This window comes from Zeus faber (assembly GCF_960531495.2).
Source record: "Zeus faber genome assembly, chromosome: 5".
Lineage (NCBI taxonomy): Eukaryota > Metazoa > Chordata > Actinopteri > Zeiformes > Zeidae > Zeus > Zeus faber.
Window position 1 is genome coordinate 24448912 of NC_137192.1, and position 71464 is coordinate 24520375.

At 41.8% G+C, this 71464-nt stretch overlaps 10 protein-coding genes across 10 annotated transcripts in view; 7 read left to right on the forward strand and 3 right to left on the reverse strand.

The window, feature by feature from the left end:
* Window positions 1–3381: 3381 nt before the first annotated feature.
* LOC307230222 (transcription factor HES-5-like) lies at window positions 3382–4034 on the forward strand (the record flags this gene model as incomplete). The annotated part of the gene is made up of 2 exons (XM_080000457.1): window positions 3382–3495; window positions 3603–4034. Exons 1-2 carry the CDS (start codon window positions 3433–3435, stop codon window positions 4032–4034), a joined length of 495 nt encoding a protein of 164 aa, XP_079856583.1. The 5' UTR covers window positions 3382–3432.
* An 11345-nt stretch (window positions 4035–15379) lies between these two features.
* Window positions 15380–16844, forward strand: LOC307230628 (transcription factor HES-2-like; the record flags this gene model as incomplete). The annotated part of the gene is made up of 3 exons (XM_080001064.1): window positions 15380–15492; window positions 16132–16324; window positions 16431–16844. The coding sequence occupies 3 exons, from the start codon at window positions 15380–15382 to the stop codon at window positions 16842–16844; spliced, it is 720 nt and encodes a 239-aa protein (XP_079857190.1).
* A 4896-nt stretch (window positions 16845–21740) lies between these two features.
* On the forward strand, window positions 21741–22393 carry LOC307230221 (transcription factor HES-5-like; the record flags this gene model as incomplete). Its single annotated transcript, XM_080000456.1, has 2 exons — window positions 21741–21854; window positions 21962–22393. Exons 1-2 carry the CDS (start codon window positions 21792–21794, stop codon window positions 22391–22393), a joined length of 495 nt encoding a protein of 164 aa, XP_079856582.1. The 5' UTR covers window positions 21741–21791.
* Window positions 22394–26036: 3643 nt separating this feature from the next.
* On the forward strand, window positions 26037–26610 carry LOC307230629 (uncharacterized protein; the record flags this gene model as incomplete). The annotated part of the gene is made up of 2 exons (XM_080001065.1): window positions 26037–26150; window positions 26260–26610. The coding sequence occupies exons 1-2, from the start codon at window positions 26088–26090 to the stop codon at window positions 26608–26610; spliced, it is 414 nt and encodes a 137-aa protein (XP_079857191.1). The 5' UTR covers window positions 26037–26087.
* A 3236-nt stretch (window positions 26611–29846) lies between these two features.
* On the reverse strand, window positions 29847–30630 carry LOC307230631 (transcription factor HES-5-like; the record flags this gene model as incomplete). Its single annotated transcript, XM_080001067.1, has 2 exons — window positions 29847–30263; window positions 30568–30630. 2 exons carry the CDS (start codon window positions 30628–30630, stop codon window positions 29847–29849), a joined length of 480 nt encoding a protein of 159 aa, XP_079857193.1.
* Window positions 30631–33231: 2601 nt separating this feature from the next.
* On the forward strand, window positions 33232–33828 carry LOC307230632 (transcription factor HES-5-like; the record flags this gene model as incomplete). Its single annotated transcript, XM_080001068.1, has 2 exons — window positions 33232–33294; window positions 33412–33828. 2 exons carry the CDS (start codon window positions 33232–33234, stop codon window positions 33826–33828), a joined length of 480 nt encoding a protein of 159 aa, XP_079857194.1.
* A 3544-nt stretch (window positions 33829–37372) lies between these two features.
* On the reverse strand, window positions 37373–37969 carry her15.1 (hairy and enhancer of split-related 15, tandem duplicate 1; the record flags this gene model as incomplete). The annotated part of the gene is made up of 2 exons (XM_080001069.1): window positions 37373–37789; window positions 37907–37969. The coding sequence occupies 2 exons, from the start codon at window positions 37967–37969 to the stop codon at window positions 37373–37375; spliced, it is 480 nt and encodes a 159-aa protein (XP_079857195.1).
* Window positions 37970–45355: 7386 nt separating this feature from the next.
* LOC307230634 (transcription factor HES-5-like) lies at window positions 45356–46585 on the forward strand (the record flags this gene model as incomplete). Its single annotated transcript, XM_080001070.1, has 2 exons — window positions 45356–45412; window positions 46217–46585. 2 exons carry the CDS (start codon window positions 45356–45358, stop codon window positions 46583–46585), a joined length of 426 nt encoding a protein of 141 aa, XP_079857196.1.
* A 2349-nt stretch (window positions 46586–48934) lies between these two features.
* aldh4a1 (aldehyde dehydrogenase 4 family, member A1) lies at window positions 48935–62295 on the reverse strand. Its single transcript, XM_079999987.1, has 15 exons — window positions 62136–62295; window positions 60076–60169; window positions 59816–59908; window positions 59494–59541; window positions 58784–58939; window positions 58302–58451; window positions 58110–58184; window positions 57372–57559; window positions 56530–56603; window positions 55815–56011; window positions 54806–54853; window positions 54207–54359; window positions 52960–53081; window positions 52137–52255; window positions 48935–50427 (listed from the first exon to the last, which is right to left on the reverse strand). Exons 1-15 carry the CDS (start codon window positions 62174–62176, stop codon window positions 50315–50317), a joined length of 1671 nt encoding a protein of 556 aa, XP_079856113.1. The 5' UTR covers window positions 62177–62295; the 3' UTR covers window positions 48935–50314.
* A 4090-nt stretch (window positions 62296–66385) lies between these two features.
* rnf123 (ring finger protein 123) overlaps window positions 66386–71464 on the forward strand; it is a 160507-nt gene continuing 155428 nt past the window's right edge. The window contains exons 1-3 of the mRNA XM_080000678.1: window positions 66386–66497; window positions 68046–68162; window positions 68836–68920. Of these exons, the coding sequence (XP_079856804.1) occupies window positions 68081–68162; window positions 68836–68920 (167 nt within the window). The 5' untranslated portion in view covers window positions 66386–66497; window positions 68046–68080. The remainder of the gene's footprint in view (window positions 66498–68045; window positions 68163–68835; window positions 68921–71464) is intronic.

The window sequence follows — 71464 nt, forward strand, 5'->3', positions numbered from 1 at the left end:
CCTCCGATACAAGGCTGAGTGAGGCTGCTCTGATTCAGAACAACTCTCCTCTCCACACCGGCATCACCAAAGAGAAGAGTCCAGCCAACAGCGCCCCCTGGAGGCCCTGGTACTAAACTACAGCCTGATGCGACAAGATGGGGCCATGTAGTATCAAGTAGAAGTTAAATAACGAGATAGTTGAGTTTGATTTTCAAACTTTTGTTGAGATGATGCTTCTTCAGGAATCCAAAGCATGTTCTGCTATTTCTTGTAGCATGTTGCTTATAATGTCTATGGTTTCAGGCTGTGTGGATCTCAGAGAACCTTTTTATCAATTCATAGATTGACATTCAACCAAGGTTACATCATGTGAGAACATTATGAAAATTTGCAACGTTTTTTTTTTATGTTAAATAAAGCAAGATTTTATTGAATGATCATATTGATCAAGCTTTTTGTAAACCTTACTGATGTCACACTGTGTAGTGACATGTGGTTATGATGACAATGTTCATCTTTATTCTCCATGAGCCTTATTGTCCCTAGTGGATATTAACCCTCTTTATTCTTGCCTATTTGAACTCCTGATATGAAGACTAATATTTACTAATCATGTTGTTTATTTGAATGTATTTTTAAAAATATTTCCCATGTCTTCTATAAAGACAGCTGTTTACTGTTTCACCTTTACTCTGTTTGAGTACAATGTTTTTTGGAAATGTTTTCCAATTTGTGGTTGTGATGTGTCATCACGTATATTTGCCTTCAGTTGAAGGTTACATATTATTCTGGAACATTCAGTCTGTTTGAATAAACAAACATGCAAACTTTCTACCATTTACTCATTTATTTATCCATTAACCAAAATGTTCTCATAGACTAATAAGAAATTACGATAAACTTGTGTATTACATTTGGTAACATTTTTGTCTAATCTATATGACCTATACTTCTTCTGGGAAGAACTATACATCAATTCTGTACCAACTGAAAATAAACAGGAATTTATTTGATCAAACCACTGGATTGTGACCAAACCACTGTAGATTTTGTTACATGGTTTTGTTGAGTCATCTCAAGATTCGAGAGGTTCATTTGTCCCATACATATACACACGTTCATACATATATGCATGTGAAATGTCATTGCAACGCACGGAGGCGCTTATGTAGTTGCATTCCAGATTGAACATCTTGTGTCGTAGTAAAAAGTTTTTTTGACGTCAGCTGATTTGTCTTCCTGACCAGTGACGTCACACTGTGCACCTAATGTGTTTGGTCCTAACACACACTTCTATTGTGCTTCAAATGAAAACAGTGAATGGAGAGAGTGTGGGAAACCAGTGGAAGCTCACTCACAGAGCCCCTGTGGGACAATAGACTCAGAACCTTTAACCTGAGAAAGACAGAGGTTAAAGGGGAGTGTGGCTCTCTGAAAAGAAACCTTCTTAACTGTTTCTCTTCGTTTTTCTTAAATACTTTGAGGAGAATTTTGATATTCAATTATCATTAAGTTGTGTTTCTCAGATTATTTGTGATAGATTGGTATGTACTTCCATTAGACTTATATCACATGTACTGTACATTCATTTCACATTCACGGTCCCTCCAAACCTCTCAAATATATACTGATCAGCCAGAATATTAAAACCACCGCTAATCACTACTAATATTGTGTAGCTCCACCTTATGCTGCCAAAACAGCTCTGACCCGTGGAAGCATGTACTCCACAAGACCTCTGAGTCAAAGTCACTCAGATCCTTAAGCTTGTTCATTTTTTCGACTTCCAACACATCAACTTCAACAACTGACTGTTCACTTGCTGCCTAATATATCCCACCCCTTGACAGGTGCCATTGGAATGAGATGTGTTCAGTGGTTTTAATGTTGTGGTTGATCGTTTATTCTATAACTGCATCAACATATTTTGGGAACACAATCATTTGATTCCAGGTGGGTCACTTCGCAGATCTATGTGACAGATTTTAATTGGACATATGTCACCAGAAATTGGCGACATTTCTTACAAACTGCATTAATAAACATATGTTTGTTTGGTTGTGTATAAACATGATTCCAGCGTAGAGATTCACTGTTCCTGCTGAGTTAATTGTTGGTCCATAAAAAATGTCCCTGTTGCTTTCCCCAAAACAGATGACGGCCACTGCTTAGGTGCAGGAGAATTAACATTTAAGAAGGCACACTCCTGTCATTCAGTGGAAGCTCTGTCAATGGGCAGAGTGTGGAAAAGCTCTGGAGAGTGAAGTCACATTTCAGTGTTATCATCATCATGAGCCCCACAGGAACCTCACTATTCTCAAAGGGGAATTGGCACACTTCAGGAAGGAGCTGCCCCCCACCCCACCCTCAAGCTTGGTGCTTCAACTGATGGCAACAGAGCTATGGATACAGATTTCTGTTATTAATCAACTTTTTTTTTCATAATGCATTGAACAGTAAGCTGAAGTCTAAGTTGTTCATTGTTTTGGCAAAATGATTTGTAGTATTTTGTTTTAAATATTACATTCCTTCAGATCCAGCCAATGGGGTTCGTTCCCTCCAGATGGTTGGTGACATCAGAGGTGTGTCTCTGGTGCAACACAGAGAATGGAGCATCACTAAAGGTTCATTCAAAGTCCTTTTGTCAGGCAGTGACCACAGAACACTGGAGTCAGTGTGGGAAACTCAGATTCTCTCTCTACTCACACTGACTAGCAGTGACTAAACATCTGCTACATCTGGACACAGCAGTGGGTCATTTTATTTTAGTGACTAAATATGTACAATTCTCAATGAAAATAATTTTTCAATAAACCCTCCATCCATGTTTCACAATTGAAAAAACAAGATCAATGAAACATCATCATGGAATTGTCAATGATCCAACAAAATAGTCTGTTACCAATAAACAAACACATTCAATTATATCAAATGAAAAGTTACTGTAGAATTACAATTTAAATGTACATTAACTAAGTTATTGATGTGCTGTAAGTTTTGGCAGTTAGTGTTTACTCGTTGATTTTAAAATGGTTTTATCGCAGTGTTTACCCACTTAAAACCAAGGGTGAGTATCAGAAGTGTGTGGTAAGGAGATGGACACGTGCTCTATCAAACTAGTTGATCCCAGCATCAGGCTGCAGATCTGATCTATTTACAGGGTCACTACTTTCCCAGATTCACACAGAGTTTCTATCCATCAGCCCCCAGCCTCCACCTGTTCCCCTGAGATCTAACTATTGTCCCCCAGCAAAAAGAACATGCAGCATGTGGCCGCTTCGTATTTCTCATTGTCCTCCATTGATCTCTGATTGGTTCAGACTGTGGGAATCCCCAACCAGACCAAGACTCACACATTCATATTCAGATTGGGGACTATATATAGGAGAGCTGAAGCCAGGAGAGATCAGATTCTCTCGACAGAGACCTCTGCAACACAGTGATCCAGACATGGCACCTACAATCACTTCAGCAAGGACTTCTTCTGAGGAGCATCTGACTCTGACTCACAAGGTAAATTCAGGACTCAACTTCACAGTGACTTTTTTATTCACATCAGTTTGAAATGTTAAAGCTACTTAACATTCAATGTACTCATAACTATTTTTCTCTCTCTGCAGCTCAGAAAACCACAGGTGGAGAAGTTACGCCGAGAGCGAATCAACAGCAGCATCGAGCAGCTCAAGTCTCTGCTGGGTCCAGAGTTCCTCAAACAACCGTCTGACTCCAAGATGGAGAAAGCAGACATCCTGGAGATGACCGTTTACTTCCTGAGACAGCAGCAGCTCTATCAACATGTCAGCTGCTCCCCCTCTTCATCAGCCGTCACTCAGGGTTACTCCAGGTGTGTCCAAGAGACGCTCCACTTCCTGTGTAAAGATGAGGTGAAGACACCGTCCCAGAGAAGACTGCTGGACCACTTCCACAACATGCAGCCATCCTCCGATACAAGGCTGAGTGAGGCTGCTCTGATTCAGAACAACTCTCCTCTCCACACCAGCATCACCAAAGAGATGAGTCCAGACAACAGCGCCCCCTGGAGGCCCTGGTAGAAACCTACAGCCTGATGCTGCAACACGAGGCCATGTTGACCATGTTGGTCGAAGTTGATTGTCATAGTACATCGTCAAGTAAAAGTTAAATATTGAGATAGTTTGATATTCAAACTTGTTTATAGATGATCTAGTATCAAATGAAGCATGTTTTCTGCTTTTTCTTGTAACATTTGCCTCAAACTATATTTTATTGATTGACCTTCAATCTTCTGGCAAAGTTCTGTCTTCTAAGAAAATGATAAAACATTGCAACATGTTTTATGTTGAAAGAATTTTTTTTTTTTTTTGGATGATCATATTGATCAAATATTTTTCTGTTCCTTGTGTAAACATATCACCAAAATGGCCTTGATCTCATAGTTTAATCTGTGATGATCAAAGTCTGATCTGTTGAAAGATCAATATCTTTATTCCATCCTTTAATTTGAATCTTTTTTTTTAACCATAATGATGTCACACTGTGTAGTGACATGTGTTTATTAAAACAATGTTCATCTTTATTCTCCATGAGCCTAATTGTCCTCAGTGGATATTAACCCTCTTTAATTGCTATGTGATAATAAATACTGGATCTGTTTTAAGATCAATTTATATCTTTAAATGTTTAAATTCTCTGTGAATTATGATTTCTGATTTGAAGAGTCTTATTTTCCTCATAATTTATTTTAAAAGTATTTCCCATGTCTTCTATGAAGACAGCTGTTTACTGTATCAGCTTTACTCCGTTTGAGTACAATGTTTTTTGAAATGATTTCGAAGATGTTGTTGTGATGTATCATCCTGTATATTTGCCTTCAGTGGAAGGTAATATATTATTCTCAAACATTCAGTCTGTTTGAATAAACAAACATGAACTGCAAACTTTCTCCTCTTTACTCATTTATTTATCCATTAATCAATACTGTTCTCAAAGACGAATTAGAAATTATGATAAATGTGAATTGCATTTGTTAACGTACATTATTTACAATTTAAATTACTTCTCCTACTTCTGCAAAGAAATGTATGTACTAATTTCGTATCAATTAATAATCAACAGCATTTTATTAGAATCTCTGTTTATATATCATTACCAAGCAGTGGATGGGTTGTTGTGACCAAACCACTGGAGATTTTGTGACATTACTCTGATCAGTCATATCATGTAGTTGCATTCCAGATAGAACATCTTGTGTCATCGCAAAAGTTATTTTCACGTCAGCTGATTTGTCTTCCTGAACAGTGACTGCACACTGTGTATCTCATGTGTTTTGGAATAAGAAACACTTCTATTGTCCTTCTAATCAAATCAGTGAATGGTGAGATTGTGGGAAACCAGTGGAAGCTCACTCACAGAGCCCCTGTGGTACAACAGAACTCAGAAACTTGAACCTGGTGACAGGGGTTAAAGGGGCTCTCTGAAAAGAAACCTTCTTTATGGTTTCCCTTTGTTTGTCTTTAATACTTTGAGGAGAATGTGGTGGAAAAATCACCTTGGATAAGAGGTCCTTTAATTTAAGATAATTTATTATAAAAAAGACCTGAGTTTGTCTCTGCAGAGGACAATACTAGCTAACTACAAAGATACATACCCTTTTATAGTATGTAGTCGTGGGGTGTGCCCCGAGCAGAATATTCCAACAATTCATCTGATTAAATACTACTGTCTACCAGGCATTGAGCAAAAAAAGCCACGCTCAAACCACTATTTTAATAGCTAATGTGTTGCGCTAAGCACATTCTGTAACTTATCCACTACATAATTCCCCACTATTGGGGCTTTCAAGCCCCAAACATTAATTTCCTGCAAAGCCATTGAGTACATATCTCCTGAAGCAAGTCTTCAGGGGCTTTTTTGCTTACCTGTGTTACATGTTATGCAAATACATTCTTAATCATAGTTATATGTGATTATCAGAAGAAAATGTCTGTACTAAAAATAAAAATAACCAAAACCAATGTGGTATAAACAAAAAAGATTACCAAATATAAGTCTCACTTATGGCGGGTGTGTTGACCAAATATGTGGTGTGAGGCTGGCCGGAAGGTACAGACTGGAACTCTTTTGATACATGTCTTCTTGAATACAAACTGGAACTATTTTGATACATGTCTTCTTGAATACAAACTGGAACTCTTTTGACACTGCGATCTATGGGATGTACAGAGGCCATATCTATTCTGTTATGAGGATTTTCTGTAAGAGTAATTAGCCCACAAATACTTGATTAAACTCACCTTCGGTGTTTCAACACAGATCCCTCGTTGTTGATACAGAATGTCTTCCTGCACGTCACTTTGTTGGAGCTTGGCACACTACTGTTGGAGTAGGACACTGCTTCCACACATTAGATTCCACTGCAGATGTAAGCTCTGCAGTGGGGAAATGTAGATTTCCTCACTGTATGTCGTCATCGCTGTCAATATCAGTGTCCGGCATTGGATACAGGATAGGTATAGGATACAAATGTATCATCATCTACTTACGTAGTCAGGGTGCGGATCACCAGGTTTCTCAGAACAAGGATACAACAACAGAAAAGTATCCCCACTGCCAGCAGGCAGATTCCTGCTGCTGCTAATATCTTCAACAGGCCGGGTTCCCCATCGTGTGAAGTTTAGTTCTACCTGGGTGAACCAGTCTTCCACTGGCAGGCTGCTGCTAGAATGCTGGGTATGTGTCTGGCCAATCCTTCCAAATCCATGGATCCCCATGGAATGTAATTGAGATTTAGCTGGTGCCTTAAGGCAGGCAAGCCTGAATCTCTTGCCGGGCTCGTTAGGACCAATGTTTCATGAACCACTCCTTTTTCTAATTCCGCTTTCCCTACTCCCATATTTAATGGTGGCAGAGATCGTGTCATCGGCCTCACTTCCTCATTCCTTCTCTGTTTATTTTGTCGTTCCTTCTTTGCTGCGCCTTCAATCTGCCTCTCGAGGTTATACATCTGTGTGAGGGTTTTCGTTTAATTTAATCTCTTGAATTGAATTTCAACGCAGAGAGGCAAAGATGTTTTTTCGCCTCTCGTTTACTTTCCTCTTTTTATTCTCCGAAATATTGTCTGTTCCCTTCTTCAGCCCTTTCTAGATCCTCTATGTCACTTTCATCGCCTTATCCTCCTTCTCCATCCTTAATTTGTTCCTTGACATGTCTGTGGTATCCTGTTGCCCCCCTTTCTATTATTTTTGGCATTGTTTTGTTAGTTTTTCCATTCCTCAGATTAAATGTATTTCCCACCAGCTCACTCCCTAAACCTTCACATTGTTCCCTTCACTCTTCTTCACTAGGGTATAGATTTAACAATCAATTAAGTTAATTTAAGTTAATATTTTTATTGGAATTTGTGCTTAGTAAAGAGGGGATGGGGTAGAATGCTGGCTAGGTGTTGGGACAATCCTTCCAAATCCATGGATCCCAATGGAATATAATTGAGATTTTGTCCTTTCGCCAGTAGGGGGAGCTGGTGTCTTATGGCAGGCAAGCCTCTGGGCAGGCTCTTCAGGACCAATGTTTCATGAACCACTCCTTTTTCTAATTCCGCTTTCTCTACTCTCATATTTAATGGTGTCAATCAGCCTCACTTCCTTACCCCTTCTCTGTTTACTTTGTTGTTCCTTCTTTGCTGTGCCATCTATCTGCCTCTCGAGGTCACACATCTGTGGGAGGGTTCGTTTAAGTCTATCTCTGCCTCTCTGCATTAAATTTCAAACAGTTTTTTTGCTTCTTGTTTACTATCCTCTTTTTCTTCTCCAAAATATTGTCTGATATCTTCTTCAGCCCTTACTAGATGCTCTATGGCACTTTCATCACCTTGTCCTCCTTCTCTCTCCTTAATTTGTTCCTTGACATGTCTGTGGTATCCTGTTGCTCTCTTTTATTATTTTTGGCTTTGTTTTATAAGTTTTTCCATTCCTCAGATTAAATGTATTTCCCACCAGCTCGCTCCCTAAACTTTCAAATTGTTCCCTTAACTCTTCTTCACTAGCGTATAGATTTCCTGTTTGTTTTTCTGAGTGTAATTCATAGTCTCCAAACACGGTTCATTTTTGTTATTGGCATTTGTGCTTAGTAGGGAGGGGGTGGTGCTTTGTATTTATTTTTTTCATCTATCATGTCCCTGATATGTTTTTTCGTGGCACTTCTAAGTTTGCCCCCCTGTGTTTTGAATATTGTTATCACATATTATTTCTCTTTTCCTTTTTTCCTCTCTCTTTTTGTTTTTTTTCCGTGGACTTATGATTCTTTTACAGGATGTCCATTTCCGCACACACATCAACGTCAATGTCAAATGTTCCTTTCACTGGCCATAGGGTAGGGTTATACTTTGTTCTTTTATCCCATTTCTTGCCAATTCTTGGATGTCTTTTGATAATAGGGGGTGTTGTTTTGTTAATATCCCGACAGCAGTTGACACTTTTTTCATTACCATTATTCATTTAGCGCTTAATAACTCTCTATTCTGTATTCTCTTTACTATATTTCTCCATCTAACCAACAATTCAGAGCCAATTGTTATCTGCTTACTGGCACCGTTACTTAAAAGCCCCGCCCCGTTTTTTCCCTGTTCTGAGTGAAAACATTTTTTTCTAAAGAAACTTATTAGAAGTCAGTTCAATTTTTTTTTAATTTATACATTTTCTCCACCCTACTATTCCCATTAGTTGCTTTTTATTGCTTTCCAAAAATTGTTATTCTTCTTTTATTTATTATTTGAATTTATTTGTGCTTCAGTTGGTTCAAGCAGATTTGACGCTTACCCTAACAAGCCCACCTTATTTGTTATTTTTCAGCTTTCCCAAGGGTCAGATAGCTTTAACGATATTCTATCCCTGTTATCACTTACAAGACTCATATAGTGGTTATTTTTTTCCCCAGAAGGTTAGGTCTCCTGGAGAACAGACTCGTTTGTTTAAGATCCCAAAATGCAGGATGAGAAGCGAACCACTCCTACCGGCCACCTTTGCCATACATCTGTAACAAATGCGGAGATCCAGAGAGGGTGCGCTACTCCTCCCCACCTGACTCCTCTTCAGAATTTAGAAAGTAATTATTCTTGCCCTACTCTTTCTTCTAATAAACCAGAAATACTGTTAAAAACAGACACATCTTCCTTGTTTGTTTCTTAATAATATTTTGTTCTATGGAATATCTCAGTTTCTGAAGCATAAATCTTTTCTGTGTATTCCTATCTCTCCTTTTTTGTCTATTTTTGGCAGCTGCCCAATTTTTCACACTTCCTCCTGTACTTTGCTTCAGGGCCAGTATTGGCTATTTTATTATCAGTCTGCTTTTTAGAGCAGGAACTTTGTTTTATTACTTGAGTTTCTCAACTCATTCTAATTTTGATTATACTTTTATAGTCCTTGGGCTTCTGACTCACTTGCAATTCACCAAGGATATCAAACCTCTCTCGCTACAGTATAGGTGTACAACCAGACCACATTTCCAGGACAAAAAACCTGTAAGTTCAATAATCAGCTTCAAAATTACAAAATTATTTCCAGACTCAAACCTTTTAACCTTTCTCGTGGGGCACGGACAATACAATAACCACTAGTCTTATCTCTCTCCGTCGGGCTACAGACCCTCGCTTCCATCTGTCTTTCCCATTTTCACCTAGGCTATTTTGGTTTGGAAAAAAATGTCTTTTTCTCTTTTTTTTAATATTTTATTTTGCAAGTTCCTCTTCTCCACTGCATTAATTCTTTGTTTGGAGAGCCAAATTGAATCTGGTCTTACCCATATCGTCAGAGAAATAAACAGCAGAATCCTACCCCGAAATTGAAATGAAATGAGCAAAGCGCTTACTTTGGCCAATTTTTTTTCGATCTGCGGGAAGGATTGGCGCCCCAACTACAACAGTGCCTGGAGAAATGTCCTTCTTTTTGCTCTTTTTCAAATCCTGTTCGTGACAAATATGTGGTGGAAAAATCCCCTTACAGAAGAGGTCCTTTAATTTAAGGTCATTTATTATAAAAAATATCTGAGTTTGTCTCCGCAGAGGACAAGACTTGCTAACTAAACAGCTGTATACCCTTTTATAGTATCTAGTAGTGGAGTATGTCCATAGCAGAACTAGATTCCAACAATTCATCTGATTAAATAGTTCTGTCTACCAGATTGGTTTATCTCTTGGGAGTGGCATTGAACGAGAAAGCTATGCTCAAACCATTATTTCAAAAGCCAATGTGTTGTGCTCAGCACATTCTGTAACTCATCCACTACGAGAATTTGGACATTCAAAAATCAATCATGGTGTTTCACAGATTATTTGTAATTTTTCCAATTTCTATGTACTTCCATGAGAAAATGTATATTCGTTTCACATTCATGTCCATCACAACCTCTCAACCACATAACCGCATCTACATTTTTTTGGGAACACAATAACAAGATTCCAGGCGGGTCACTATCCTGATATATGTGACAGATTTCCATTGGACATTTGTCACGAGAACTGTATTTAAAAACGTCTAAGCTATTAAGTTATTAATTGTATTGGCAAAATTGTTTTAAATATTACATTCCCTCAGATCCAGCCAATGAGGTTCGTTCCCTCCAGATGGTTGTTGACATCAGAGGTGTGTCTCTGGTACAACACAGAGAATGGAGCATTACTAAAGGCCCATTCAAAGTCCTTTTGTCAGGCAGTGATCACAAAACACTGGAGTCAGTGTGGGAAACTTAGATTCTCTCTCTACTCACACTGAATTGCAGTGACTAAACATCTGCTACATCTGGACACACAGCAGTGGGTCATATCATTCTAGTGACTGAATATGTACAATTTTCTATGAGGAACATTTTTCAATAAGACCTCCATCCATGTTTCACAATTGAAATAACAAGGTCAATGAATTTAGAGATCATCATGGATTGATTGATGACAAAATAGTCTGTTACTACTTAACAAACACATTCAATGAAACGTCACTGTAGAAATACAATTTTAAGCTACATTAACTAAGTTATTGGTGAGCTCAAAGTTTCTTCAGTTATTGTTTACTCATTGATTTTAAAAGTGTTTTATCGCAGTGTTAACCCACTAAAAACCAAGGGTGAGTGTCAGAAGTGTGTGGTAAGGAGATGGACACGTGCTTTATCAAACGAATTGATCCGAGATCAGGCTGCAGATCTGATCTCTTAACAGGGTCACTACTTTCCCAGATTCACGCAGAGGTTTTCTCCATCAGCCCCTAGTCTCCACCTGACCCCTGAGACCTAACTATTGTCCCCCAGCAATAAGAACATGCAGCATGTGGCCGCTCCATATTCCTCATTGTCCACCATTGATCTCTGATTGGTTCAGACTGTGGGAATCTCCAACCAGATCAAGATCCAGACATTCATATGCAGATTGGGGACTATATGTAGGAGAGCTGATGCCAGGAGCGATCAGATTCTCTCGATAGAGACCTCTGCAACACAATGATCCAGACATGGCACCTACAATCACTTCAGCAAGGACTTCTTCTGAGGAGCATCTGACTCTGACTCACAAGGTAAATTCAAGACTCAACTTCACAGTGACTTTTTTATTCGCGTCAGTTTGAAATGTGAAAGCTTTACTTAACATTCCATGTACTCATAACTATGTTTCTCTTTCTGCAACTCCTTTTCATCAGCCGTCACCCAGGGTTACTCCAGGTGTGTCCAAGAGACGCTCCACTTCCTGTGCAAAGATGAGGTGAAGACACCGTCCCAGAGAAGACTGCTGGACCACTTCCACAACATGCAGTCATCCTCTGATACAAGGCTGAGTGAGGCTGCTCTGATTCAGAACAACTCTCCTTCCCAGACCAGCATCACCAAAGAGAAGAGTCCAGACAACAGCGCCCCCTGGAGGCCCTGGTAGAAACCTACAGCCTGATGCGACAAGATGGGGCCATGTAGTATCAAGTAGAAGTTAAATAACGAGATTGTTGAGTTTGATTTTCAATCTTTTGTTGAGATGATGCTTCTTCAGGAATCCAAAGCATGTTGCATGCTGCAACACAAGGCCATGTTGACCATGTTGGTCAAAGTTGACTGTCATCGTACAGCGTCAACTAAAAGTTAAATATTTAGATAGTTTGATATTCAAACCTGTTTATAGAATAGTATCTATCTTGTAACAAATTAAGCTTGTTGTACTGCCATTTTTTGTAACATATTGCCTCAAATATCTGTTGTTACAGGCTGTGTATCTGAGAAAACTTATTTTATTGATTGATCTTCAATCTCCCTTTTGCAAAGTTCTGTTTTCTCAGAAAACGAAAAAGCTTTGCTACATTTTCTTTTATTTTATAAGAAAACAAGTTTTTATTTGATGATCATATTGATTGAATATTTTTCTGTTCTTTGTGTGAAAATGTCACAAAAATGGCCTTGATCTCATACTTTCATCTGTGATGATCAAAGACTGATCTGTTGAAAGATCAACATCTTTATTCCATCCTTTAATTAAAATGTTTTTTTAACCTTGTGATGTCACACAGTGTAGTGACATGTTGGTTATTATGACAATGTTCATCTTCATTCTCCATGAGCCTAATTGTCCTAGTGGATATGAACCTTCTTTAATTAATATGTGATAATAAATTCTGGATCAGTTTTAAGATATTTTTTATTTATTTAAATGTACAAATTAAATGTGAAGAGTAAGAGTAATATTTACCAATAATTTTGTTTATACTATTTTTTTTTTAATTATTTCCCATGTCTTCTATGAAGACAGCTGTTTAACTGTATCAACTTTACTCTGTTTGAGTACAATGTGTTTTGGAAATGTTTTCCAAGATGTTGCTCTGATGTATCATCACGTATATTTGCCTTCAGTTGAAGGTTATTATTGTGAAACATTTAGTCAGTTTGAATAAACAGACACAAACTGCAAATTTTCTTCTCTTTACTCATTTATTTATCCATTAATCAAAATGTTCTCAAACACAATTGAGAAAGTATGATATGAGTGAATAGCATTTGTTAACTAACATTATTTAATATTTAAATCACTTCTACTACTTCTGTGAAGAAATGCATGTACCAATTTTCACTATTTCATAATGAACGGGATTTTATTTGATTCTCTGTTTATATCTCATGACCAAGCAGCAGATGGACTTTTGTGACCAAACCACTGAAGATTGTATGACATCACTCTGATGAGTCATCTCAGGTAGTTGCATTCCAGATTGAACATCTTGTGTCGTAGAAAAAGTTATTTTGACGTCAGCTGATTTGTCTTCCTGAACAGTGACGTCACACTGTGCATCTAATGTGTTTAGTCACAAGCCACACTTCTATTGTGCTTCTAATGAAAACAGTGAATTGAGAGAGTGTGGGAAACCAGTGGAAGCTCACTCACAGAGCCCCTGAGGGACAATAGACTCAGAACCTTTAACCTGAGATAGACAGAGGTTAAAGGGGAGTGTGGCTCTCTGAAAGAAACCTTCTAAGATGTTTCTCTTTTTTTATCTAAAATACTTTGAGGAGAATTTTAATATTCAAAAAAACATTCCGTCGTGTTTCTAAGATTCTTTGGAATTTTTCAATTTCTATGTACTTACATTAGAATTAAATAAAATGTATATTCATTTCACATTCAATGTCCCTGACAACCTCTGAAATATATACTGATCAGTCAGAACATTAAAACCACCACTAATAACAACATATATTGTGTAGGTCCCCCTCTTGCGCCAAAACATCTCTGGCCCGTCGAGGCATGGACTCTATCAGATAGGACCCTAACCCCAGCCATCCAGATGATATTGAAGAAAATGTGATTCATCTGACCAGGCCACCTTCTTCCATTTATCCATGGTCCAGTTCTGATGCTCACGTGCCCATTGTCTGCGCTTTCAGCGGTGGGCAGGGGCCAGCATGGGGACTCTGACCATTCCGAGGCTACGCCGCCTCATTCGCAGCAAGCTGTGATGCATTGTGTGTCCTGACACCTTTCTTTCACAGCCAGCATTAACTTTTTCAGCAGTTTGTGCTTCAGTTGCTCTTCTGTGGGGTCAGACAAGAGGGGCTACATTTCACTGCCCATGTGCATAATTGAGCCCATGGGCGCCCATGACCCAGGACCACTTTTGTAGGTACTAACCACTGCATACCGAGAACACCCCACAAGACCTGTAATTTTGGAGATGCTCTGAACCAGTCGTCTAGCCATCATAATTTGGCCCTTGTCAAAGTCACTCAGATCCTTAAGCTTGTTCATTTTTCCTGCTTCCAACACATCAACTTCAACAACTGACTGTTCACTTGCTGCCTAACATATTCAACCCCTTGGCTGGTGCCATTGGAATGAGAGGATCAATGTTATTCACTTAATCTGTCACTGGTTTAAATGTTGTGGCTGATTGGTGTATAACTACAGTGGTATCTCAGCTTAGAACTGCATCTACTTACGACCAATCCAAGATACGAGTAGCGATAGTCACAAAAATTTGTATGACTTGCTCCAAAATACGACCTTGGAAATTTGCAGTTGGCGCGTCGGCGGACAGTCAGCAGTCAGTCAGCAGGCGACCAACATCAATGTGCAAGTAATCCCTGGCTTATCGATATTTTTTTCATATTTACTGTGTTTGTGCTGTGTATTTTGTTTATATTCACCCTTGATGATTTTATAATTTATATGGGAAAAATTGCTTCGACATACGGCTGTTTTAACAAACGACCATTCTTATAGAAAGAATTACAGTCTTAAGTCGAGGTACCACTGTACATCACTATTTTTTGCGAACACAATAACTAGATTCCAGGTGGGTGACTTCCCAGATCTTTGTGATGGATTTTAGTTGGACATTTGTCACCAGAAATTGGCGACAATTGTCACAAATTGCATTAAAAAAACATATGTTTGTTTAGTTGTGTATGAACATGATTCCAGTGTAGAGATTCACTGTTCCTGCTGAGTGAATTGTTGGTTCCATAGAATATCTCCCTGTTGCGTTCCCCAAAACAGATGATGGCCACTGCTTAGGTGCAGGAGAATTTGCATTAAACAAGGCACACTCCTGTCATTCAGTGGAAACTCTGTCAATGGGCAGAGTGTGGGAAAGCTCTGGAGAGTGAAGTCACATTTCAGTGTTATCATCATCATGAGCCCCACAGGAACCTCGCTATTCTCAAAGGGGAATTGGCACACTTCAGGAAGGAGCTGCCCCACACCCCACCCTCAAGCTTGGTGCTTCAACTGATGGCAACAGAGCTATGGATACAGATTTTTATTGTTAATTTTTTTTTTCATAATGCATTGAACAGTAAGCTGAAGTATAAGTTGTTTATTTTTTTGCCAAAATTGTTTGTAGTATTTTGTTTTAAATAATAGATTCCTTCAGATCCAGCCAATGGGGTTCTTTCCCTCCAGATGGTTGGTGACATCAGAGGTGTGTCTCTGGTGCAACACAGAGAATGGAGCATCACTAAAGGTCCATTCAAAGTCCTTTTGTCAGGCAGTGACCACAGAACACTGGAGTCAGTGTGGGAAACTCAGATTCTCTCTCTACTCACACTGAATAGCAATGACTTAACATCTGCTACATCTGGACACAACAGTGGGTCATTTCATTCTCGTGACTAAATAGGTACACTTCTCTCTGAAGAACATTTTTCAATAAAACCTCCATCCATGTTTCACAATTTAAATAACAAGGTCAACAAATTTAAAGATTATCATGTATTAATCAATATTTTAATAAAATAGTCTGTTATGACTTAACAAACACATTAAAAGAAAAGTCACTGTAGAAATACTATTTAAATGTACATTAACTAAGTTATTGGTGAGCGATAAGTTTCTGCAGTTAGTGTTTACTCATTGATTTCAAAAATGTTTTATCGCAGTGTAAACCCACTAAAAACCAAGAGTGAGTATCAGAAGTGTGTGGTAAGGAGATGGACACGTGCTCTTTCAAACTCGTTGATCCCAGCATCAGGCTGCAGATCTGATCTCTTTACAGGGTCAATACTTTCCCAGATTTACGCAGAGTTTCTATCCATCAGCCCCCAGCCTCCACCTGTTCCCCTGAGATCTAACTATTGTCCCCCAGCAATAAGAACATGCAGCATGTGGCCGCTTCGTACTCCTCATTGTCCTCCATTGATCTCTGATTGGTTCAGACTGTGGGAATCTCCAACCAGACCAAGACTCACACATTCATATGCAGATTGGGGACTATATATAGGAGAGCTGAAGCCAGGAGAGATCAGATTCTCTCGACAGAGACCTCTACAACACAGTGATCCAGACATGGGACCTACAATCACTTCAGCAAGGACTTCTTCTGAGGAGCATCTGACTCTGACTCACAAGGTAAATTCAAGACTCAACTTCACAGTGACTTTTTATTCACATCAGTTTGAAAAGTTAAAGCTACTTAACATTCAATGCGCTCATAACAAAGTTTCTCTCTCTGCAGCTCAGAAAACCCCAGGTGGAGAAGTTACGCCGAGAGCGAATCAACAGCAGCATCGAGCAGCTCAAGTCTCTGCTGGGTCCAGAGTTCCTCAAACAACCGTCTGACTCCAAGATGGAGAAAGCAGACATCCTGGAGATGACCGTTTACTTCCTGAGACAAACGCACTCATGCTCCTCTTCATCAGCCGTCACTCAGGGTTACTCCAGGTGTGTCCAAGAGACGCTCCACTTAATGTCCAAAGATGAGGTGAAGACACCGTCCCAGAGAAGACTGCTGGACCACTTCCACAACATGCAGTCATCCTCTGATACAAGGCTGAGTGAGGCTGCTTTGATTCAGAACAACTCTTCTCTCCAGACCAGCGTCGTCAAAGAGAAGAGTCCAGCCAACAGCGCCCCCTGGAGGCCCTGGTAGAAACCTACAGCCTGATGCTACAACAAAAAGGCCATGTTGACCATGTTGGTCAAAGTTGACTGTCATAGTACAGCCTCAAGTAAAAGTTAAATATTTAGATAGTTTGATATTCAAACTTGTTTATAGAATAGTATCTATCTTGTCACAAATGAAGCTTGTTGTACTGCTATTTCTTCTAACATATTGCCTCAAATATCTGTTGCTACAGGCTGTATTACAGAGAAAACATATTTTATTGATTGATCTTCAATCTCCCTTTGGCAAAGTTCTGTTTTCTCAGAAAACGATAAAGCTTTGCTACATTTTCTTTTATGTTGAAAGAAAACAAGTTTTAATATTTTTAAAATAACAATTTTTTTTGTTCTTTGTGTGAACAACCCACCAAAATGGCCTTGATCTCATAGTTTAATCTGTGATGATCAAAGTCTGATCTGTTGAAAGATCAACATCTTTATTCCATCCTTTAATTTAAAGGTTTTTGTAAAGCTTACTGATGTCACACTGTGTAGTGACATGTTATTATTAGTGACAGGTCATTATGACAATGTTCATCTTTATTCTCCATGAGCCTTATTGTCCTGAGTGGATATTAATCCTCTTAAATAATCTTTAATAAATACTGGATCTGTTTTAAGATCATTTTTATTTATTTTTATGTTAAAATTAACTGTGAATTATGATTTCTGATATGAAGAGTAATATTTACTCATCATGTTGTTTATTTTAATGTATTTTAAAAGTATTTCCCATGTTTTCTATGAAGACAGCTTTTTACTGTATCACCTTTACTCAGTTTGAGTACAGTGTTTTTTGGAAATGTTTTCGAAGATATTGCTGTGATGTATCATCACATATATTTGCCTTCAGTTAAAGGTTATTATTGTGAAGCATTCAGTCTGTTTGAATAAACAAAAATGAACCGCAAATGTTCTTCTCTTTATTCAAGATTCAAGATTCAAGAGGTTTATTCTTCACATACATATACATACTTTCATACATATATGCAGTGAAATGTAATGCAACGCACCCGGTGATAACACACAATATGTCCTAGGAAAAATTTATTTCTAATAGACCAACTAACTGACTCCTAAAACGTTATACAGTAAGTCGAATACTTATAGAATATGAAATAAAATGGAATAGATAGAGGTAATATGCTTATGTATATGGAATAGGCTATTATGTATATACAGATATGTGCATTAAAGTGGCATGTGAATTAAAGTGGCATGTGAATAAAGTGAGGTAGTGCTTGGGATAATACAGCACAGTATACAACAGTACGGCATCACGAACAACCCTGAACAGTGACACAGTATGCGGTACAGTATGCTACATATAGTACAGTAAGGTAGTGGAGCATATGTGTGTGGCTCAGTGAGGACCCCTGGTGAGGTCAGCATTGACAGTTCTAATGGCTTGCGGGAAAAAACTCTGTCTCAGTCTCTCTGTTATCGCTGTGTGACTGCGGAGGCACTTGCCTGACCGCAGCAGCTGAAACAGTCCGTTGTTGGGGTGATGAGGATCCTTCATGATCCTGCGGGCTCTGCTACTACACCTCCTGGTGTATAACTCCTGCAAGGGGGGGAGGGTAGTTGCAGTGGTACGTTCGGCTGAACACACCACCCTCTGCAGGGCCCGCCTGTCCTGAGCAGTACAGTTCCCAAACCAGGCAGTGATGTTGCCTGTCAGGATGCTCTCCACTGCTCTTGAGGATCCTCACTGAGACCCGGAATTTCCTCAGCTGCCTGAGGTGGTAAAGACGCTGCCTCGCCTTTCTCACCAGAGTGTCTGTTTGTAAAGTCCATGTTAAGTCCTCTGTGATGTGGACTCCGAGGTAATTGAAGCTGCTCACCCTGTCAACAGAAGTCCCATTAATCGCCAAGGGTGTGTGCGTCCTCGATTGTGATCCTTGCCTAAAGTCCACAATCAGCTCCTTAGTTTTGCTGACGTTCAGGTGTAGGCTGTTGTCCTGGAACCAGAGTGACAGGTCAGCCACCTCCTCGCGGTAGGCCTTCTCATCGCAGTCAGTGATCAGGCCCACGACCACGGTGTCGTCAGCTAACTTGACGATGGTGTTGGAGCTGGACCTGGCCACACAGTCATGTGTGTACAAGGAGTACAGTAGGGAGCTGAGGATGCAGCCCTGGGGGGATCCTGTATCAGGGTGAGGGAGCTTGGCATGTGCTTCCCCACCCTGACCACCTGGGGGCGGGCTGTGAGGAAGTCCAGGATCCAGGCACACAGCGGAGCATTCAGTCCAAGCTCCTTCAGCTTGACAGCCAGTCTGGTGGGGACTATGGTGTTGAAAGCTGAACTATAATCGATGAACAGCATTCTCACATAGGCCCCCTTCTGGCCATCCAGGTGCATGAGCATGGTGTGCAGTACCTGGGAGACCGCGTCATCCGTGGATCTGTTCTGCCGGTACGCGAACTGCAACGGGTCCAAGGTGTGGGGGAGGGAGGCGCAGATATAATCCTTAATCAGCCTCTCAAAACACTTCATGACCGCCGAGGTGAGGGCCACCGGACGGTAGTCATTCAGGCAGGCAGGAGAGGAGATCTTTGGGACAGGAACGACGGTGGACCTCTTGAAGCAGGACGGGACCACTGATTCAGCCAGGGAGATGTTGAATATTGTAGTGAACACCGGAGCTAGCTGGTTAGCACAGGTTTTCAGTACTCATTTATTACTCATTTATTTATCCTTGAATCAAAATGTTCTCATACACAATAGAGAAATTATGATAAATGTGAATAGCATTTGTTAACTAAATCACGTATATTTAAATTCAGTTGAAGGTTATTATTGTGAAACATTTAGTCAGTTTGAATAAACAGACACAAACTGCAAATTTTCTTCTCTTTACTCATTTATTTATCCATTAATCAAAATGTTCTCAAACACAATTGAGAAAGTATGATATAAATGAATAGCATTTGTTAACTAACATTATTTTCAATTTAAATCACTTCTTCTGAGAAGAAATGTATGTACCAAATTTAACTATTTAATAATGAACAGGATTTGATTTGATTCTCTATTTATATCTCATGACCAAGAAGCAGATGGGCTGTTGTGACCAAACCACTGAAGATTTTATTACATCACTCTGATGAGTCATTTCAGGTAGTTGCATTCCAGATTGAACATCTTGTGTCGTAGTAAAAAGTTATTTTGACGTCAGTTGATTTGTCTTCCTGAACAGTGACGTCACACTGTGCACCTAATGTGTTTGGTCCTTGGACACACTTCTATTGTGCTTCTAATGAAAACAGTGAATGGAGAGAGTGTGGGAAACCAGTGGAAGCTCACTCACAGAGCCCCTGAGGGACAATAGACTCAGAACCTTTATCCTGAGAAAGACAGAGGTTAAAGGGGAGTGTGGCTCTCTGAAAAGAAACCTTCTTAACTGTTTTACTTTGGGGTTTTTAAAATACTTTAAGGAGTATTATGATATTCAAAAAAGCATTACATTGTGTTTCTAAGATAGTTTGAAACTGTTCAATTTCTATATTCTTAAAATTAGACTTATATCAAATGTATATTCATTTCACATTCACTGTCCCTCAAAACCTCTGAAATATATTCTGATCATCCAGAACATTAAAACCACCACAAATTACCACTAATATTGTGTACAAGACCTCTGAAGGGTGTCTTGTGGTATCTGAGTTAATTGTTGGTTCCATAAAAAATGTCCCTGTTGCTTTCCCCAAAACAGATGACGGCCCCTGCTTAGGTGCAGGAGAATTAACCTTTAAGAAGGCACACTCCTGTCATTCAGTGGAAGCTCTGTCAATGGGCAGAGTGTGGAAAAGCTCTGGAGAGTGAAGTCACATTTCAGTGTTATCATCATCATGAGCCCCACAGGAACCTCACTATTCTCAAAGGGGAATTGGCACACTTCAGGAAGGAGCTGCCCCACACCCCACCCTCAAGCTTGGTGCTTCAACCGAAAGCAACAGAGCTATGGATACAGATTTCTGTTGTTATTTTTTTTCATAATGCATTGAACAGTAAGCTCAAGTATAAGTTGTTTATTTTTCTCTGGAAAACTTGTTTGTAGTATTTTGATTAAAATATCCCAGTCCTTCGGATCCAGCCAATGGGGTTCTTTCCCTCCAGATGGTTGGTGACATCAGAGGTGTGTCTCTGGTGCAACACAGAGAATGGAGCATCACTAAAGGTTCATTCAAAGTCCTTTTGTCAGGCAGTGACCACAGAACACTGGAGTCAGTGTGGGAAACTCAGATTCTCTCTCTACTCACACTGACTAGCAGTGACTAAACATCTGCTACATCTGGACACACAGCAGTGGGTTGTATCATTATATTAACTAAATATGTACAATTCTCAATGAAAATCATTTTTCAATGAACCCTCCATCCATGTTTCACAATTGAAATAAACAAGATCAAAAAATTTAAACATCATCATGAATCGATCAATATTATAACAAAAGAGTCTGTAACAAATTAACACATTAAATGAAAAGTTACTGTAGAGATAGAATTTAGAGATACATTAACTAAGGTATTGATTTGCTGTAAGTTTTGGCAGTAAGTGTTCACTCATTGATTTTAAAAGTGTTTTATCGCAGTGTTAACCCATTAATCTGCACCAGGCTGCAGATCTGATCTCTTTACAGGGTCACTACTTTCCCAGATTCACACAGAGGTTCTATCCATCAGCCCCCAGCCTCCACCTGTTCCCCTGAGATCTAACTATTGTCCCCCAGCAAAAAGAACATGCAGCATGTGGCCGCTTCGTACTCCTCATTGTCCTCCCTCGATCTCTGATTGGTTCGGACTGTGGGAATCTCCAACCAGACCAAGACTCACACATTCATATGCAGATTGGGGACTATATATAGGAGATCTGAAGCCAGGAGAGATCAGATTCTCTCGACAGAGACCTCTGCAACACAATGATCCAGACATGGCACCTACAATCACTTCAGCAAGGACTTCTTCTGAGGAGCATCTGACTCTGACTCACAAGGTAAATTCCGGACACAACTTCACAGTGACTTTTTTATTCACATCAGTTTGAAAAGTTAAAGCTACTTAACATTCAATGTACTCATAACTATGTTTCTCTTTCTGCAGCTCAGAAAACCACAGGTGGAGAAGTTACGCAGAGAGCGAATCAACAGCAGCATCGAGCAGCTCAAGTCTCTGCTGGGTCCAGAGTTCCTCAAACAACCGTCTGACTCCAAGATGGAGAAAGCAGACATCCTGGAGATGACCGTTCACTTCCTGAAACAGCAGCAGCTCTATCAACACGTCAGCTGCTCCCCCTCTTCATCAGCCGTCACTCAGGGTTACTCCAGGTGTGTCCAAGAGACGCTCCACTTCCTGTGCAAAGATGAGGTGAAGACACCGTCCCAGAGAAGACTGCTGGACCACTTCCACAACATGCAGCCATCCTCTGATACAAGGCTGAGTGAGGCTGCTCTGATTCAGAACAACTCTCCTCTCCACACCAGCATCACCAAAGAGAAGAGTCCAGCCAACAGCTCCCCCTGGAGGCCCTGGTAGAAACCTACAGCCTGATGCTGCAACACGAGGCCATGTTGACCATGTTGGTCAAAGTTGATTATCATAGTACAGCCTCAAGTAAAAGTTAAATGTTTGGATAGTTTGGTATTCAAACTTGTTTAAAGATGATCTAGTATCAAATGACGCATGTTCTTCTGCTTATTCTCGTAACATATTGCATCAAATGCCTGTTGTTTCAGGCTGTGCATCTGAGAAAGCTTTATTTTATTGATTGATCTTCAGTCTTCTTTTGGCAAAGTTCTGTTTTCTAAGAAAATGATAAAACTTTGCTACATTTTCTTTTATGTTGAAAGTAAACAAGTTTTTTTTGATGATCAAATTGATCAAATAGTTTTCTGTTCCTCGTGTGAACATGTCACTAAAATGGCCTTGATCTCATAGTTTAATCTGTGATGATCAAAGTCTGATCTGTTGAAAGATCAATATCTTTATTCCATCCTTTCATTTAAAGGTTTTTGTAAACCTTACTGATGTCACACTGTGTAGTGACTCGTGGTTATGATGACAATGTTCATCTTTATTCTCCATGAGCCTTATTGTCCTGACTGGATATTAACCCTCTTTAATTACTATGTGATAATAAATACTGGATCTGTTTTAAGATCATTTTTATTTCTTTAAATGTTCAAATTCTCTGTCAATTATTATTTCTGATATGAAGAGTAATATTTACTCATCATGTTGTTTATTTGAATGTATTTTAAAAGTATTTCCCATGTCTTCTATGAAGACGGCTGTTTACTGTTTCACCTTTACTCTGTTTGAGTACAATGTTTTTTGGAAATGTTTTCCAAGATGTTGTTGTGATGTGTCATCACGTATATTTGCCTTCACTTGAAGGTTACATATTAGTCTGGAACATTCAGTCTGTTTTAATAAACAAACATGAACTGCAAACTTTCTCCTATTTACTCATTCATTTATCCATGAATCAAAATGTTTTCATAGACGAATGAGAAATTATGATCAATTTCAATTGCATTTGTTAACTGACATTATTTTCAATTTAAATCACTTCTACTCCTTCTGAGAAGAAATGTGTGTGCCAATTTTACCTATTTGATAATGAACAGGATTTTATTTGATTCTCTGTTTATATCTCATGACCAAGCAGTGGATGGGCTGTTGTGACCAAACCACTGGAGGTCGTATGACATCACTCTGATGAGTCATCTCAGGTAGTTGCATTCCAGATTGAACATCTTGTGTCGTAGTAAAAGTTATTTTGACGTCAGCTGATTTGTCTTCCTGACCAGTGACGTCACACTGTGCACCTAATGTGTTTGGTCCTTGGACACACTTCTATTGTGCTTCTAATGAAAACAGTGAATGGAGAGAGTGTGGGAAACCAGTGGAAGCTCACTCACAGAGCCCCTGAGGGACAATAGACTCAGAACCTTTAACCTGAGATAGACAGAGGTTAAAGGGGAGTGTGGCTCTCTGAAAAGAAACCTTCTTAACTGTTTCTCTTTGTTTGTCTTGAATACTTTGAGGAGAATTTGGACATTCACAAAAAAAATCATGGTGTTTCTCAGATTATTTGTGATTTTTCTATTTCTGTGTACTTCCATGAGCCTTATGTCAAATGAATATTAATTTCACAATCACTGTCCATCACAACCTCTGAAATATATAACTGCATCTGAATTTCTTTTGGGACCCCAATAACTGGATTCCAGTTGGGTCACTTCCCAGATCTATGTGGCAGATTTCCATTGGACATTTTGTTACCTGAAATTGGAGACATTTGTCGCAAACTGTATAAAAAGGTGTATATTTGTTTGGTTGTGTATGAACATGATTCCAGCGTAGAGATTCGCTGTTCCTGCTGTATTTATTGTTGGTTCCATAAAAAAATCTCCCTGTTGCTTTCCCCAAAACAGATGACGGCCACTGCTTGCGTGCAGGAGAATTAACATTTAACAAGGCACACTCCTGTCATTCAGTGGAAGCTCTGTCAATGGGCAGAGTGTGGGAAAGCTCTGGAGAGCGAAGTCACATTTCAGTGTTATCATCATCATGAGCCCCACAGGAACCTCGCTATTCTCAAAGGGGAATTGGCACACTTCAGGAAGGAGCTGCCCCCCACCCCACCCTCAAGCTTGGTGCTTCAACTGATGGCAACAGAGCTATGGATACAGATTTTTATTGTTAATTTTTTTTTTCATAATGCATTGAACAGTAAGCTGAAGTATAAGTTGTTTATTTTTCTGGGCGAAACTTGTTTGTAGTATTTTGTTTTAAATTTTACATTCCTTCGGATCCAGCCAATGGGGTTCGTTCCCTCCAGATGGTTGGTGACATCAGAGGTGTGTCTCTGGTGCAACACAGAGAATGGAGCATCACTAAAGGTTCATTCAAAGTCCTTTTGTCAGGCAGTGACCACAGAACACTGGAGTCAGTGTGGGAAACTCAGATCCTCTCTCTACTCGCACTGACTAGCAGTGACTAAACATCTGCGACATCTGGACACACAGAAGTGGGTCGTATCATTCTCGTGACTAAATATGTACAATTCTCTATGAAGAACATTTAAAAAATAACCTTCCATCGATTTTTCACAATTTAAATAAAAAGGTCAATTATTAATTGATTAATTGTTACAGATATAGTACACACTGTTATGAACTCGGATGGCCAACAGTGCATACTATAAAGACAGAAAAGGTGTTTTGTGTTTAAAAAAATGCAGTCACTTATCCCAGATACCTACTCAGAGAGTGTAAATATTGTGATGAACTCGTTTGTACTCGGAAAGTGTTGCTTGCCACAGAGTTTTTGGCATATCGCACATGTAATTCCCAAATTACGAGCATTTTCATCAAAGTTTGCACGGAAGGGCAAACAAGGTATTTTCAGCAAATTTAAAGGCTGATAAGGCATTATAAGTAAAAGATTCCGTCATTAGTCCAGATGCCCAACTCAGATATAGTACATACTGTTATGAACTCGTATATACTCGGAAAGTATTGTTTACCACACAGTTTTTGCACATCTAACAAGTATTTCACAAATTACGAGGATTTTCAAAAGTGTGTATGCATGGCCAACAAGGCATTTATCGCTCATTTTAATTAATTAATTCAAAGATCATCACTGATTTATCAATTTTACAACAAAAGTGTCTGTTACTAATTAACAAACACATTTAACAGTGAAAAGTCACTGTAAAAATACAATTTAAAGGTACATTAACTAAGGTATTGATTTGCTGTAAGTTTTGGCAGTAAGTGTTCACTCATTGATTTTAAAAGTGTTTTATTGCAGTGTTAACCCATTAAAAACCAAGGGTGAGTATCAGAAGTGTGTGGTAAGGAGATGGACACGTGCTCTTTCAAACTAGTTGATCCCAGCATCAGGCTGCAGATCTGATCTCTTTACAGGGTCACTACTTTCCCAGATTCACACAGAGGTTCTATCCATCAGCCCCCAGCCTCCACCTGTTCCCCTGAGATCTAACTATTGTCCCCCAGCAATAAGAACATGCAGCATGTGGCCGCTTCGTACTCCTCATTGTCCTCCCTCGATCTCTGATTGGTTCGGACTGTGGGAATCTCCAACCAGACCAAGACTCACACATTCATATGCAGATTGGGGACTATATATAGGGGAGCTGAAGCCAGGAGAGATCAGATTCTCTCGACAGAGACCTCTGCAACACAGTGATCCAGACATGGCACCTACAATCACTTCAGCAAGGACTTCTTCTGAGGTGCATCTGACTCTGACTCACAAGGTAAATTCAAGACTCAACTTCACAGTGACTTTTTTATTCACATGAGTTTGAAATGTTAACGCTATACTTATCATTCCATGTGCTCATAACTATGTTTCTCTTTCTGCAGCTCAGAAAACCACAGGTGGAGAAGTTACGCAGAGAGCGAATCAACAGCAGCATCGAGCAGCTCAAGTCTCTGCTGGGTCCAGAGTTCCTCAAACAACCGTCTGACTCCAAGATGGAGTCAGCTGTCAATCAGAGTTCCTCCAGATGTGTCCAAGAGACGCTCCACTTCCTGTGCAAAGATGAGGTGAAGACACCGTCCCAGAGCAGACTGCTGGACCACTTCCACAACATGCAGCCATCCTCCGATACAAGGCTGAGTGAGGCTGCTCTGATTCAGAACAACTCTCCTCTCCTCACCGGCATCACCAAAGAGAAGAGTCCAGCCAACAGCGCCCCCTGGACGCCCTGGTAGAAACCTACAGCCTGATGCTGCAACACAAGGCCATGTTGACCATGTTGGTCAAAGTTGACTGTCATAGTACAGCCTCAAGTGAAAGTTAAATATTGAGATAGTTTGGTATTCAAACTTGTTTATAGATGATCTTGTATGAAACGAAACATCTTCTTCCGTTATTTCTCGTAACATATTGCATCAAATGCCTGTTGTTTCAGGCTGTGTATCTGAGAAAACTTTATTTTATTGATTGATCTTCAGTCTTCTTTTGGCAAAGTTCTGTTTTCTAAGAAAATGATAAAACTTTGCTACATTTTCTTTTATGTTGAAAGAAAACAAGTTTTTATTAGATGATCATATTGATCAAATATTTTTCTGTTCCTCATGTGAACATGTCACTAAAATGGTCTTGATCTCATAGTTTAATCTGTGATGATCAAAGTCTGATCTGTTGAAAGATCAACATCTTTATTCCATCCTTTCATTGAAAGGTTTTTGTAAACCTTACTGATGTCACACTGTGTAGTGACATGTGGTTATGATGACAATGTTCATCTTTATTCTCCATGAGCCTTATTGTCCTGACTGGATATCAACCTTCTTTAATTACTATGTGATAATAAATACTGGATCAGTTTTAAGATCATTTTTTTAAATGTTAATCATCAAATTCACTGTGAATTATGATTTCTGATAAGAAGAGTAGTATTTACTAATCATGTTGTTGATTTCATGTATTATAAAAATATTCCCACATCTTCTATGAAGACAGCTGTTTACTGTTTCACCTTTACTCTCTTTGAGTACAACGTTTTTTGGAAATGTTTTCCAGTTTGTTGTTGTGATGTGTCATCACGGATATTTGCCTTCAGTTGAAGGTTATTATTGTGAAACATTCAGTCTGTTTGAATAAACAAACTTAACCTCCAACATTTCTTGTTATTTCTTTTTTTTCCACCAAATTAGTTGTCATCATACAGCTATTGAGCAACATATTTAAATAAATGTATGTATCATCATCCTACTATAATCAACATCTGACGTGAAACCCCAGGATGAAAGAACACCAAGCACTTGCTGGATTTATCTCGAAAACAGATTTAAATTCAGAATGATTGTTTGAACTCAGTCGGACCATATTTGTACAGTAGGTATATATTCGCTGTTTGTCATCCAAACATTAAAAATTCAAGGTTTTGTAACACAGGCCAAAAAAAAATATTGAAGTTTGCAGTAAAATCAACCATTTTATTCTAATCTGTATATCATTGTCAAATTATCTGTCAACTGACGAATTACATTTCAAATATCATACATCAAGCGTTATTATAATCTAAAAGTGCACGTTATGCCTTCTTTCAAAATGACTTATGACCAAAACATTTCATAAGAAATGTTGACAGCGTCACGTTTTACATTTTTACACCTTTACACTCTACCCAGGATCATCTTTAGCTTTGTTTGTTTGTACACAACTCTGAGATGTCCTCAATGGTGGGAGGAATGTTGGAAACTGCTTGTGTGGGGATGAATTTGCATTTAACAAGGCACACGCCCCATTGTCGTGTGGGAGCTCTGTGAATGGACAGAGTGTGGGAAAGCTCTGGGGAGAACAGTCACAGTTCAGTGTGATTAGCATCACCAACCCCAGCAGCAGTGACCCCCTCCCCAAGGGGAAGTGGAGCACTTCAGGAAGCAGCTGTCCCACACACCCAAAAATGATGTTCAACCATCAGATTTTCAGCCAATGGGGTTCTTTCCCTCCAGATGGTTGGTGACATCAGAGGTGTGTCTCTGGTACGACACAGAGAATGGAGCATCACTCAAGGTCCATTCAATGTCCTCTTTATTCAGACCACAGAACACTGCCGTCAGTCTGGGAGAGTTTTCCCAACGTGGAGCAGTCGCAGAAGACACACGAAGCTCCCGGAAACGGAACCCATGGGGTCAGTCCAGGGGTTGCTGTCTGCACGAAATATTCTGATTGATTTTTTTGACTCGGAACGTGAATTAATTTTTCCCCTAAAATTCCTTTCTCCTTCTCTCCTCGTCGTCTTCTTTTTTTTTCTTTCACCTTTTTTTTTTTTCATTTTTCATATGACATTATCGTTAATCTTGTCAACGTTTTCCTGTTTTAAAATTCCAAAGGAGGGAGTGACTTTGGCCCACACCCTATGCTGGTCTAAATGCACAAGTGTGCTTTTCTTTTCTTGCTCACAAGCTCAGGGACATGCGCTAATTGGTTCTATCAATTTATCTATCCATCTATTTATCAATCTATCTATCTATCTATCTATCAATCTATCTATCTATCTATCTATCTATCATCTATCTATCTATCTATCTATCTATCTATCTATCTATCTATCTATCTATCTATCTATCTATCTATCTATCTATCTATCTATCTATCTATCTATCTATCTATCTATCTATCTATCTATCTCTGTCTGTCTGTCTGTCTGTCTGTCTGTCTGTCTATCTATCTATCTATCTATCTATCTATCTATCTATCTATCTATCTATCTATGTCTGTCTGTCTGTCTGTCTGTCTGTCTATCTATCTATCTATCTATCTATCTATCTATCTATCTATCTATCTATCTATCTATCTATCTATCTATCTATCTATCTATCTATCTATCTGTCTATCTGTCTATCCATCCATCCATATATCTCTCTTCTAAAATGAAGAAGCATTTCGAGAGACAATCCTTTCTGTTCCACAGTAGCACTGTCCGCGGTGCTGAGACCAGCACCAACAGTGTACTTCAGTGTTTATCACATTTCGGTGTGTTTGCTATGTTTTGGGCAGTATTTGGTCTGATAAATCAATTAATGAGGATGGGAATGGGGTGAAAAAATGAATGCACAATAATTCAGATGTAGTCGGGTAAAAAGGTATAAACAACAATGTTTAATGACGAACATACAACATCAAATAACAAACGTTCCCAAACAGCGATGACTGCTGGACGCGACGCATGTTTGGGACATTTTAAACGCCTTCACAAAAGGCAACTTAATGAAGTAGCAATATAACAGATCCCAGTTCTGTGTTTGTCGTACACTGTAGACAAAGTCTTGAAAAGTGTGCAAATGTTGCACACTTTGTCTTGACACTCTATATATATATATATATATAAAAACAACCTTCAGATCATATCAGAGTTCAGGGAGAAAGCACCCACAACTCATCCGATACACCTGGGAAACATCTGTCCGTATTGTCCGTATGGTGGCGAGCCATGACTCTACCACGGCCTCCACAGGGAGCCTCGGCACCGCTGAGACGACCTTAACGAGGCCCGCTTCCCCGTGGCCGTCCGCCGGCCCTGCTGCCCGGACATGTGCCGCTGGAGGGCGACCCTCTGGAGCACGTAGAAGCGCTTGATCTCCTCCCGCTCAGCGGGACGCAGGGCGGCGTGCAGCGACAGGTGGCGCAGGGTCTCCTGGAGACACTGGGAGAAGCCCTGCGAGTAGCGGGGCGCGGAGCAGGCCGCAGCCCGCCGCCGGAGGAGGCGGACGGCCCGCTCCAGGATGTCCGCCTTCTCCAACTTGGAGGGCGGCTGGCCCCCACTCGGCTCCCCGGGGCTCAGCAGGGTCCTGAGCTGCTCGATGCTCTGGTTGATACGGTCCCTCCTGACCTTCTCCACCATTACTTTTCTTAACTAGGATAAAAAAAAACAGGAAAAGAGCAGTTAGGACACAGATACGTGCTTTAATTATCGAATAAGATCAAATTGAAAATATAATTAAGAGAAGAGAAATAACACTGCACTAAATATATGTTCATTTACAATTTCAAGGTAGAAAGTGCTTTTTTAAGTTCGAGTGTTTGCATTTCTTCAACTTGATGAAATCCAATCCAAGCAGCGGATTGTATCTGGTGGATAGACTTTTAACTTCTGACATTTTTTTTTTTACTATGATAATAATTAAGAAAGGTTTCGGATTTGGAACTTTTTTTCTTGCCTTGTTCGAACTGTTCTCCACAGGAGTCGCTGCGTCAGGCTGGGTGTGGGTGACTGGTGCCATCTCCAACAGCAAACCGTTCAGTCAGTCCAGAAGCACGGATGTCTTCTCGTAGAAGCCCCTCAGTCCCCTCTGGGCCCCTCCAGGTGAAACGGGCCCCTATTTAAAGGCCCCCGCGGCCCCGACACCACTCGCGCGTTGTGCGTGGATTTCTAACACCTCCGGCTTTCCCACAGTCCACACGGAGTCTCTGTCCTGTAATAAAGAGACAACAAACGATGCCCCGCCCCTCTGCCCCCCAGCTTCCTGTATCTCAGACTGAAGCGTGCCTCCACCACACACACGCACACACACACAAACATGCACACACGCACGCACGCACGCACGCACGCATGCGCGCACACACACACACACACACACACACACACACACACACACACACACACACACACACACACACACACACACACACACACACACACACACAGTCCTCTTGCAGATGCAGGAGTGGGAGGAAGTTTGGCTGCTGACAAGTTGAAGGACAGAATGTTTTTTAACAGGAGCATGTGGAAGCATGCTCAATGCTCATCCATATGCATGACTGCAACCTGATGTGAAGTGTGGCAGCAACATGCCTCCATCTCCGGATGTGCGAGTGTGAGGAGGCCTTTGGGCTCAACTGTTCCGCTGTTTTGCTCCGCTGTATCCCAAAGCAAATATCTATAGGTCTTACTCTGCTACGTTTCTGACAGTACTTACTAAAAGTGAGTGGATCTATCAAACTCCTCATCAACGACTCATTCCATCCATAATATCTTTGGAAGTTATTATGACACCACCGATGCTATTTTTTTGAAAATTATAACCAGTGTTATAGTTCCAGCCCCAGTTGAGTAGAGATGTCACTTTTGCTCGAGTAATTTTGTGTCAGGGTAATTGTACTTTTTCTCAAGTAAAAGGTCCATCTATCATTTCCACTCCAATTCCATTATTAGTGGAACAGGACAAATGTACTGTATGTGTTCAACTAGTTTGTTGCCAAAGTAAGTTGAAATTTAAAAGTAAGAATATAAATACAAAAAGTCAAGATAAACTAAAACGCAGATATCTATTTTGGGAAGAGATGCAGAAAGGATGTGACTGGGTAAAACAAGCAAACAGACACAGATACTGAAAGAGGGCAAGAGGGCTCAGAGAAAAGCAGATGGGTAAAAAGGAGTGTGTGTGTTTGTGTGTGTGTGCGTGTGTGCGTGTGTGCGTGTGCGTGTGCGTGTGCGTGTGTGTATATGTGTGTGTGTGTGTGTGTCTCTTGGGACAGTGAAGGAGTTACATACAGGGGATGTACAGAGGGATGTAGTGAACGTGTGCCTTTTCCCCCGAGAGACTGGAGACTAAATGAGTCGAAACGCGAAACATCTGACACACATGGTTTAAGGGGACATGAGTTCAGAGTTCAACTGGATATATGGTGAGATGAAGGTGTATTAAATGGATCATAACCTGATTTGAAAATGCGAGACGAAACCAATTCAAACAGCAGATTAGACTGAAGAAATGCAGATGGTTTAACAGTTAGAATAATATTAAACAAAAATCGAAAGTAAAATATGCCATACAAGAAAATATATAATAATGTCACGATTTAAATTATTATACTTGTACATACATGTCACAATTTAATCGCAGTGGAGAGGACGATCAAGTGACAAACTAGTGATGGTTTGAGCTTTAAAGGGTATGTTGGGAACAAGGCTGTATCTGGCTAAGGATCACAAATTCAAAATGTAAATGTCATGTTTTTAGAGCCGCACATTGAATTGAAGTAATTGCCTCATTCAACACCAACAAGTCATAGCAGTAAAAGTGTTTTTAAAAGAATCTGCCATCCCCCTAATTTGACTGAGATCAAGCATAACGCACCATGATGTAAAACATGTAGCAGCCATAATAAAAGCCAACTAGTTTCGCTCAATTTCTTTATAAACACTCTACGGTTACTTATCTGTTCTTGTCTTGTGTGAATTTATAAAAAAAAAGAGTAAAAGATCAAGATCACCTGGAATAAAATCAAACAAATGCGCAGAATGAAACAAAAAGCAAATACTGGATTGAAGTGAAAGTTCTGTGACATCACGGACATTTCAGGCCTTAAGCATGTCATATTGTAGTGATTGTAAGCCTATTACGCCCCCTAAACACACACCAGGCCTGCGGTGAAGTGTCTGCTGGGGTCTTATGTGAACTGAGCATGTGTCTTATCTTTATGTTTTTAGTGTCCTTATCAGACCCACTGTCTCACCCACTCCCCGTCTGCAGTGGTCAGAGCCCAGCAGACAGGGGGAAGGTTCCCAGGTAATAAAAGTGTAACCACCTGCCTGTGTTGGGTCTGCACCTTAGACGGCCGCAGCAGCGTTCCCTCTGTTGAGGCCGTGAGGCCAGTTAACCATGAGATAATTGATGCCTCTCTCCTATTGTTGTGTCGGCCTCGCCCACTGGCCTCAGAGTGTGGGAAAGCTAATCCTGCCTGGGACTCATGGCTTTGTAATGCTAATGTCCGACTATAAATAGGGGAGAGGGAACCTCAAGCAGATCACTACTCACCCTGCTCTCCCAGAGAAGACCTGCTCTCTCTCTCTCCCTCTCTCTCTCTCTCCATCCACCAGAATGGCTCCCACCTGCGTTAGAGACTCTCCTTACTCAATGCTCTCCACCAAAGACAGACACAAAGTGAGTATCCTCGTTCATCCTCCATTCTTCCAATTCCAAATAGTGACATGTCTTCTTTGTGACTTGAATAAGTAGTACACAGAACTAACCTGCTTCCCGATTTTTTTTCCCCCGCAGTTGAGAAAACCAGTGGTCGAGAAGATGCGCAGAGATCGCATCAACAGCTGCATCGAGGAGCTCAAGGCCCTGCTGGAGAAAGAGTTCCACAAGCAGGACCCCAACGCCAAGCTGGAGAAGGCCGACGTCCTGGAGATGACGGTGGCCTTCCTGAAGCAGCAGCTCCAGCCTCAGACACCTGCTCCCCAGAAGGCCCACAGCGAGGGCTACTCCCACTGCTGGAAGGAGACGCTCAGCTTCCTGACTGCCAACTCCTTGAAGGATGCGGCGCTCCCACACCTCCAGCACCTCCGCGCCGGCCAGGCGCTTGGCCGGGACGCCCGTCCCACCGCCTCCCCTCCGTCCTCCCAGCTCCACTGCCAGGGTCCACTGAAACAAGGCCACGGCGACGTCAAGTCAATGTGGAGACCCTGGTAGACGCTCCATGAACTCTCAACCCTCTCAAACCGGATGGTTGTTCACCGTCATGGATGCTGTATGGGATATTTCTACATCCACCAATTGCGTGCTCAAGTTTACTGCTTCTAAGTTTGCAGGACAGGAAGCTCGTTGTAATACTTTTAACTTGCTGTGTTTCTATGAGGAGCATATTTACCTTTACAGTGTAAAGGGTGGTTATAGACGTGTGCAGGAATTTCTGCCTTCTGTGTCAGCAAAACCTACTAGAACTCACTGCTGTGGAGTTGATTGATGTTATTTCTGATGCATACTGTACTTGAGATGAGTACTCTTGTGTATATACCTCTTCCATGCGAAGTGAATCTGATTGTGACCTTATATTAAGGAATACAGTATTAGTAATCGTGCTTTGTTGTAAAAGAGTTGATGCCAAATAATTTGTGCCTGTTAATATAAACCAAAAATAAAACCCTCTCATTAATTTTAACAATTTTCAATATGATTTTTCATTTTTACTCTGTGTCACCAACACTTTACTCCATATACATACCATATACAGATGTACAGGTATGTGGAAAAATACATTTTTCAAGATACAAGATGGTAAGTGGTAAATAATCTCAATATATCTTCTGTTGAACACCCAGTTATCTCAAGCGACTACAATTATTATAGCTTGACCATTTTTTTGTTTTTTGTTTTTTTTTCTGTTAGATTCCCATGACTCCCTCCTAAGTCCCCCCCCTATTCAGTAAATTGTGTGTTGAAGGATCATTGCTTGTCTGATGAGTTTAGTGTTATCTTATCCTAGCTATAAGAAGAGGCAGCTCTTCCAAATATATATTTTTCCACCGTGTGTAAGACCGATCTGCACACATTGCAAAAATAAAAGGGCATTTCCTCAAGGTGCATTCAAATACTCATAAAAACAAATGAACAAATTCTATCAACCTGCATGTCATATCAGTAATGTGGCAGCATCAGTGTTCATGGTAATTCATGGTGTATCTGCTCATGCATATAAAGGCATTAAATACATCGAGCTTCAACGTTTCATCCATGTGTTCAGGGGCTCACGTAGGATTCGGGGGGGGTGGGGGGGCATGCTCTCGCACGTGCAAGAGTAGCTGCGGTGAGCGTGCACGAGTGTCGTGAGAGCGTGCCCGGCCCCGCTCCTTTGTGCACCAAAGGCCCCAGGCTGCCGTTGAGCGGTGGCCTCTTGTCAGCTCTGGTTTCATTAAACAGCTGGTAAGCTGAGCCGCCGAGGATCCCTCTGTGGAGCCTGCCTCTCCGCAGGGTTCCCACACCCCTGAGCCATTCTTTAGCCTTCATCCCCCGGACAAAGGAAGTGTGCCGTGCTAAATTATCCCCCTAGCCACGATGATGACCTGCCCCCTTTTGTCCGCCATCCCGCCCTCCCACCACCCCACACCCCCCTTCTCCCCACTTCCCTCACGCCCCTGGATTTGGAGGGAAAACCAGCGCTCGGGGTATTGTCAGTGTTAAATAACTAACTGGGTAACTGACAGCTGAAAGGTACAGTCAATGGTCGGCACCGAAGTGACGAATGAAAGGCATTAGAATTAGAGTGTGCATATACATATATATATGTATATATACTCATATATATACATATATATGAGTATATATACATATATATATGAGTTTGCTATATAAAAACATTACACTTTTGTACACCCTAAAACAACAAATATGTCTCATACGTGCAAAAATATGGATACTAACGATAATAAACAGAAATGTATAACTTTTGCATTACTAATCAATTGTGCACACAATTGGCAGAATCTCATATGAATTATACATATAACTGTGTTTTACTTGGAATTCTGACTGATGTTTCTATGATTTCTGGGAAAAAAGATCATTTCAAGTTCAACCTCAGAATTCTGAATTCTGAATATCACAATTTCGTCAACTGTTTGTAATGAAATGTCTTTGGTTGTGATTCTTATTTGTATGCGTTGCTATTTGATCTCATTCAAGAGCTCTTTTTTTTTTTTTTAACTTCCTTTTAGACTTGAATTTGAGCAGCCGGAGAAGACTCCCACCGGAGTTTATTACCTTGGAAGCACAACGTGGCCTTTATTGAGCGAGCCGTGCTTTGAAGCCCCTGCTGGTGTTGGGATCTATACGACAGGGTGGGCCCGTGCACCCACCCACACCTGCACGCTGCCGTGGGAAAACCTCCGCCTTGCAGGTCTGACGCAAGCTGGTGTAAGACAGGCTGCAGGGCAGCTCCGCGCCGCCACATGAAAGCTGATGAGTTTACACGCTACACACTCAGAGCAAAGGTAAACACGCACACACACACACACACACACACACACACACTCTCATGAATACACAAGACAACACACGTCGAGTGCACCTATACATACGCACACTTATATTCATACACAAGCCAGAGAATATATATGTGTGCACCTATGCACACACAAATCAATATTAGAGCCTATGGCTGTATGGCACGTGTGTGTGTGTGTGTGTATGTGCACGTGCAAGCACACACACACACACACACACACAAACACACCCACCCACACATACACACACACGCACACACACACACACACACACACGTCCGAGAAGTGATGTTATCCGCCGTCACACACGCTGTCTAGCTTGTTAAAGAGTGTGGGAAAGTGGGGAGACCTCTGGACCCATGAGGTCAGATGCTGTTTACTCAAAACACCCACCATGATCACTGATCAATGAACCTTAAACCAAAATCAATACTCCTTCATTATGCGCACTGCTTGTTCTTTTGTGCTGTGTCCTTGCATTCAAAGTGACGGCAGTCTTATCAATAACAGTTATTTACATTTAAACTCCCGTGGGCGGCTATTGACTCAATCTTGACTTTCCATTCACTTTACTGAGGAAAGCCGGATGTCATTAATGAATGAATGGCAGCCCCACAACCCCTGCATGCCCCCAAACACTGAAAAGAGAAACGCTGCGGAGAGGTCATTTCTTTATATGTTTATTGCGAGTCATGTAATTACTATGCACAGTTCTCATTGAGAATAACAATAAGATGCTTTCCATTTCCACAAGAAATGCTTTCTTTTCTTTTCAACATTTAGTCACTTTACTAAGTGACAGCAACAACACAAAGTGTCCACATTTGTTTTGTAGCTCAACAGTGCCACTCGTGGAACAAGGAATTGATCCGGAAGAAAATCCTTTACAAAAGGCAGACATTCCAATAGATTAATAGAATCAGTGTCACGGTGCTAGTCACTGAAGCAACCATCTAGTTAAAGATATTATCTCTACAAATCATCATCATTGATAATATGAGGCTTGACAAAGTACAAGTGTGCGTCAACAGAGCACAATCTAAAAAGCACTGCCTATGAGAGAGGCTCACTTTCTCCAACATGGAGAAACACACATTCAGGCTCTTTCTTTGAGAGCGTAGAAGAATTAGTTTCAATATAAAACAACAAGTGTCCAATCGATTAAACATCTGGGAACGACTTCTATGACGGTGAACATCCATCCGGTTTGAGAGGGTTGAGAGTTCATGGAGCATCTACCAGGGTCTCCACATTGACTTGACGTCGCCGTGGCCTTGTTTCAGTGGACCCTGGCAGTGGAGCTGGGAGGACAGAGGGGAGGCGGTGGGACGGGCGTCCCGGCCAAGCGCCTGGCCGGCGCGGAGGTGCTGGAGGTGTGGGAGCGCCGCATCCTTCAAGGAGTTGGCGGTCAGGAAGCTGAGCGTCTCCTTCCAGCAGTGGGAGTAGCCCTCGCTGTGGGCCTTCTGGGGAGCAGGTGTCTGAGGCTGGAGCTGCTGCTTCAGGAAGGCCACCGTCATCTCCAGGACGTCGGCCTTCTCCAGCTTGGCGTTGGGGTCCTGCTTGTGGAACTCTTTCTCCAGCAGGGCCTTGAGCTCCTCGATGCAGCTGTTGATGCGATCTCTGCGCATCTTCTCGACCACTGGTTTTCTCAACTGAGGGGGAAAAAAAATCGGGAAGCAGGTTAGTTCTGTGTACTACTTATTCAAGTCACAAAGAAGACATGTCACTATTTGGAATTGGAAGAATGGAGGATGAACGAGGATACTCACTTTGTGTCTGTCTTTGGTGGAGAGCATGGAGTAAGGAGAGTCTCTAACGCAGGTGGGAGCCATTCTGGCCGATGGAGAGAGAGAGAGAGGGAGAGAGAGAGAGCAGGTCTTCTCTGGGAGAGCAGGGTGAGTAGTGATCTGCTTGAGGTTCCCTCTCCCCTATTTATAGTCGGACATTAGCATTACAAAGCCATGAGTCCCAGGCAGGATTAGCTTTCCCACACTCTGAGGCCAGTGGGCGAGGCCGACACAACAATAGGAGAGAGGCATCAATTATCTCATGGTTAACTGGCCTCACGGCCTCAACAGAGGGAACGCTGCTGCGGCCGTCTAAGGTGCAGACCCAACACAGGCAGGTGGTTACACTTTTATTACCTGGGAACCTTCCCCCTGTCTGCTGGGCTCTGACCACTGCAGACGGGGAGTGGGTGAGACAGTGGGTCTGATAAGGACACTAAAAACATAAAGATAAGACACATGCTCAGTTCACATAAGACCCCAGCAGACACTTCACCGCAGGCCTGGTGTGTGTTTAGGGGGCGTAATAGGCTTACAATCACTACAATATGACATGCTTAAGGCCTGAAATGTCCGTGATGTCACAGAACTTTCACTTCAATCCGCTTTTACTTCTGCTCCGTTGCCTCTGTTTACTGTGCCCGCTGTTGTGTTTTTCCACCGTAAAGAACTTTGTCATCTTGTGATTGATTGGACATTTATATTTGCATTATCATGATTGTATGATAGATAGATAGATAGATAGATAGATAGATAGATAGATAGATAGATAGATAGATAGATAGATAGCTAGATAGATAGATAGATAGATAGATAGATAGATAGATAGATAGATAGATAGATAGATAGATAGATAGATAGATAGATAGATAGATAGATAGATAGATAGATAGATAGATAGATAGATAGATAGATAGATAGATAGATTGATGGATAGATAGATAGATAGATGGATGGATAGATGGTTAGATGGATGGATAGATGGATAGACGGATAGATGGATAGACGGATAGACGGATAGATGGATAGGTACGTTATTCATCCCTTGAGGGAAATTACAGGAGAGAGGGGGAAGAGGGATGGGGGGGAAAGAGAAAGAGGAAGAGATGGAGAAGAAGAGGAGAAGAAATTGAGAGAGAAAGGGGGCGGGGGCGGGGATTCCCACTGTAAACGTCAATTACTGTAAACACAATCACCCAGTGTGCTCTGGGAAGGCACACTTCTATTGTCCGACACCCACCTGCCCCCACCCAGCACCTCCACCCTCCTCACCCCGGCCCCTTTGGAGAGTGTGTGATAAAGGATGGAGAGTGTGGGAAAGGAGGTGGGGATCCTGCTCACACATCCAGCAGTCAATAGCGCCCCCCCCCCCCCCCCAACCACCCACCCACTCACCCAGCCTCCTCCACCCACCCCCACCCACCCTGCCTGCCCCGCCCACCCAGCCTCCTCCACGCACAGAGGCAGCCTGTAGGCCCACATCAGAGGCACACACACGTACGTATGTGTGAGAAAGTGTGTGAGAGAGTGTGTAAGTGTGTAAGTGTGTGTGTGTGTGTGTGTGTGTGTGTGTGTGTGTGTGTGTGTGTGTGTGTGTGTGTGTGTGTGTGTGTGTGTGTGTGTGTGTGTGGTTCTATTGTGTGTTTGTAGGTTTCAATATGTATATTGATATACACTTTGTGTATGTGTACATGTATTAACCTGCAGCTGTTTATGAATAGATGTATATACAGTAAGTGCATGCGCGCGTGTGTGTGTGTATATGTGTGTGTGTGTGTGTGTGTGTGTGTGTGTGTGTGTGTGTGTGTGTGTGTGTGTGTGTGTGTGTGTGTGTGTGTGTGTGTGTTTTCAAGCAGACTTTTCAGGAGTCCTGCACCATTCTAGGTGAAGTTTAAAGTCATTAGTAGAAGGTATAGATCATCTTATCCATCGTACCTTTTAAACAAACGGTAAAAAAATAGAAACTGAACGGAAAATAAATCGAAAACAGACAAAAAAAAGCGAAACACATTGAAAAGTCATAAATCAATCATAAAATCAAATATAAAACTTAAAAGACGATACGAAAAGCCGAAAAAATACAACAGAAATGGTCAAATTTATAAAAATATACAGAATATACAAATGTGATTCTATGCACAGGATATGTTATTGGTATGGGTATATAGGGTATGGATTATTATTATAAATACAAATTAGTTCTATTAGATGAGGCTTCCCATTTCAATCATTTGGAATGACAGTCCAGCAGATATTACAAAGAAAAAACAAATAAATAAATAAAAACAACAACGCAGCCCCTCAACAGCCTGAGCAGCTGCCCCTGGAGTTCCAGGAGCCGACGAGGAAATCTCCCGGTCCGTCACGAGCCGAACGGGTGCACTCAGCGCCGGGAGGCAGGTGGTCCCCCGTGTCCACGGCGGTCCTGTCGGAGGGGAATCCTCGCTCCTCTGTTCGTCCATCTGACCCCGGAGACGCATTCTCTCGCCGTGAGTCACGACTCATTTTGCAGATGGAGGGACGGACGGATCCGTGGACGGTAAACACATTCCAACATGGCCGCCCCTGAATTGCGTGGAGCGGAACTCCCTCAATGCAGTTCAATTCAATTCAATTCAATTCAATTCAATTCAATTCAATTCAATTCAATTCAGGGCTTTATCAACATGGGAAACATATAAAATATAAAAATATAACCTAGAAATGAAACAGAGAAATATAAATGTTGAAAGTTGAAAAAAAAATAAATACAAATGGGTGAAGATAACCCCCCCCCCCCAAAAATTGAAAATTTTCAACATTACTGTAAAAAAAGTATGATATATAGAAAAGTGTTGGTGTTGCAGTTAAAGAAAAAAAAATACAGATATGTGGAGATAGCCTTAAATAAAATAGAAAAATGTAAACATTGCTGTCAAAAGTATATGCAGATAAGTGGAGATCCACTTATCTGTGAACCTAAAAATAACCTGGAAGGATGTAGACATCGCCATTAAAAATATGTGGATATATAAATACAAATAAGGGGAGGATATGGGCTAAAAAGTGAACTTAAAAATACAAATATAAGTGGGTGACCTAAACATATGAACATACATATTATTTCGATATTTTCTTACTGCAATATGTTCATTATCCAAATACGATGCATTTATTTGGACGAGGTCATCCACTTCCTGTTGACCTCTCTCTCTCTCTCCCTCATTACCCCCCCCTCTCTCCAGCTCTCCCTCCCACCTCTCTCTCTCTCTCTCTCTCTCTCTCTCTCTCTCTCTCTCTCTCTCTCTCTCTCTCTCTGCTGTGGAATGTGTGAGAGCCCTGTCCTGCTCGTCTTTCCCACACTTTAAGCTCCATTCAGGCCGAGCCGCGGACACCACTGATCCATCAGCTTCTTATTATGGTCTGTCCTCAATAGGCCATCTGGACGGCTGCCGGGGGGGAAACCAGAGAGAGTGTGTGTGTGTGTGTGTGTGTGTGTGTGTGTGTGTGTGTGTGTGTGTGTGTGTGTGTGTGTGTGTGTGTGTGTGTGTGTTTGTGTGTGTGTGTGTGTGTGTGTGAGGCGGGGGTACCCAAATATCTGGACACACACACACACACACACACACACACACACACACACTCACACACACACACACACACCTTGGAACCACTGAGCAGGTAACACTCAGACATACACGCCCAAGGGGAACACACAGTGCACTTACTACAAAGGTAGCACGTTCGCCCACACACACACACACACACACACACACACACACACACACACACACACACACACACACACACACACACACACACACACACACACACACACACACACACACACACACGCACACACACATACACTCTACACTCACTGTTCTAGGTATGTATTACAGTTTTCTGGGTTCTGTGAAATGCAGCACAAGTAACAAAAGTTACAAACACAAAGTTACAAACAACGTGCACTTCCACTGCATATTGCTCTTTTGGCGTTCGATTTAAATATCCCTGAAGAACGGTGTTTGAAGAATAACGAACGTTCCTGGATGGTTTTTAGAACTCCCTGCGGTGTGAAAACGTCTTCCCCGAACGATTATAGTTTCCGGGGGTTTTGCAAAACGCAGCACGAGTTCGAGTATTGTGGGCTCCCTTTAGACCAGCGCCGGCTCAAGCTGTCTTACTCGCAAGACAAACTTTTATTTAGACGAAGCCTAAATAAAAGTTAAAACAAAAAATGACAAATACACAGTGTTTTGGCCCAAAAACACAAAACAGAAATGGTCAAATATATAAAATATACAGATATTCAAACTGCGATTCTATGCACAGGGTAAATAATAGGTATGGATATCTCGGGAGTATATTGTAAAACAAATGCTGCATACTAAGTCATTAGAGTTATTATTATTATTATACTTAAGTTATTGCATATTTGACAGTGTTATAACAGTGATATTTCAATATATTGCACAAATTGTTGTGAGTGTCTAAGCGTGTGAGAGGAATTTATTCCCTCCAGCAGAACCCAAAGGTATCAACAACATTGTTGACGACAGCCCAGGGTTTCAATGCCACCTATACCACGAGCACCCCCCTCTAAAAAAGAAGAAGACAAAAAACCCAAACCAGCGTCTCAATGGGGAATGGAATGGAGGTCTTAATCTCGACAGAAGGTGTCCCACAATGGCACAAGTTTCCCGCCCGCGACGGCTTTTCTCAGAAGCGCGGCGCCTTGACTGTGAATGTCGTGTCACATGTCGCTGGAATGCTTTACACCACATGAAGGAGACGGGAGACGGGAGGGGGGGCTGGGGGGCTGGGGTCAGGCCGTTCCCAGGTTCTCCGAGGGGGAACCGGGAGTCACGAGGGTGCCGCTCAAGGGCGGCCGTCGGAGCACCTGCCCCCTTTCCTTTTCTTTCTTCCTTTATTTCCTTCTTTCTTTCCTTCTTTCTTTCTTTCTTTCTCTCTCTCTTCCTTTGTGGTTTGGCCTCGCACGGGGGGCACCCAAAGTCAAAGCCCGGCTCACACAAACGGGATGAGGAATGTTCCGGGGATCGCATGCACGCACCGCGGAGAGGGAAGAAAAGAAAGGAGGAAAAACAACGGTAATCGACGACAATCAATAAGAGTCAATGACGGTCTTGAGTTGGCGGCGACGTCGCGCTCGCGCGGGTTTTTGAGGCTTGTATGAACTCGTCTTCTTTCCTCCTGTCACACCCTCGTCGTCATAAAAAATGAAGCCAAGCCGGTGAGTCTTCAGTGGTAAAGCATTTTAAATACGTAATAAGTAACTTCAGTCAAAATTGTGAATTACGGATCCCACCATATTCGTTCATTTGCGGCACTTTTCAGATATTCACAATCCCTGAAATCGAACTGCACACGAAAATGAATGTGAATCTTATTTATTTCTTCCCAAATCCTCCTGCAGTCTGGACCTGTTTCCCAATCCGGACCGCGGGCCTTAACTCTGACACCTCTGCGGTAGAGGCGCCATTTCAAACAGTAAGTCAGATGTGCTGAAAATGACACACGCGCGCACACACACACACACACACACACACACACACACACACACACACACACACACACACACACACATACACACACACACACACACACACACACACACACACACACACACGCGTGTGTGTGTGTTTCCCGCCCAGGGGCCAGCTGCTCCCCCGGGCCCTCAGAGCCTATAATCCTGGGGCCCATGTCGCCCGTGGACTTTCCCACCGTGCGCGCTTTGAACACTGCGACAATGGGCGTGTGCCGCACCCAGAGCCCATTTACCGCTGCGAGACGCGCGAACGATTCGTTCGCAGCGAACGTATCTTAAAAAGGATTGAGTCGTTCGTTTCGCACAGGCTGAATGTCGACTCATTGGCGTGGTGGGGGGGGGGAGTCACCTCGGATATAATTCATGTTGAATGTGATTGATTTACATTTTACATTCGAACCAAAATGAATGATTTGGAAAGAGGTCATTTCGTTTTGTGATTCACACTTTTACTCTGCCAAAATAAAACATTTGATGAGAAGATGAGGGAGCGCTTTTAAAAGCGATTGTTTTTGAGACCCGCAGATTTTGACAGAATAAAATGTTGCCTTTTTTTTTTTTTTCTTTTTCTGCGTCCTACACAGCCAAACTGACTTCTGACCCTCAATATGCCTTCACGGTTCCTTCTTCGCTCACCCATCATCTATCTATCTATCTATCTATCTATCTATCTATCTATCTATCTATCTATCTATCCATCTATCTATCTATCTATCTATCTATCTATCTATCTATCTATCTATCTATCTATCTATCTATCTATCTATCTATCTATCTATCTATCTATCTATCTATCTATCTATCTATCTATCCATCTATCTATCTATCTATCTATCTATCTATCTATCTATCTATCTATCTATCTATCTATCTATCTATCTATCTATCTATCTGTCTATCTATCTATCTATCTATCTATCTATCTATCTATCTGTCTATCTATCTATCTATCTGTCTATCCATCTATCTATCTATCTGTCTATCTATCTATCTATCTATCTATCTATCTATCTATCTATCTATCTATCTATCTATCTATCTATCTATCTATCTATCTATCTATCCATCTATCTATCTATCTATCTATCTATCTATCTATCTATCTATCTATCTATCTATCTATCTATCAATCTATCTATCTATCTATCTATCTATCTATCTATCTATCTATCTATCTATCTATCTATCTATCTGTCTATCTATCTATCTATCTATCTATCTATCTGTCTATCTATCTATCTATCTATCTATCTACCAGGTGCAGTATAGCCATACAGTATATAATTTAAGTAACATCTGTTATTTGAGAGAATACAACATTAATAAAATGTTATAGAGTCCATTCTTGACCCTATAAGTAATAATAACAGTTCAGGTCCCAGTTCAGTAAGTAATAATAACAGTACTGAATAGTATTGCGCTAGTAGTAATAGAACGCCTCACTAACCCTGGGAGGAAGTATCGCTATTTAAAATGCTGGTTATAAAGGAGACGCCATTCAGGTCTTTAAAAAAAGAGCGGGAAGAAAATGAACCCAGCAGCGACTTGGGGGCCTTGACCCCTGATCATCGTGTTCATTGATTATTGTCGCGTTTTCCCGCCACTTTGGCTTCTTGCAAAGATGAGAGAAAGCCTTTCTTTCTTTCTTTCTTTCTTTCTTTCTCTCTTTCTTTCTTCCTTTCTGCAGCCTCCACCTGTTCCCCTGGGGCAGCTCCATTGTTTGCGGGAGGGAACACATTGAGTTTGCAGAGTGGATGGAGCCCTTCTCACTCCACCCCATTGGCCGTTCCCACTGTGGGAACCCTGTCCCACTCAGAGCAACAGTGTACAGTGTATAAATGCCAGCAGCCCTGCACACAACTCACATGATCAACACACTCTCAAGCATGGCTCCTCTCAAAATACCCCAAAAGGCCATGCTCACTGGCAACGAAAAAATCAAAGTAAGTGATTTCATTTATCCTATTTTATAATTGTATACTTGCATACCTGTCTACTATAATAATAATAATAATAATAATAATGTATATTTTTTCAAATTTCATTCTTAGTTCTATCATAATTAATATGATGTACTGTAATTATTATTACTAATTGTTTGATTGCCTTTTATTAATGTAAAGCACTTTGAGTGTCGTGTTGTGTTTATTGTGTTTATTATTATTATTATTAACATAATAATAATAATAATAATAATAATAATAATAATAATAATAATAATAATAACAATAATAATAACAATAATAATAATAATAATAATAATTATAGTAGTAGTAGTAGTAGTAGTAGTAGTAGTAGTAGTATATTTTCATAAAAAATGTTGTGCCCTAAAGTAAATCTTCAAATATCTCATCTAATCTAATCCAGGGGTGCTCAACATGGGGTTTCGGTTACGTCCCAGGGGTCCTTTAAGAGGTTCAAGGGGGCCACCAGCAAATTGATTTAATTGAAACTTCAAACTTCAGCAAGATATTATCACCAATAAATAATGTACGATAATTGCTGTTGTGATCCTAGTTGCACTGTTATCTCCCCAACTACAGTATAGACAGGGGTGCAAGTTGGGACTAAATCCCATCTAACAAAACAAATCTTCTCAGATTGGGGTCCAAGAGACTCCCAGAAACCTCATTAAAGTGAGGGTCCTTGATATAAAGGGGTTGCGTTGGTTGAGTTTGACCGGAGGTCGAGTCTCTGTCTTTGTCAACAGTGACTTCAGCAACAATAATGTTTTTGTTTCTCCTCAGTTGAGAAAACCCGCCGTGGAGAAGATGCGCAGGGACCGCATCAACAGCAGCATCCAGCAGCTGAGGAGCCTCCTGGAGAAGGAGCTGGAGGCTCAGCAGCCCAGCTCCAAGTTGGAGAAGGCGGACATCCTGGAGGCGGCGGTGGGCTTCCTGAAGGAGAAGCGGCGCCCGACGGGGGCCGCCGCTCCGCCCGGACACGGGTTCGTTCAGGGGTTCTTGCGGTGCCTGGAGGAGACGGTGCGCTTCCTGTCCGTGACCCAGCAGCCACCGGGACCGAAGCTGCTGCAGCTCCTGCAGCGGGTTCACCTGCAGGGCGGCGGGGTCAAGGGCGTCGCCGGGAGGCAGTGTCTGTGGAGGCCGTGGAGATGAACCCCAGCCTGGTTCCTCCCACTGGATCCTCTCGTAAAGACCGTCTCTGGTTGAGTCCAGAGAATGGTGTCGGCTCGGTACTGGAGGCGCCGTGTTTTCCCTCATCGTAGGAATATTCATACTTCCATAATATTTTCCTGTTGTAAAGGAAAAAAAAACAAAAAAAACATAGATACTTACTGTATCTTCACGAAAAGTGAAGGGGAATGTTGTTTTACATATTGTAAAAGTTACTAAGAGTATTCTTTATATTTTGTTTGAGAATTTAACTTGTTTGTTTCGGGAATAAATCTTCATCATATTGATAAAGCTTGTACTGAACGTGTCAATAAATAAATATCGACTGAAATGAAATTATATTTGTGTCTCTCTGTGATAGATAACAACTGAGCTGTTTTAATTACACTTTTTTAACTGTTTATCACAGTTGGTGGATATAGTGTTCCAATCATCCATCAGCTCTGATAAGCAGCTTAAAGCTCCTAGAATAATTGAAATACTGATGAATCCAAATCTACATTGTTCAATTTTCTACTTGGTTTATGGGCCTTTACTTATGAACAGGAGCGAGGAGGTTACACACAGGTTAGTTACTTTGAATACATTTTTTATTCTTCAGAATCACAAAGTTTAATCGGCAAGTGCAAGATGCACAAGGAATTTTCCTCGGTGCAGGTGCCAACATCGATAAAAGGCAAATATTCAAAGCAGAGTAAAATAAAGTATAATAGAATATACGGTTATATACAAACAAGATATAAAGTACGTTAAACAACACGTTTTTTGTCAGGATCGGTCACTAGTGTCTCAAATCCCAGTGTTCAACCTTAATTCGGGAAATAATGGATGGAATTAAACTAATATTTAAAAAACAAAAAGTCAAAGTTTGGCATCTGGTCTTCAAAAGAACTTTATGGAACATAGATCTTTAGGAGAAGAATGAATGGATCTTCCCTCCTGAGGCTGGTGGTGATGGAGAACTGGCACTCCTCGATGAACTGGATGGCACATGATACTGGTGGAGATGGACCTGATGATGGATTAGATGGGGCCTTGTACTGATTAGAGACAGTACGAGATACTCGTGGAGATGGGAGCTGATACTGGTGGAGATGGGACCTGAGGCCGGTAGAGATGAGGTGGAGGTGTGACCCGATGCTGGAGGAGATGAGACCTGGTACTGGTGGAGATGGGCGTTGAGGCTGGTGGAGATAGGACCTGAGGCTGGTGGAGATAGGACCTGAGGCTGGTAGAAATGGGACGTGAGGCTGGAGGAGATGGGACCTGATACTGGAAGAGATGGGCCTTGAAGCTGGTGGAGATGGGACCTGAGGCTGGAGGAGATAGGACCCGATGCTGGAGATGGGACTTGAGGCTGGCGGAGATGGGATGGTGGTGTCAGCACATGATCACAGCATCTGAAATGACAACAGGGAAGCAGCGACTGTAGAAATCCCTTTTAGGCAGCAACAGGTTTGGATCCCTGAGGGCGTGGCAGGCTCTGATTGGCTGAGTGAAGTAACTGCAGGTGATTTCTACTTATTAGCGGCAACGATGAGAAGTGTTCTTCCTTCAACTCCATCTGCTTCAGGGACGGCCATGTGGCGATAAAAGGCCTCACAATGCCACGTGATCGCTGTAGCTGTGAGAAAACTGCTGCTTCATTATGACGCTGAAGCCTCGGAAGCGCCACCGTTCAATTGCTGTTGACTTGTTTATTGAGACATTCACAATGGGATAATCAATTCTTTAGTGGAAGCATTCCAAGCATGCCTCATTCCATCCCACTTAGTTTGTTGTATTCACCGTGCACACAATGCATTCCATCTTTTTCGGGACCAGTGTTCAGTGGGAGAATGACAATGAAGAGACGCACACTGCTGACAGATAAAGGGAAATAAGCCTCCATTGTGAAAATGCAAATAAGACACATTTTTTTCCTCGATCCCTGAACTTTTCTCTCGCGTTAATTTTTTCCAATCAGGAATGCTTTTGTTTTTTTTATGGCGACCGCATGTGTCATCAGGACAAGTGTCAGAGGCATTATACGATTGTGTGTGTCGCAAGGCGGGGCACGGGTTCCCAAACGGGTTCGCAGTCCCTAGGGGGTCCTCAAAGGAATCCACAATTTTTGAAAGTCAGAGTTTTAGGAATTCTGTCCACTCGCTTGGTCACTCTGAAATACCTGCCATCTCTCTCGTCGAATCCAAACTGCACAAAACTATGAAATATAGGAAGGGACAGATTGTTTTTATGTCTGAAAAAAGCCTGTCTTTGAGAATCACTGCTCTATAATAATGCTAACATCCCAAGTTTGACTAAGAGTCTGCAAATCATGAGAAAACTGCACAGCAATATAATGATAATTTAATATCCATTATGCAAAAACTACTCAAAATGGTATTGCTTACAGTAGATCAGAAACATATAGATCAGAAACATAGGCACATTCTGAAGACAGTGAATCAGTTGTATTTGCTATGACAGCCAAAGATTAAAATGCAAAAATACTTTTATGACCCCTACCGTCCTACCCCCCAACCCAACCTACATGAAACAACATTCACTTTATTATTAATATTATTATTCAAACAGATGAGATGATCAAACTACAGACACTATACCTACTTTTAAAAAGTGCAGTTAGTTTCAAGCACCGGCCTCTGTCAGTTTCACAGCAACAAAATAACAAAATACAAACTCAAACCATTTCACAATAAACTCTTTAGTCTTTGAGGTGGTCTGAACCAAAAGATGACGTGCTCCATGTGATTAGTATTAAAACAGTAGTTTAGTACGATAATAATAAACCAAATTGACATTTTCTCAGCTGTCTGATGTGGGGGACTTCACTTACTGTATCTGCTGCTCCATAAGATATGTATTAAAAACAAAATAAAAAAAAAAAAACCTGATTGATTGAATCTGCATTCAGCTCTAACTGGAAATGCATGTGGTGGAGGCTTTACTTTTACTTTTACAGGAGGTCAAGCGTAAAAACAAAGCTTTTACTTTGACACTCCCCTCAAGCCGACCAACACAGCATGTAAAAATAATAATTGCATAATGGTTCAGCTATTACTGACAAATGCTTTTAAAAGTATAAGTGCCAAGATTCAATTGTCAACAACCAAAATAATATCATAATAGAAGGCGATAAAAATGGTTTCTACTTCTACGCTTAAAATCATTTGTGTTAACTGACAAATAGAAAACAGAACAAAAAAAACAAAAAAAAAAACAAAAAAACAAAACCCCACCTCTGGCATTCTGCCCTTGTTTTAGGAAACTATTGATTGTGAAAAACATCCCATTTGGTTCAGGAAGCTACGGATACATTTTCTGTAAGCAGCAAATGGACTTGACCCGTTAAACGCTCACATTATGATCTTGTGAAGCAATGCTTACACAGCACCACCAGGGGGCGCGGTTGGAAGCACTTCCGTAAAATAACGAACAAACAAAACCCCCCCCCCCCCCCAAAAAACAGCTGATATCACTGTGGATCTCCCTCGACTGCTCTAGGTTCGGTACAGTGTTATTTGGGGGAAACTCAGAAGGAGGAAAGCATCTCGTCGCTCTCTTCATTTTGTCCTGAGCCCCTTTGGTGTAGAAATGGGAGGACGGACGGACGGACGGACGGACCTCGGGGTCTTTTATTACACGCAGTGATTGGAGGGAGGGCCTGATCGATTCGATTTTTCCTTCTCTTTTTTAAGTTACTCCTTCTCAGCCCATGTAGGGGTACTTCCACTCCTTCAGCGAGACGTGGGTCTGCTTGACCACCTGCGGCGACGTCCACCTCAGAACATAGTGCGGACCGCCCGGCTTGTCGTTGGTGCCTTGGAAAAGGAGGAGGGTGCATCGTTAGATGATGAAAAAAACAAACAAACACACAAGTCAGATGGACAGATCATGTGACATGGAAGAAGTTAATCACAGCTTTACACAATATCCACATGCTTAGAAATTCCAGACCTGCCAACCTTGGTAAAATATGTGGAGTGCCACACCAGTGTCACAGGGAGTCTCTGTGGCGTTTGAGTTCCTGCAGCTAAATGACTCCATCGGTTATTCACACCGTAGTCGTCCCGTAACAAGGCCAATCACATCGTATGTGAGGCTACTACGGCTAAATATATATAGAATACAAATCCATGTTATTAGGATATACCCCTTGAAATGCATCATCTTGTAAAATTACCAAACATGTTTGCCAACTAGAGATGCACCGATTGCAATTTTCTCGGCCGACTCCGATTCCAAAGTCTGACCTGCTGAGTCGGCCCATTCAGATTTTCATTCAGCTGTATGTTCATAATAAAACATTGAGTGGTAAATAAATTTTACATTTTCGTCCGATCCTTTTGAGTTTATAGCCGTGATCGGAGAAATCAAATTTTCTTATCATTTGGTCTCGTTGGGATCTGCTGTACGTCAATAAAATATAAACTGGGATTGTCACCAAGTTTCAGTATAATCCCACCTGTAACTGGACACAACGTATAACTAACATGGCAATGTCCAGTTCAAAATTTCAAATGAAATTTTCACTTTTAAGTGCAAATATACATTTCTATTATATTTGTACGGTACTTGCATTCCAAAATAAATTGCAATCATTGCAAAAAGAAGTAATAATAATAATAATAAATGACCGACTCTTCTCGCTCATTGGAACTCACCGTGGATTAAACCGACTGAATCAGATGGATCGACTCGTTTTAATGAGCCAGAACAGTCATAAAGATTCAAACTTTTCACCACGAGCGGAGATCCTGCAGCAGGAACTAGAGCAGACGCTCCGCTGCAGCGACAGCCATAAATACAACAGTCTGCACAATTTTGGAATATGGTCAGACGATAAAATATTAAACCAATCTTCTTTGTTTACCTTGAAGTATCTCTAAAGAGCGACATTTTCTTTCTTTCGCTCTCCTTTTTGAGCATCAACTACGTTACATCACGTTGGTATCGGGTTTGAGTGTCGGAGCATTTTTACCAGTACACGAGCACAGTATCTGAAAATATATGTGATCGGCTGGTCACCAGTCATGGGCGATCAAGCTGAAAAGCGGCCGATCGATCGGTTCTCTCTATAACCAACACTTTATGTGTCAATGTTACAGTCACATGTTAGTGCTTATTACTCCCCCACTTCTTATTTTACCTCAGAAGTGCAGCGTTGGTGGATAATAATGTACCGGTTCATTACATTGAACCTCAAAGCTGTGATTTCTTTGTTAAATAAAGATAGAGCTTCTCTAATATTTCATAAAATAAACAACAAAACACATTCATTTAGATCATAGAACATTGAGTAATGATTCAGGTGACAGCCAACTGACTTTTGGATTTCGAACCCTAATCCCCGTTTCTTCTGACTTCGTGGGGACAAAAAAGGTGGAGGCGGCGACCCGAGGATCCCTGGGGATCGCTAGAAACTCCTCTAACATGACGGTACGTTAACAACCATGGCTCCGTGTCCCCACACGCAGCGTCCCTCTGCCCGGTCCCTGGAGCCAGGACTCGGCTGTGCCTTCATTCTCACCTGAGGCTCTGGCGCCCCCGAATGGCTGCTGGGCCACGATGGAGCCGGTGGACTTGTCGTTCACGTAGTAGTTCCCTGCAGCGTTCCTCAAGGCCTTGGCGGCCTCGTCAATAACAGCCCTGAAACGAGGGACACATTTGGAGTCTTGAGAGGGTTTAGCTGACGTGGCAGTATTTTGTTTGGTGCGGAGATTAATACGATTTACTTCTAAAGAAAAAATGCTTTTTTTTTTTTTTTGATAGGTGAACGTACAGAATCCATCAATCCAGGATTGTCTGTGTTGGAGGGATGACGCGACAAATCCCAATATTCCACCTTGAACGCCAACGTTTACCCACCCCCAAAAATGATCAGTTCATTTTTGCGGGGAAAGGCGGACCCCGCCGCCAACAATGGCAACAGCATATACAGGAGCACACGCGGCGCACCATCGCCCTAACAGGGCTTACGTAGCTCCGGAACCGCTTTGAAAGGTGGGCGTGTCGGCCTGATTGGGAGATCGAGTCCAGAAGTGAGTGAGAAGAACGCCCAACGCTTCTCACTACGACCCACGTTCTCAGTACCGGTCCCTCTGTGGAAATACTTTGGAGTTCAGTTTCCACCCACGTCCACGTTAAAAGAATGAACTACGGAGAACAGTGGCTGCCCCGGTGTCCGGATGGGAGGAGCCTGCTGCATCGGAACAACGACGCAGGTGGATTTTAATTTTATTTCATTATTTATTTGCACTAAATAACATTCCAGATCACCGCTCCAAATTCAATTCTAGAAGGATATTTTTGTGCTTGCTGGTTAAATCCATGAACGAAACGGTGTGGCTTACGTGTCCTGTGCGAACACTGCCCCCGTCAGGGCGTACGGGGAAGTGTTGTCGATCAGGTTCAGCACCTCTTTGTAGTTGTCCTCAGGATAGACGTAAACACTCAGGACGGGCCCGAAGATTTCCTGGAGGGTAAAAAAAAAAAAAAAACAAGGTTTGCGACAGGTTTGAAGGGTCAGGGAATAACAAATCATCGAAGCAGATCAACGAGCCCGTTTACCACGGGCGAAAATACTCTCTCCAAATACTTTGGAAAAGCACAAATATACTTTCACTTTCAAGTTTCTCGTCTAAATAACAGCACAAAGGAGTCTTTCCGCTGTGAGCAGGGAGCCGAGGTGAGACTCACGAAAGCAACTCGCCTGGGCTCTGAATGAAGTTTGTGAGCGTGAAAACAGACATTTTAGGAATATTAGTTAAGAAAACGCTGAAACCCAGCCAAATCCTCTCATGCTTATCTGGGTTATTCATCCATGAAGGCACGGGCTATGGCGACCACTTCCATCAATGTCGCCATCAGGGTACATTGCTATTCATAAATTCCCCCCCCCCAGAAAAACAAAAAAAAAAACCAAACAAATAAACAAACCAAAACATAGACAGGTGTCATATGAACAAAGACGACATGAAAGTTACAGGCAAATGAGGTTAAATAAATAATGAAATTAATTTTATGGCTTGATATTCTCCTTTTAGATTTAGAAACTTGAAATTAACATATTTCATCAAAATTAATTAATAATTCTAATTAATGCTTGAAAGTGAATACTTAATTTTAATATTTCAGTGCATAACCATAGCGAGGTTTTTAAATGAATTAATTACTACTACACGGGGATGAGCCTTGACACAATAAAATATCACTTTTATAGTTTTTAATAATTTTTTGACCGAATACCTGGATATTGATAAATTGACGATATTTTGGGGATCAATATTGGCGCTTTAATAATTATTAAATGAATATTGTGTGTCAATATAATAATATTGACACACAAGGGAAATGAATCAGTAATGTGGATATTATCTTGATCATAACAGCTAGAACAGTCTGAAGTTCCTAATGATGCAATAAAGAAATTAAATACTGAACTACTTTGCGGTATTATCATGACCAAAATCCCAGACGATATCTAGTCTCATATCATAACATCAATAAAATCGATATAGCGTCCAGCCCTACTACTGGGTTCCAGCAGCAAAACAGCGCTCATATTAGAATGTGAACCTCCAACACTGCTGACCAGTACCTCGCTCATGATGGGGTCACGGGGGTCCGTGGTCTCTATGATGGTGGGCTCCACGAAGTAGCCCTTCCTGTCGTCACAGTTGCCCCCGGCGACGACCGTCAGGTTGGGGGACGACTTGGCGCGATCGAGCCACATCTTAATACGACCAAAGGACTGAAGGAGGATGCAAGGTTAATGTCAATCCTGCTTAATGAATAATATACACAAACATCTACCACAAAACAAAACACTAATGTTCATTTTCGCCGAAGTTTTTTTTCTATTAAGAAAGAAGAAAGAAACAAACAGTCTTTATTCGTGACGCAACACACCACACTACACTACAACACATGCTTGCACACACTAGGAAACTTACTAAGTGCCTTAGTCAGAAATATAACATGGAACCCAACTTTGGTCACACTTAATTTAGATAGTTAGAAGTTAATACTCCAAACTATAAGTGGACTTAGAATTAAGTTGGTCAAGGGCTGACAATTGATATCAGTTTGCCGAGTTGAATATTAATGAAAGACTATCCAAACAAAGTGTTACCGCGGATTTTTATTGGTAATAATAGTTTTCAGTTATAGTATAAAATAATAAACTGAATACTGTACCTTGTCATCGATCACAGCTGAGAAGAAGGTGCTGAAGTCTTCCACAGGCTGATAAAACAAAAGTAGATATAACGCCACCATTAGAGAAGGTATTAGATTCAGGATTCAAGGGGTTATTCGTCACATACATATACATACGGTCATACATATATGCAGTGAAATGTCATGACACCCAGTGACAATAAGCTCTATAAGATAAGATGAACCTTTATTAGTCACACAACAGGAAAATTTACATCGTTCCAGCTGCAAAAAGGGTACAGCAGAAAACAAAGAGCATATCAAGTACACACTATAAACAATATAAAATATATAGAAAGTAAAATAAAAAAGCTATAAGCTATAAAATAAGCTATAAGCTCTAAAATACTAATTACTTTAAAAAGGACCGAGCTGGCATCGAATTGAGTTTTAATCTGTTTTCTAGTCAGCACGAACATGTGACACTAGCCCTGGTAATTTTCCTGATGGTAGCTGACGTGTAAATATTGTCACAATTTATGGACAGTAAAATAAATATCTCCTGGTTCAACTGACTGTTTCAACAAGTCTAGCAGGTATTTGTTCCAAACTGCTTAATTTAGCGATATTTTGCATTTGTTAATTCCATTTGCAAAGGTGGAAACACCATTTCTTGACTGTTACAAATACAAAATAAGGCAAAATTGAATAACTTTGAGAAAAAAAACAAAAAAAAACAAAAAACAATGCTATAGTTGTCAGCAGGCCCCGGAGATTATTTTAAGCTCTGTGTCTCGCCACAGGTTACATTTGTAAAATTTCCAAACCCTGAAAAGACAATCCCAAAGAAAAAACAAATACATTATAATAATTAAAAAATAAAATAAAACAATAAATATAAAAAAAATGTGAACTACCATCAGGAAAATGGAGACACATGAAAATGCAGATATATCAACAGGTATAAAATGTGCGTGCAGACCAGTAAACAGAATAAAGCTCCATTTGATTATACAATGCGGTGCTGTCCTACTAGCTCCGTACTCACGTCCCCCACTCTGATGTCCTTGTGGATGTCCAGCAGCTGCTGCCTGATCCGCGGCCAGAGCGAGTCTGGGACGTACATCCTGGAGCACGCTGAGCACTTCTGCCCACTGTACTCAAACGCCGAGCGGATGGTGCCGGTCACCACGCTCTGGACGTCCGCAGACTTGTGCACGAAGTGAAAGTTCTTCCCTCCGCACTCTGGGGGGAAAGAAAACAAAACAAAAACAAAAAAGCAGCGTCAGACCTGCTTATTAAGAGATTCATACATAAATCACACCACAAAATACAAATCTGCTGAGTTGGGCCAAAACTTGAATTTGACACTTGTATGGTCTTTTCAATTGACAACTTTCAGCAAAATGTAGATCCTTTGTCAAAAAAAAAAAAAGGCAATAGCAAAGAAATCGGATAATCAATGATAAATCCTGATGCAGATAAAAAAATATATAAATAAAAACTCCAAAATTATTCATTTCTTTGTTCCCCCCTCGTTGGCTAAGAAACACGGTCTGCTTCAATGTTAAGCTTTGCAGTTCTTTTGTAAATTGGTGAATTTATCCTGTTGTTAGTGCTACTGAAATGGAATATAACATCCTTTTATTTTTATTCAATGAACTTATATGTGATTGCCTTCTATGAACCGAAAATGTGCTGTACAAATGAAGGTTATTATTATTATTATTATTATTATTATTATTATTAACGGTTCAGCTCACCTCCTGCCACACGGGGGAAGTTTCTGAAGTTGTCCAGATTCTGGGCCACCTGCTTCCACAGACGCTTGAAGGTCCTAAAAGGAGAAACCAAGATTTTCAATTCGGCTTCAAATCAAGATCAGGAAGGAACGCAAATGCAGTAAAAGCTCAAGTAAATAAACGAGTGTCATAGCATGAGAGATTATAAACAGGGGTTCTACAAACTAGGGTTCGCCGCCTAGAGGCCTTCATGTGGTCATGTGGTCCACAGCAAAATTATTATTCATTTGTTTATGCTGTTTTTACATTTTAATACCTTTCCCCCCATAAAACCAACTCCTGTGATGCTGCAGTGTTTTCCTCGTGAATTTAAGTCAAATGTTGAACCACACAGCAGTTTGTGAAAAGAAGATAAAAGCAAATAACTGAAAGATGTCAAGTAAGTAAGTAGCTGTTGAAGTAAATAAAACAAAGATAATTATACCCATTTTGAGTTTTAAAAAGGTGCAGTGTGCAGAATTTACAGAACAGACTTGGCAGAAATAGAATATAATATTCATAAGTTTGTTTTAATTAGTGTATAATCCCATGAAAATAAGAATCCTTGTGTTGGCGCTACCTTAGAATGAGACGTTTTTATCTACATGGGAGCGGGTACGCTTGACGGAGGCCGCCATGTTTCACGCCATGGAGAGGGCTATTCAGTTGGTTGTGATCTGCTCACCGCTAGATGCCACTAAATTCTACACACTGCACCTTTAATACTGACTAACATCGTATGCCTCTTACTACCATGTCGTGTAGGCATTTCCTTAAATTCTGTAAAAATATTGGAATGGAAATCCGAATTCGAACGACCGTACGGGACGCTTCCGGTGAAGTTGATTCCTGCCAGATGCTGCGAAGAGGTGACGGTGTCTCCGAACACGGGGCCGTCGGCCGGAACAAACTGGACGACGTTTGGGGGAAGACCACACTCTCGCAGGATGTTGTAGACGGCGAAGCTGGCGGACATGGCCGTGTCGCTAGGCTTCCACAGCACCACGTTACCCTGGAAAGAGAAATAGATGACATTTGATTCACAGAAAGAGTGAATCCGGCGCTCAACACGTTTCGATTTACAGTGATCAGCCTGTTCCTAACTGGCACTTTAACCTTTTGCATATTTGCCTTTTTGTCTTACGTTACATTTCTATTCCTCAGTTTGCAGTAACAGTCCTACTGAATTTCAGGTGGGGTTTGTTGGCCAGTTCTAAAACACACTTCAATCTCTATATCTGTTCTATAGCTTTTTAATTTCTATACCATAATTCTTATTTGCTTTTTATATAATGGCTTTCATAATTGCTCTTCTGTACGAAATGTGCTGAACAAACAAAGACCCGCCTCGCTTAAATTAAACCAAAAATAAATATCTCTTGGAAATTCAGAAAACTATTGACAGAGATCTTTTAAAAACTCTTTAAAAAGATAGGCAAGACATTCAATACTGCCGCGAAAAGCACTTTGTTGAGGACAAACCTTGACGTGAAAGGATTTTAAACCTTTCTGCACAAAAATAGAAATCAACCAATCCTTGAATCCAAAGTCCTGGCTCTCACCATCACAGCGGGGGTGCCGGCCAGATTCCCTCCAATCGCAGTGAAGTTGAACGGGGCAACGGCTGCAACGAAACCCTGATCGAACGACAGCGGCGTCAAGACTGAGTGAGATCTAAGGAGTGAGGTTAACTGGCAACATCGAATAAGGACCCGGCGTAACAATCAGACAGGCGTCGGGCGTGGTCCTCCCACCTCCAGGCCGCGGTACAGCATGGTGTTGGTGCTGCCCTCGCTGTCCAGCGGCTGTTGCGCCTCCAGCTCGATGGCATGTTTGGCGTTGAACCGGAAGAAGTCGATCAGCTCGGCGGCGGCGTCGATCTCCGCCTGCATCACCGTCTTGCCCTGAGAAGCGGGAGTGGGAGGAAAAAATGATAACGCTTTAGGAACCGCAAGAAGGGTCTGTGTTTTCACCGTGTTTAAATCATTCAGATTCATAACACAATACAAATGTTGAGTGACGGCTGCTTTGTCATTATTACAACTCGATCTCAAGATGGCAGAGACATGATTTTTTTTAAATCATGACAGGTCTAACTTTAATGTTGCAGCTTCCCCACCCAAACCAGAATCTCTACCTGTCCAACCATGGTCTTGGCCAGGGTTTCTACCTGTCCAACCATGGACTTTCCCAGGGTTTCTACCTGTCCAACCATGGTCTCGGGCAGGATCTCTACCTGTCCAATCATGGTCTTGGCAAGGATCTCCGCCCTCTTGGGTCCGCTGATGACATCGGCTGCCTTGAAGAGGACTTGGGCTCGGTCCTGGACGGGTTTCAGGTCCCACTCTCTCCGGGCTGCCACGGATGCCAGGATGGCTTTGTTGAGCAGCTCCTGTGGGCGTAGCAGACAAACACGGATATGAATTTGCCTTTAAACTTTCGCAAACTAAGTACCAAAAAATACTATTTGTGACTTAAATATAAAAAGGCATAAAAGTATGTCAGTTAGTACAAGTGAGTATTTTTCAAATATTTTTTGAGTTTTTGAGACTGTAAAGAAAGGTACTACGGGGGAGAGAGGGTTTCTATTGCAATTTGTATATATGTATTCCTTATTTGTTTGACATGTACACAAGAAGATTACAAATAAATTCGATAAGAGAACAGGAGTTTTCTGAAACATTGGTATGAAATATCTGTTCCAGCACGGTTCTGCCATCATTTTACCTGTTGGTTTACCTCGACACAAAAAGGTTATTTTCAAAGTAAGTTCTATTTCACAAATAACTTTTTAGATACATTCAATTTGATTAAACAAAATAAACCAGAATTACCAAAAAAAGGATCAGCGACCAAAAAAACCCAGCCAAAAGTTAGATAAATGTACGACTACAAAGAGGCTTACAAAAATGAAAAATCTAGTAATAATTATTTTTAAAAAGTTACCTTGTCAGCATAGCAGAACTTGGCCACCTTGTGGGAGTGATTGAAGGGCTGAAGGCAGAAGGCAGTAGATATAAATATAGATATTACAGATTTCAATTGGAGGTATTGGAGGCTGAGGAATCTTATCAGCAAAGTTGATAAAGCAAAAAGTTATCACTTGATAGTTTCTGAATGTTCACGCCCTTTCCGCTACGCGAGGCCTGCATATGCAAACAAGCGCAGGTGAATAATGACTTGGAATACGGCTTGGTCGCCAGGTTTCAGTATTTGTGAAGCTGCATTGTAGTGATAAGTTTACTCAGACGACAGAACGCGTCCTCACCGACAGCTGGTATCTAACATCTTTGGTCCACACATGCTCGTCTCCAACCACACATGGAATCTCCTCAGTCTTGCCCTTCAGATCATTCAAGGCCTGAAATATAAAAAAAACAAAAACAAAAAAACAAAAAACCCCCAAGAAACATTTCAGATAACATATTGTGGAACAATCTGAGATTAAACTAAAAAAGAAGCACATGTAACAGCTAAAGATAACCAAGGCCTTGGGAAGCGTGACTTTATTTGCATTAGTGCAGCGACCTTCAGGAGCGCCTTCCGCTCGGCACTGCCCTCCTTGAAGTCCAGGATCGGTTCATTCTTGACTTCCACGGCCGCGCAGGTGAAGGTTTTGAACCTTTAAACACAAAACACAGAGGAAGGCGAAGCATGAACTTCATGTGACTGGAAAGCCGCAGGTCCGCTCCTTCAGCGGGATAATGCAGCTTTTCTATCCACGTGTAATCCTGTTAAATTCCGTTTCTGCCCATTCCCATGAAGAGTCCCATTCGCTGTATTTAGCCAGGTAGGCGGTCAGTTCAGAAGGAGCCTTTTTGTCCTGAATGGGACTCAAACAGGGCGTGGAACTCTCGGTCGGAGCGAGAGGCTGTTGAACTCTTAATAAATAGACGGGCGCTGCCATGACTGGTTTTAACCTGAATCCACTCAAACTTTGCCAAGCGGTTGCCAACCTGCTGACCATGAAGGTTTTTTTTTTTTGGTTTTTTTTTTGCATAGTCACTGGCGTTAACTTCAAATGTTTTAGGAATGTGTAAAGGATCCTCAGGCCCATTTTGGCGTTTCTCATTTAAAAAATGATTAATATTGTTTTTAATTAAATCATTTTGAAATGTTTTATTTGTTTTCACCGCTTTTATGTTATCATATTTTTATTATCTTCAAGTGTATCTTGCTATTTATTTTCTTTTTCTCGTTTGTATGTTTGTGAATTGTTTTAAAAACCGTCAACTTTAAATCATCAATCAAAAAAAAGTAATGGCAAACTGTAATGATTTATTCTCCAAATTTTGACTCCCAAAAAAGTGGGTACTTGAGCCCTGCTCAGGCACTTTGAATAGAACTACAAAACACAATTGATATTTTAAGTTAGTGTCTGATTGTGAAACATAACAAAAAAAAAACTATTATTCTCGCAATATATGCTATGAGTTTTATTAGTCCACTTATGTCCACTGATGTATTTCACTTATTTATAATAATACGTTTTTTTTTTCCCCAGAACTATTACACAAGCACCGAAACACAGGTGTCTTTCCCCTTTCCCTTCCCCACTCCATAATAGATGATTAACTACAGCAGGTTAACGCTCCAGACTGAAGGTTGCAGGTTCAATAGCAGGTGCTGGAGCGCCTCTCCATGACGTTTCCATCTCTACGGGGCTTTCTGCACAACAGTTCTCCCACACCAAGTGCATATGGACCGTGTTTCTGTATCACGGTCACCCAAAGACACATATAATAAACACCAAGGGACCAGGGAATGTAGGATACCGTGAAGTGTTTTCACAGCTGGTTCTGTAGAGGCAGGCTTCAGAGGAATGTGGACCGTCCGACCATTCAGGATTCAAAAGCAGTAAGTCGGATCAGCCCAAGGAGCTAAGCATCAGGAGTCTTCGCGTTCGACTTCATGTTTGGATCATAGTTTCACTGCCATGGAGGTTCGGACCTAAATCATATCCCCCAACAAAAAAACGTCTCCGAGAGACCGAGAAAAATCGTACGAAATGGGGTCTGTGGCCCCATTTTTCCCTGTGGGAAAAAGGTTGAGAATCACTGGTTTCGTCCGGTGGTTCTCAACGTGGGTGGCACTCATGGGACCCCCATGAGGTCCTTCAAGAGGTTCCAGGGGGGAACAAAAAAAAGATTAGGTCTAAAAAAAAAAAAAAAAAAAAGATCTTCTCAGATCTGGGGTCCCAGATTCAAAATATGATCACATTGAGGGTTCTTTGTGTGCAGGGGGGACCACCGACTTAAGCTGCTGTGACAACTGGAGCGGGCCGACTTCCCGGATCTGCTCCAGCCTCATGAAATACACCACACATTGGGAAGCGGATGATTTTGGGCGAAGATGTCAGGGTCGTTGGAGCGTTCAGATGTATGGCATCTGAAACATTACGTAACACCCCCCCCCCCCCAGAGTAAACTTATCCACCTACATGCACTTATTTGGCGTATACGTGACCGGGGTTCGGTTGGACGCAAACGAAGAGTCTCTGACCTCTGACCTCTACATGTATTGCCATAAACAAGCCGTCGACGGGGAACGCGACGCGCTACACTTCCGAGCCCCCGCGAGCCACTTACCCCCTCCAGGAGCGACACGCCGCCGACCTCACACGCAGCATGCTTCCACCGGGCGGGTGTTTAATAGAACGGACGGTGTAAAAAACGACGAGCCGGGTCGGCGTCCAGGGATCACCGCGGGGAGCTCTCCGGCCGTACGGGTCGGACAAGACACCGCGGGGAGGGGAGCGAGCGGCGCGGCGCGGCGGTTGGTCGAGCGGGTTATAGTGACGCGAGACCCGCGTACGACTCGTTCGCGGCGAACGAAACGGTTCAGATGAATCGGGAGTGGGGGTCACGGGAGTCCTTCCTTCGTTGGTTTTCGTTTTTTTTTGTTTTTTTTTTTGCGCCGTCGTCTTCGCGCCTCTGCCCGACTGCAGGCCCGGCACGGCGGGAGGCCGGGCCTCGAGTCGACCGAATCTCGAAAAGAGATGGCGTCCATAAAAGGAAGCTCCTCGACGAAAAAGCATGATTCAGACGGACTGAGTGCGACTGATGAACACCTCCCCCTTCCAAACAAAACGACATTTTTGACAGAAGAAGAAGAAAGAAGAAGCAGTCTTTATTCGTCACGCAACGCACCGCACCACAACACATGCTTGCACACACACATGCACATGCTTTGGATGGTGGCCGGGGAAATGAGGCCTCTGCTTTTGACCCATCCTTGGCTTGTCCTTCCTCCGGGGGCACAGCCAGGAGCAGTGGGCAGCGTACGTGGACGCGCCCGGGAACCAGGTGATAAGTGTCCATCGCTGGTCAGACGATGATGGGCGCATGTTTTTTTTTAGTGGGGGTCCTTTACTGACGTGAGGTGGAGGAAACCCCAAGAAGCGGTTCGCACAAAGGCAGAATTACTCAAGGAGCTCCGCGGTTTGCGTTGATCGGTAGTTTTGGCACCGACCAAACGTTTGTTTCTCCGCGTGTTCCGTGCCCCCCGCCGCTTCGCTCACGGTTCGCCGGGAGTTCTCCCACGCTGGGGCGAATGAGCGAGGAGTCGTACGATCGAACGACTCTTTTTTTTTTTTAACCGAGTGACTCGTCACGAACCGAATCTAAAAAAAAGAGTCAAACCTTTCATCACTGGAAGTGTATCGCCGGCGAAGACAACTTGGAAGGCACCATCTACATAGGAAGAGGGGGGGGGGAGTGGACTGTTGACTTTTTTCCCCCCCTCTTTCACCACAGCGTTTTGTCGTCGCTGTCCAAAAATAATGTTCAGAAGCGTAATGTTCACCAGTTTGAGTGTAAGTGTTTGACTATGGCATTATAGGGGGGGAAACACACATTCAGATCGACATTCGATGAGGTTTCGCATTTGTCGAATGAAGCCGACGGCAGGCGGTGAGGGTGAGGCTGTCGCCGACCAATCAGAGTCCGGGGATGGCCTGAACGTCTTCGGCCAATCAGAAAAATAAAGGGGAAAAACATCTTCAGCCAATCACAGCGCAGCCCGGTGACTCGTGACAGTGACAGATCCACGCTGTCAGAGTTCGCTTCGTGACCTTTTTTGTTTTTCCCCAAAAATGTTTTATCGAAGTAAAAGCACAAATACCCGACACAAAACATTAAAACCGTTTAAAAAAAAAAAAAAAAACCTTTGTGAGGCTTTGGTGAAACCTACGGAACACTTTTTTTTTGTTGCTGTTGCACAAAGCAAATTTGAGCCTTCGACATACATATACAGTACTGTGCGAGAATGGATAACCAGAATTATTATTGTGTTGTTTTTTTAATAACAGTAAATAATCCGACTGTTAAATATTTCACCTTACTGGTGCACATGGCTCTGTGGCGCACTCACGAAGCGTTTCCTCTTCGCCCCTGCAGAATGTGCGCCCCCGCAAAATGTCGCCACCAGAGAGAGCAATTTCCATGAGGTTGAACTCCCAACAGTTTTTACACTGTTGTTAACTGTGCGTAGATGTTACTTTTATTTTTATTTCATCTTTTTCTTTTTAAAAATCGAACTTACATTTTATCCCTTTCTTGACTTGTGCTGTTTTTTGTTTTTGTTTTTGTTTTTGCTGCTGTTACACCCGCATTTCCCCAAAAGGGATTGGTAAAGTGCGATCCTTAACTTATCCTTAAATTATCCGATCTTATCTTACATTGTGGTGGCCTCATATATTTGCGTACACATCACTGGTATACTGTATATCTGCTGCAAATATCCAACAATGTCACACACAGATCAGCCACACCATTAAAACCAGTGACAGGTGAAGTGAATAACATTGCTCATCTCATTCCAATGGCACCTGTCAAGGGGTGGGATATATGAGGCAGCAAGTGAACAGTCAGTTGTTGAAGTTGATGTGTAGGCAGCAGGAAAAATGGGCAAGCGTAAGGATCTGAGCCACTTTGACAAGAGCCAAATTGTGATGGCTAGACGACTGTGTCAGAGCATCTCCAAAACGACAGGTCTTGTGGGGTGTTCCCGGTATGCAGTGGTTAGTACCTACCAAAAGTGGTCCAAGGAAGGACAACCGGTGACAGGGTCATGGGGATCCATGTGGTCATTGATGCCTGTGGGGAGAAAACTCTAGACTTCTGGTCCGATCCTGCAGAAGAGCTACTATAGCACAGACAAAAAAAAAAAAAAAGTTAATGCTGCTTTGATAGAAAGGAGTCAGAACACACAGTGCATCACAGCTTGCTGTGTATGGGGCTGTGTAGCCGCGGACCGTTCAGAGTGTCCATGCTGACCCCTGTCCACTACCGATAGTGCCTACAATGGGTACATGAGCATCAGAACTGGACCATGGAGCAATGGAAGAAGGAGGCCTGGTCTGATGAGTCATGTGTTCATCTACATCGTGTGGATGGCCGGGGTTAGGGTCCGATCAGATGGAGCATCTGTTGGATATGCTGGTAAAACAAGCATGATCCATGGAAGAAGAAGAATCTTTAATTGTCACACCACACATGCACGCACACACTTTGGATGGTGGCCAGTGAAATGAGGCCTCCGCATTTAATGCATCCTGGCTTGTCCTTCCTTCGGAAGCGCAGCCAGGAGCAGTGGGCAGCATTCGTGGACTGGTGACGAGTGTCCATCGCTGGTCAGACAACGATGCATGTTTTTTGGTGGGGGTCCTTACTGACGTGAGGTGGAGGAAACCCCATGTGAGCACGGGGAGAACATGCAAACCCCACACAGAAAGGCTCCTATTTGGGAGATAACCCGCCCGGAGCACGGTGCCAACAGCACCCCAGGTGGGAATCAAACCCAGGACCTTCTTGCTGTGAGGCAGCAGTGCACTGCGCCACCGTGCCACATGGGGCCCCACCTCACAACTTCCAGGACTTAAAGGATCTGCCACCACAGGATACCTTCAGGGGTCTTGTGGAGTCCATGGCTCGAAAGGTCAGTGCTGTTTTGGCGGCACGAGGGGGAGCTACACAATATTAGTAGTTATAAGTGGTGGTTTTAATGTTGTGGCTGATCAGTGTATTGCTAATATGATCTACTACTACTACCACGTAATAGTAGTAATAATAATAATAATAATAATAATAATAATAATAATAGTCATGGGTGGCTTTAAATAACAAGGATTATTACTACAATTTTGTCAGGGGTCTGATGAATAATTGCCAGTCTACCAGATTACACAACTAAAAGAATTTGGGGTTTAAAACAGTATTTAAATAAAGTGAATCCATCCTTTGGCCCCCAAGAGCTGGATTGCATGCTTACATTTCTTAAACCTGAAACATGAAATCTTGCTATATAAATGATGGCAGGCTAGAAAAACGTAGAAACAGACTTTATTTGTCACGCAACGCACCACACTACAACACATGCTTGCACACACACACACACACACATGCACATGCTTTGGATGGTGGACGCGCCCGGGGACCAGGTGATAAGTGTCCATCGCCGGTCAGACGACGATGGGCTATGAGTTTATACATGGTTGGCTGAGCAGGCGGTTAAAGTCATCCTATGATATATATTCATCGTGGTTTATATAATTCCAGGATGAATATATATCCACCTCAATAATAATAATAATAATATTCATAATATTAATAATAATTATTATTGTTGTAATAATGTATAATGTTTTATAATGTATAATGTTATTATTTAAAATATATTAAATGCAGTAAATACAGTAACATTCCCGCCTATTTATATGGTTACCGTGTGCACTATTCGCGTTTTGGCCCCCGCTGGTGTTTGGTCCCGTGTGAGGCTCCGTAGCGTGGGAACCGTTTGACTGGAGCTCCGCTGTTATTGCAGAAATCATCCCGCCGCAGCTGGAGCCACAGCTCGGCCCCGAGCGAGGGAACACATCGGTGCGACAATACGCGACCCCGCGGATCTTAACAACCGGTGAGGGACACCCGCCCCGGAGAGACAGGGACTCGGTGAGTGTTTCCACCGGCCTGACACCCTCCCCCCCGGGCAGCGAGAGGCAGCGCTAGCCCGATGGACGCCAAGGCTCAGCGGACAGACTGTGGAGTCACTAGCGGCTAGCAGCTAGCCTAGATGCCGTGACAGGGAGTGCAGTTGCGGGTGTTTTCAGCGGACGGAGCCTGGGAGTACAATTTAATCTGTAGGCTCCTGTAAAGTGCGATTTCCAGCACGCGTCTCGTTTAGTCACACTCACTGTCACTGTCACTGCCACAGCCGTGCTAACTCTGTTACACAGGGCAGCTAGCCCTAGCAGAGTGCAGAGTACAGAACACTGGGACCCAGGCGCCTGCACAGAATGACAGTCTGCACAGTTTATTTGATTGATCTCCACTGAATATCAGCAGAATAATACGACAACTTTCATCACCACCCGAGGCAGAAGCGAGCTCGCAAGCCACAATGACTCACACAGTGATATCCATTATTTCCACACCATTCCTGTCACCTGTGTTGAAACAGCACTGGACCTAGTGGTTTCCTACATATTGACATGTTGAAATGAAATGCAAATCAAATGACAGTGTGAAGTGAATCTCACGGAGACAGTGGACCCCTACATTATGACACAGCGACAGCTATTGTAATTAGATTGTAATTGAACTGTGATTTATTTATTTTTTTGGCGGGGGAAAGCTACTTTTGCAAACCACTGGTGACAACCCTGAACTCCTACAGTTTACCACAGCATGGAGCATCAATGTACAGATTGTTATTGTTAAAAAAGTAGAAAATAAACATTGGTTTTATCATTGTAAATACAAGTAATCATGCTTTACTAGATCGGTTCAGATAACGTGTGTGTGTGTGTATTGCTTTTGTGATGGAGTTTCTAACATTGGCTCAAAATTATTACATTTAGGTGGGTTCATATGAGGTTGAGTTCTGTCACATGAAAATATTGTGTCAGTGTTTAACTCCCACAATATTTAGACTTACACTCGAAAGATACTAAGTTCTGTTCCAATCCAATCTAGCATATTATTGTTTATTGTTTGTTTGTTTGTTTTCTTGTTATTGTTTTATCGTTAGTTTGGGGTTAATAGAATAATATTTACAAGATGATGCATATTTAATAAATTGTTAACCAATTATACATATATAACACATATTTGTGTCTCAGAAAAGCATAATATTTAGTCCCTGTTATGTGCTTTCTGACATGCTGGCTGTTGGTAAAGGATTTTTGTATTGGGGATTGACTCTGTACAGCAACACCCTGTTTTAACTTGTTATTGGACAAATATCTGATACCAGTATCACATCACCTTTACTTAAAAGTTAAAAAAACCCCAATGTTTTGTGACAGATGGATTTCTGGACACATCTTGAAATTATGAAGTTAAGAAGCCCGTTTGGGAACCTAATGTCTGAAAATCCCGCAACTTGGAGTTACACAGTTCGCTTATGTTTCTGTGGGTGCTGGAAGAAAACCCCCAATAGATTTAGCTCGATTTCTGCACTGATTCTGAAAAGGGTTTATTTTTCTCTGTGTCCTCCAGCAGTGTATGGGCCTGGGAGAAGATATCCGAACAGAATGAGCTCCAAGGGGGGTGGCACGGCCCTGACCCGCCGAAACTACAGACTGGCTTCAGACATGGACAAACCCAAAGTCACAGGTAAGGACTGTTATTAGACTCAATCACACTCTCAAGGAGGAGGCAGGTGCCGGTTATAGATGCTTGTTCTACCCAGTTACCCAGTAATAAACATATACAAGATTATAGCAATATTAAGCACAAACAGAGGAATCCCAAACAGGGGTTGTTTTAAATTCAAAATTGTAACTAAAGTTTTATTAAGATTTAGGTCAGATGTACAGATGAGTGGGGGCTATTGAGGCTGTCAGATCAGAGTCAACAGGTGTTATTGTACGTATAGCTTTTAATTTGTTGTTTTCCTTTGAGGGCATTTCATCACATATGCCTAGTGATGTATTGTAGAACAAAGATGTCAGCCTCTTCCAAATGTGGATTTGGGGTTCCAAAGTGATTTCTCTTTGGACGTAATCGTCCCTGTGGCCGGATTTTCATACTTGGATAATTTTATCTACGCATGTGTCTCTTACTGGCACTTGCTTTTGTGATTTCCTGAACCATTTTTGAAATAACACATTCATTTTGTAACCTTCAGCCAAACACAGGAGCGGAGATCATTTCGACTTTATTATTTTCTCCATAATGAAATCACTTTGGAAGCGAGTCCATATGAGGGCAATCATGGCGTCTGATGATATCCTGGTTATTAATTCTTGTAATCTAAATGGTTCTATATATTAATTTTGTCTGCTAGGCATAGTGAATGAGAAGCTGCTGAGCGACTACCTGCACCATGTCTTCCCCTCCACCAAGCAGGGACCCGCACTGGCCTCCCTCAGGTTGTGTATTGTTTCAAAAGTGATGCACTGATTCACTTTTTTTTATGCCAGGTACAAGAGAGCTGATACGAATGAACGATGAAATGTCTTTCTGGTTTTCAGCAATTGCTTTATTTGCTGATTTGTTTCAAGGGAAATTCTGTGAATTCTCTGAACAATTACCTGTTCACACATACTGCTCAATCGAGCATTACCCAGACTTTGTACGAGGGTGCTGGCTGGGTAAAGTCTGGGTAATGTCCGGTCCAAATGATTCGTACATTTGCTTTCACACATACAGCTCCTCTGGGTTATCTGCGGATAATTTCAGGGTTGCAGTGCATGTGTCTGCGCAATGCAAGGTTGCAGAGGGGATCAACTAGCCTTGCTCTTGTGACATTAGAAAAACACACCTTTCAGCACCTCAAAGGCTTGTTAAGCAATATATATTGTGTCTATATGACTACCCCCTGCCCACACATCCCAGTGGGAAACATTGACAATGCACCGTCACAGTGAAATCGTTACGGCCACAGAGTTGGATACTCTCCTGAAAAAATGTACAACGCTAACAGACTAGAAGTGGCTGGAGGTTGGTTGAGAGGAAGCAAACTCAGTTCACGGAAAGAGTTGAAGACGATCTTCGCGAGGTGGAGAGTAGAGGTGTACAGAGACGTCATTATGTGTATGTGTATCTGTATCTGTTCAACCAACAAAATGATGCTTATCTGTAGACCGGACGTGGGTGTGGTTTGTACTGGAAGTCACGTTAAATCGGGCAAATGTTGTATTTTCTAACCTAATATTCATTGGCCATCCAATTTTTGTGCCTTGAAGGCATCAAATTGATTTAATATTGGCAAGCATTTCATAATTCTTGATGAAATATATTTCCACATCCTCATACTGGACTTCTTATCGCGCTCTCTCTCTTTATTTCATTTTGAACGAAACTAAGTTTTACGAACAGTCTAAAGCCCACCATCACCCCCCCAACATCCCCCCAACACTCTTTATCTGGGAGACATCTCAGCGCTGCTTAGGTCTCTCTCTCTATCACCGCTCCTCTCCGTGCGCGTCTGGGGACGGGGGGAACCCAGTCTGTCCAGGAGGGGCGGGGAGACGGGGTGGTGGTGGTGGTGGTGGAAACCGAAGCGCTGGTCTCTGAGAGCCAGGAAAATGTTAACGACGTGGACTATGCAACCGATCCGTTGCCGACGCGGATTGTCCAAACGACGCACGCATCCGTCTGCACTCATTCCGAGTCGACGGATGGTGGCTGACGCACAGACGTGTCAATCATGTGTTTTTTTTTTTTTGTTTTCCTGAATAATAACAAGCAACTTCAGGTAAAAGAGGTGTGTGTGTGTGTGTGTGTGTGTGTGTGTGTGTGTGTGTGTGTGTGTGTGTGTGTGTGTGTGTGTGTGTGTGTGTGTGTGTGTGTGTGTGTGTGTGTGTGTGTGTGTGTGTGTGTGTGTGTCCGTGTCCGTGTCCGTGCGCATACCATCTACTGTGACCGCATACTAGTGTTACCGTACCCGAGAGTCATCGGCGTCCTTCCCTAAGCCGAGCGGGCTTATTTTACCCCCTCAAACCCTATATATAGACAGTCATTCTACAACGCTCTCAGCCATATTTTTCTGGTAGGTGAGGTACAACTGAACAGGGGGCGCGCAGAAGGCGCAGATGTCGACCCTGTGTTAGTCCTAAAACTGTGATTAAAATGAATGTGTAAATTTACCGTTCATGCATCCCGGGAACACCAGGATACATTTTTAGGTTTTTAGAAATGAACCACTGTCTAAATTACCCCCCCCCCCTTATTGGTAATTTTCAAAATAACCAATTTAAAATCGAAAATTACCAAAATTACATTTTGTGACATAGTAATTGAAAACCTGTGGTGGAAAGAACTACTTCATTACATTTTTCAGTTATCTGTACCTACTCCACTCCATTTCAAAGCAAATTATCTGTACTTTTTGCTCTATTACATTTCTAACACAGTCATGTTACTTTAGTTAAAAACTAAAAGTACATTTTATTTGTACATATTTGTAAATTACACTGCTTATACTATTTTATTGTCAATTATAAAAATATATATTATTCTTGGAAACTATAATTAAATAGGTAAAACGTACAGTAGCATTTTATGCCATATTATAGGCTCTGTTATATGAACACAGTGGACTTTTACTGTTCATAGTTAAAGTATGTTTAAGAGCAATTACTTGTATACTTTTTAAGTACAGATGTCAATGTGGTACTTTGGCTTTTTACTTTCTGTCATTTTCGTCACATTTTGAACCAAATTCAGCTGTGCTTTAGCCCAGACAATAAGGCGTCTTTTTAACGTCTTCCCTGACTTAGAATGTTCAGTGTTCTGCCTTTAGTCCTCATTCTTTCTTCCCAAATAGGTCAGTCTACATCAGGGCTGGCTTTAGGAGGTCGGATAATTAGCCGCATGTTTTGAAAAAGGCTTTGGATTATGCACTATGCAGAGAATGAGGGTTTCAGGGATCTGTCTTCCATTATGGCACTTTTATATTGATAGAACGAGAT

What these genes read in the sequence shown, in the direction of transcription:
- aldh4a1 (XM_079999987.1), bottom strand. Translation starts at nt 62,176, where the DNA reads ATGCTGCGTGTGAGGTCGGCGGCGTGTCGCTCCTGGAGGGG. An exon ending in AGGACATCAGAGTGGGGGAC is followed by an intron (nt 54,854 to 55,814) that starts GTGAGTACGGAG and finishes TTGTTTTATCAG; the next exon opens with CCTGTGGAAGACTTCAGCAC. An exon ending in GTGACCCCATCATGAGCGAG is followed by an intron (nt 53,082 to 54,206) that starts GTACTGGTCAGC and finishes TTTACCCTCCAG; the next exon opens with GAAATCTTCGGGCCCGTCCT.